The sequence below is a fragment of the Ruditapes philippinarum genome, unplaced genomic scaffold, assembly GCF_026571515.1.
Source record: "Ruditapes philippinarum isolate M1 unplaced genomic scaffold, ASM2657151v2 ctg7280_1_1_1_1, whole genome shotgun sequence".
Lineage (NCBI taxonomy): Eukaryota > Metazoa > Mollusca > Bivalvia > Venerida > Veneridae > Ruditapes > Ruditapes philippinarum.
In genome coordinates, this window is record NW_026866366.1 from 30,447 (window position 1) to 102,535 (window position 72,089).

Sequence of the window (72,089 nt, forward strand, 5' to 3'; positions counted from 1 at the left end):
GCCCTGTCCTATTTTTCTATGGGGTCCTCCTGGGCCCCTTGCCGCTGGCGCTTGTTGCTGGGTCGGTGAGGGCTGTGTTCATTGACTTTCCTTGTCGATATTGTTTATCATATTTTATTTTATGGTTAAAATTCAATGTTTAAAGTTAAGAATTATCAATTTTCATCTGTAAGTAATTACGATTTCTCTACCTTATATACAACATTGCCGCAAAATCTTATAAATGATAAATTAGTATCTTTAATTCAAAAAAACATTTGCAAGAGAACAGGTCACGTTTCTTGCTTACAATTCAAAGAAGGCTTTCTTTACCAATGTTATCATTAAACAATATACAATGTGGACATTTGACGAAATTTGTAAAGCACTTTCTTTTTTATTAGATAACATTTTTGTCAGGTTTGGTAATAAGTATTTTTCAAACAGGTAATAGGCATTCCAATGGGAACTAATTGTGCCCTCCCTGATAGCTGATTATTTTTCTTATTGCTATGAGAGGGATTTTATGTTAAGTCTTTCCGCCTACTTCGTATCAGGAAATTATAACATGCATTTAACAACACTTCCCGCTACCTAGATGATATTTTTAACATGAATAATCCTTATTTCGATCAATTGGTTTCTAAAATATATTCCCAGTGAACTTAAATGAAATAAACTCTTCAGACGTAATGACATCCTTTTAGATTTAAACATTTCTTTCATTAACAATACTATAGTAACTAAAATCTACGATAAGAGATGATTTTGATTTTACCATAATTGTTAGCTACCACACAGTTTAGATGGAGAGTACCCTCATGCTACATCATATGGGGTGTATATTTCTCAATTAGGGCGTGCAGTCGTGTTTATTACTAACAAACGTTTTAAACAAGATTATCGCTATCATAAATTGCGTAAATATTTTACTAAGTTTTACCATCGTAATTCAGACTAAGTTTTAAAATTTAATTGTTATTTAAAAACTCTTTTACGACGAGGTATTACCAAAATATGATAAACAAGGAAAGGCGGCGTCGTTCAATGAACGCAGACCCCAAACCTGAACTTCTATGGAATATAGAGTTTGATCATGGGTAATATAATTGTTCTACCCGTCTTCACTTCACCTAAAATTATCAAACGGTGGTATTAAGAGGTTATGCCCCAATTAATTTAAGGCATACCGCATGCTGGGTTCAAGCCCTGCTTTTTAGGACTCACCTGTCACAAAGGACAGAGGTGAGCTTTTTGTGATCGCTTTTCGTCGGCGCCGTCCGTCGTACCCGTAAACTTTACTTTCAATGACATCTCCTCATAAACCACTAAGCCAATTTCATCCAAACTTCACAGGAATGTTCCTGTGGTCGTCACCTTTAAAAATTGTTCAAAGAATTTGAATTCCATCAAAACTCTGGTTGGCCATGGCAAACCGAAAGAAAAAACTTAAATATCTTCTTTTTCAAAAAACCATAAGAGCTAGAGCTTAGATATTGGCATGAAACATTATCTAGTGAGTGTCTACCAAGTTTGTTCAAAATAAACAGCCCTGGGGTCAAAAATTGGCCCCGCCCGCGGGGTCCCATTGACTTTCCCTATATGCATATAGTAAAACTGTAAAAATTCTCTTTTAAAGAACCAAAGAGCTAGAGCTACAGATAATTGATCAATAAATATGTTTTAATTGGTGTCTACCAAGTTTGTTCAAATCAAAGCCCTGGGTCAAAATTGCCCGCCCCTGGGGGTCATTGATTTCCCCTATATGCAATATAGTAAAAACTAAAAAACCTCTTTTAAAAGAACTCAAGAGCTACGAGCTTAAGAATATTGGCATGAAACTCTTTAGTGAGTGCTAAACCAAGTTTTGTTTCAAATAAAAGCCCTTGGTCAAAATTGGGCCCCCGCCCCGGGTGTCATTATTTCCCTATATGCCATATAGTAAACCAACTAAAAAATCTTCTTTTACCCAAGAAACCCAAAGAGCTGAGCTAGCTATTTAGCATGAAAACATTTCTAATGGGTGCTACCTAAGTTATTCAAATAAAGCCGCGGTGAACAATGCCCCTGCCCCACTGAATTTTTCCCTATATGCATATAGTAAGAACTTAAAAATCTTCTTTTAAAGGACTCAAACAGCGTACAGCTTAGATATTTGGCATGAAACATCTTCAGTCGTGTTGTCCTACCAAGTTTGTTCAAATAAAAAGCCCTGGGGTGAAAATTGGCGCCCGCCCGGGGTCATTGATTGTCCCTATGTGCATATAGTAAAACGTGAAAATATCTTCTTTAAAGAACCCAAGAGAGCAGAGCTAGATATTACATGAAACATCTTCTAATGGGGGTCTACCAAGTTGTTCAAATAAAAAGCCCTGGGTGAAAATTGGCCGCGCCCCCGGGGGTCCATGATTTTCCCTATAGCATATTATGTAAAAACTTAGAAAAATCTTCTTTAAAGAACTCAAAGAGCTATGGCTAAGATATTCGAGCACAAACATGTTCTAATAGGTGTCTACCTAGTTTGTCAAATACAAGCCCAGGGTGAAAATTGGCCCCGCCCGGGGGTCCAATTGATTTTCTTTATATGTGTTTAGCAAAAACGTTAAAATCTTCTCTTTGAAAAAACCCAAATAGCTAGAGTGATATCTAACAGAAACACTTCTAGTAAGTGTCTACAACAGTTTGTTCAAATAAAAGCCCTGGGGTCAAAACTGGCCCGGCCGCCAGGGTGTCATTGTTTTACTATATGTGTATAGTAAACAACTAAAAAAATTCTTAAAAAGCCCAGATGAGCTAGACTTAACTGTTGCATGAAACATCTCTAGGGTGCGACCAAGTTTGTGCAAATAAAACCCTGGGTTAAATTGGCTCTGCAACGTGGGGAGTGGGGGTTGGGGGCCGATAAAGGGAGCGACCTCAGGGCCATCATGGCCCTCTTGTTTTAAAATCCTGTCTGATATGCAAGAAACAAACTTTATAATACTGCACGTTTGTAACGTCGCTTTTCATTGGATTATCATAATAGTTATATTATTAGTTTCGAGATTTTTGACAGGTTATATGGGCCTAGATCTATATAAACGGTTGTTTGTAAATATAACCCGAGCCGGACCGCTACGCTTTTTTCTTTTGATTACATCTGACGGACCAAGTGGGAGACTCTATGATAAATTAGATAAATACAGAATCCCTAAAGAAAGCCCAACACGGCAAAATTGAAAATGTTGCAGGCTCGGTTTGATTGAGCCTGTTCATGACGGTACTGGAAAGTGAAAGTTACCGTCCACGCCCCCTAGCACCGGCTTAAGCAGAATTCAACATTTAAACATGAAATAGTAAAATTTGAATTTAGAAACATCCGCAGATGTGTTCATACGGCGGTTAATACATGGACCTTCAATGTGACACAGTCCCGTGCCATTCCATGAAAAGCGCCGTAGGTCCCCAAGTAATAAAAAGCGTGTGCACTAAACGAGAAAACAATGGGCGGAACTAAATAAAATGGAATTTTGAAGAGCGGGATCAGAGGTTATGAAGCCTGCGTATCACAGCATAAGACGTCAAAAGACAAATTTAAAAAGCAGGCAACAATATCCTAAGGTTGATTCAACATTATTCAAGTAGGAAATTGGAACCACCCAACTAGAAAATGCCGAAAAATTGAAACTAAAAATACCACAAGCACAACAATAATGTCGTGCTGAACGATCTTTAAGGATCGAAAATATAACATCATTGATTAAATGTACGGGGAGACTTTGTACAGCCGCCACACGGCACAAATAACACAGATGTGATCATAAAATAGATAAATACAGAATCCCTAATGAGATAGAATAGATAAATACAGAATTGCGCTTTATATTTTTAGGAGAGCAGAGTAGGCAGTTGAAAACGTGCTATCATCTTAAAGTGGTCGTCGACCATTAATCGTTTTCAACACCGACATACAATCATCAAACTTGAGGTGTAGTTTTGATCTCCTTCCAACTTCCGATTCCTCTTATGTGACAAGTATTATACAATTAGACATTCTAATGCTTTTATCTAAGAAAGAAAGTCTCTTTAGTGCAAGTACATGTCCAAACGAGCTAGGGGGACGGTAACTTGCACTTTCCAGTACCGTCCATGAACAGGCTCAATCAAACCGAGCCTGCAACATTTTCAATTTTGCCGTGTTGGGCTTTCTTTAGTGATTCTGTATTTATCTATTTTAACATTTTTAATGTTTAACGGCAGCAAGTGTAACTTTGTGCTCTGCCTTGAGCCCTGTCCTGTTTTTGTTTTCCTAGCCACTGGCTCTTGTTACTGGGTCGGGTGGGGGTTGTGTTCATTGAACGCCGCTGTTGAGAATTGAGAACCTATTCATTATCCCTCATGTACAGACACAATCAAAACGAGTCTACAATTCTCTTATAATTTTGTTTTGATTAATGCTTCCGAGGGATCACTTTGTTCCAAGATTTTTTTCTTTGTTGATCTTGTTTATTATATTTTTGCTTCTTACCTTTTCAAGGTAAGATGTGTTCATACGACGGTTATCATGGAACCTTCAATGTGACACTTCGAGTAGACCCACGAGTAGCTTTATCACAACTTGAAAAGCTCTAAATCTTCATGTCTTTATGGTGATAGTGACGTCATGAAGATGAAAAATTGTCGTCAGCAATTTCTTTTAATATGGCGTCCTGTGAACGTTGCCGTACTGCCATGTGATCTTTTCTTGTTATTTCTATATAGCTTTCAGCTGCCGAAAGCCAGTACGGAGGTGCCCCCTCTCCACCTAGTGACATCCAAACAAAAGGTTTAACCACATCAACCGATGTGCAAATACAAATACAATGGAGATGAACAATTCTGCGAGTCGATCCATTATGGTAAGCTCTGACACGCTCCCCATAATGTTCGAATGCCATATGATGTTCCCCCCCCCGGTGGCGGGGGTTATGTTATAGAATAATTACTGATGCATCGCTCATAATCTAAGGGTGTGTCCAATATTCTCCAAAAAATCCATAATGCTGTCGGATGTTAAATAAGCTGGCAGTCAATGTAACCGAAAATACACTATTTGTCTAATGCGATATTTAATCTTTTTAGTCCCCTACCGGTTTACCGGAGGGGACTTTAGGTTTACCCTCTGTCCGTCCGTCCGTCCACAAAACTGGATCCCGCGATAACTTGAAATGTACTGAAAATATTTTTATGAAACTTGGTATATGGATAGATGGCAGTATTGAGATTATGCACGTCTTTTTCTTTTCTTCCTATGTTGAAAATTCTGGTTGCTATGGCAACAAATAGGCTGAAAATATGGCAAATTTTACACATAAACTGGATCCAGTGATAACGCAAAAAGTACTGGAAATATTTTTATGAAACTTGACATATAGGTAGATGGCAGTATGGAGATTATGCACGTCTTTTTCTTTTCTTACTACGTTGCAAATTCTGGTTGCTATGGCAACAAATAGGCTGAAAATAAGGCAAATTTTACTCTTTAACTGGATCCAGTGATAACTCAGAAAGTACTGGAAATATTTTTATGAAACTTGACATATGGGTAGATAGCAGTCTTGAGATTATGCATGTCTTATCTGTTCTTCCTATTTTGAAAAAATATCAGTTGCCTTGGCAAGAAATAGGCTTAAAACATGGCAAATATAACAATATTTGTGATTAGTCAAAAAGAGCTGAAAATTTTTATGAAATTGCATCTTTAATTCAAGGGTTATCTCCTCTTTAATAATTTTGCTTTTAAAATGTTATATTTTGGTAACAGGGATGTTTCAAATATTAACTTTAGAGTGTCCTACAGTCCGTCTGTCTGTCTGTTCATAAAAACTGTTTCCTGTGATCACTTTTAAAGAACTTTTCCAACAAATTTACTTAAAATAGAGAAAAATTGAAACATTAGTGAATGGCCAATGGGGTTCAGAATGTTGATGGGGTTCTAACCGGTAGGGGACTTATGGATTGCTTGCAATACTATGATAATTGCTTGTTATTATCGAGTTTTTGTTTGTTAGTTTGGATTTTACGGCACGTCAACACAAAAATGGCCATATCGTGCCGAATGCTATAATAGGCTTCCGAGGGATCACTTTGTTTCCAGAATTTTTTACAATATTATATAAAACTTTTTAATGATAATTAAAAAGAGCCAATTAGATCCTTGAATATAAGTTTATCTCTTTCAAATAATCGGTGATGTTTTTTGATGGAATTGTATTAAAGAGTTCTTTGAGTGAATTTAAAAAAATTGAGTATTCAATTTGTTCCCAGATTTTTCCAGCGTTCATTGAACGCCGCCTTTCCTTGTATATTTTACATTATAAAATCTATTACGGGCCTGTGAAAAATCATGACATTCAAGAAGAAAATGCTTGACAGTAAAATTTTCATTGCAAGCTACACAGAAAGGGGCATTGTCATTCGTGAGGAGATAAGAATGGGTAACTTTAGGGTGTCCAATTCGGCATCGAAGAAGAACTGTTTGATCATGGCTGTTTGACAAAGACAGAGATGGTGACACATCAAGAGATGGTTTATATCATGAAGTTATTAAAGACGGCATTGTCCAAATTTGCTTTCATTCAGATGAAATGAGTTTATTTATAGCCGTTCTAAAATCACAAGCAGGTAAACAATACGTCAGTTTTTTTGAAATTTAATGATTGTTTAGCTAAAGCATCTACTTTTTCATTTCCTCGTATACCTACATGACTTGGAATCCAATATAATTTAACAGATTTTATTTTAAGTATATCATGAAATCGTAAAAGAAGTTTCTTTATCACGATATTGTCAGATTTTTTATTTTTAATGGATATTAAAACAGAAATCGAGTCAGAAAATATCACAAATTTGTCATGGGCATGCTGTTCTATGTATGACAATGCTAAATCTATAGCTTTTTCTTCAGCAGTAAAAATTGATGCATTATCTGGTAACCTCATACTAGATGTAAAATTATTTCTATACACAGCCGCACCTACTTTGCAACATTTCTTTGAACCGTCCGTATAAATATGTATGAAATCTTCATGTTCTTTTAGTACATTAAAAGGTTTGCTCCCAACCTTCAACATCATCCGTCTCTTTCAGCACAAAAAGACCCACATCACGAGCGTCTTCCCCTTTTGCAAAGCCTTAGTAGAAGGAATGTCCAACATTATCATTAGATTGACCATGTCCTTTATTATTTAGTGATTAAACTGTCCATGCAGACTTTTGCCCTGTCCTGTTTTTGTTTGGGGCCCGCCTTGGCTCCTTGCCACTAGTTCTTGTTGCTGGGTCATATGGGGTTTACTTTTATTGAACGCCGCCTTTCCTTGTTGATCTTGTTTACCATATTTGATGTTTATCGAATCTCTAATTCAAACTTTCGACCATACCTATATTGCTTTGACCCCAGTATTGCTTTGTCTTATGTGTTGTTGCGCCGTAAAACTCGTAAATCTTTAGGGATTCTACATTTATCTATTTAACTGTGTAACGCCGTAAACCAGATCTTCATATTACTATCAACAACAATTCTATTCACACAAAAATCTATGATAAAAGAGATGACTTTGACTTTTGTATAGTTAATTATCCACATTTAGATGGAGACATACCCCATGCAACATCTTACGGGGTTTATGTTTCTCAGTTAATTAGATTCGCTAGAGCTTGTAGCAACGTAAAGGATTTCAACGAGCGGAATATTTTTATTACCAGCAAGCTTCTAAAACAGGGCTACCGCTATCATAAATTACGGAAATATTTTACTAAATTTTACAATCGTAACTTTGATTTAATTTCTAAATTCAATAGTGATTTAAAAACTCTTCTGCGACAAGGGATTAGCCAGCCTGGTTTTTATGGCGATGTGATTTACAAACTTCGTAAGATTTTGGGTCATGGTAATTTTTCTGCTGTTTTTACTAAAATCATTAAACGTTTTATTAAAAGATGTTATGACCCTATTATTTTAAGACATACTGCATGTTTAGTGTTCAACCCTTTTACAGTTGGACACTACGCTTTCCTCTTTTGATTGCATCTGACGGACCAAGTGGGAGACTCTATGATGGATAGTTCGTAAAGCCCTTTGGGACTGAATTGTCTTAATGTTCGTCTTCTGCCTTGCTTCGTCGGGCCCTTGTAGGTGATTTTCTTGTTGCTCTGTCTTCCTTTAGGACATTGAGTACTTTTGTTATGGTCATTGGGTTTACTTTTATATGTTTCTACATGATCATTTTAGTGTTTTACTTATTTAACCTTTTGTAACCATAACAACTGTTAGAATTTCACTTGGCGGGGATTCATTTTATTTGCACTGTCTCGTTTATAGGAACATGGTGGGGCTAAGAGCGAGGTTTGCCGGTTTAAACTCCCCAGCAGTCATTATTATGCTGCTGACCGTTCCAAGGCAGCGCCCCACTGTGTTCCTCAGATGTATGTCTATGTTTTTCATACTGTTTTGGTGACACTTTTGCTTGTGTCCCTTGTTGTTTTCTCGTCTACGGTAAGTATATTCCCCATTGCCTCTAGTTTTTATTTCTTTGATTAACCCCCTTCCCCTTTGTGGGCCTATTATTCTTTTCTTTGAATTCCTAATCAGTTACAAATTATTTATTTCACGGCGTCTCAACGCCTTGATATTGTGATGGGTAGTTTTCGGTAGCATGGGCAAAAGTCACGTGACAAAATGCCTTTCGATTTCTACAGCCGACATTTTATTGTTTTTACGCAATCATTGTACAGCCCATTTCTGTGAAAAGTTACATAGAAACAGTTTTTTTTTCAAAACCATATAGAATCTAAACAGTATTTGTATCAACACACGAAATATCAGCGTTTTATATTAACACATTTCCGGACATCCTTTCGACATGCTTGAGAATGGATTATGTATGGTGGCTGATTTACGCCATCCGTATATTTTCGCGTCTTCGCCTCAAAATGCGAATGCGAACACACGAAGGGACGACATATTTTGACTAATGTGTTCTCATGTCGGATCTATGTCTCTCTCAGAGTGAATCTTTTCACGTGTAAAATGTCCATGAACATTACATTCCTTAGTTTCTATATTTGCAATTAAGAACTTAAATTATCTTTTTTTTTAAATAATTTCATTTTTCTTGCGCAATTCTCTAAAATGAGACTTGGTTTTTCTATACGCGTTTCACAATAAACATTCACCATACCAGGTTGTAAAATAACTTAATTTGGTCCTTAACCCTTTCCCCCATGAGCATATTGTGAAAAATGGCCGTTTTCACTGAAAAGCCTCCTGTTACAAGTTCAAACTGCTATGAAACTATGAAAAATGCTTCAATACTAATCAAACTTGGCACAAATGTTGACTGGACCATTGCCTTTGCAACGACATGCTCAGTCTTAAATTTCCCGTTACCATGGCAACGAGGGGACATCTCAAAATTGCCAAAAATCACTATTTTGCCTCGTTTTTTTCCATCAAAATTTATTTCAAAGTGCTGCAACTTCTCAAGGGATTGAGATAGAGTTAAAGGCTTTTCAGCATTGGTTACACGTTACCTTATGATCGACCTGGGGTCATTTTTAGCCTCTCACAAGCCCAAAATTTTCTTGGCGATGAGAGGGGCTCCGCGTTGTTTCGCGTATATATGAGGTTAAAGGTTAAATCAGTTTTTACCACAACATCAAACTTTATTCAGAATTCATGTCTCGTTATTCACCGTAGGGAACGTGTTACAGTATCGCGTTTTTCGGTTACAGTATAGAATTTTCAAGATGGAGGATTATTTATGAGAAGAGAGGTAGGTGATTTTTATTCGGGTCCATACTACTAGTAGTTTAGTTTCTAAAAGTTGCTTTTGTGCTTTGCTTGTAAGGAACAGAATCCGGTATCTAGTCATATATTTCTTCAGACCCTAAACCGCAGATTTATCTCTATATTGTCTCAGAAATGTGCAGATTTGACAGTTTAAAATTTTGAATCGAGAGACCAACGCATTTTTCTCCCATTCCGACATTATTTAAGCATGCCTGGATAAAGTAAATCTACAAAACGTTAGTCCTTTGGGTTAAGAAACGTTTATACAAGTAAATGACCAGTTGAACCTATTTTTCCTGTTGGTAAAATGCGTTTGAAAAAATAAACAATGTTACAGTATAGAGCGAGGTTAATTAATTTTGAAGGGTTACAGCATAAACCTAGCGACTTTGATCCAATTTTGTTACAGTTTATACCCAGATTTCAGTTACAGTTTAGATACTTGCCAAATTTCAAACAAAGTTCGTGTATCCATTATTGTTATGAAATAACTCACACCTTTCTATTTAATACATTCTTGAAATGTTGTATTACTTTTTTTCTTCAGCAGAAAAGTTATAGTTTGCTATTTTTCTTACTTTAAGTTTCAGATTGAGACTTTTTGCAGAATAAGTAATGTCCTAAGTAAGGACTGTTTTCACGACAACAACAGTAACTTTTATCGAATTGTATTGAGAGAAGAAACATTATTGCTTGATTTCGTTACACATTATAATAATGCCTATTAGTAATAAAATAGAGAAAAAAGAATCCTTAACAAAAGTCCAACATGGAAAACCTTAAAATGTTGCAGGCTCAGTTTGATTAAACCTGTTCATGGACGATAATGGTACACTGCTACCGTACACGCCTCCTAGCACCGGCTACAGAAGAATTCACATTAAACATGAACTGGTACACTTTAGATTTTTTAACATCTGTGGATGTGTTCATATGGCGGTTATCATGGAACCTTCAATGTGACATATTATTGCCATTCTATGAAAAGCGGCATATTACCCACAGGTTAAAATTTGCGGGTGCCCTAAACGAGAATACAATAAGTGAAACTAAATAAAATGAAATTTTGAGAGGGGATCGGTGGTTATGAAGCCTTCATACCATAGATAAGCTGTCAAAAGACACAATTAACAAGCAGGCAATACCCTAAGAATGATAACACAGTATTTAAGTGAGCAATACTGCAATCTTAAATTTTATTTTAAATACCATAATGCATCTTGTAAGTATTTTAAAGGGTTTGTTACTTTTGGCTCTCTTGGATTTTAAGTTTCTTTCAACGACACTGAGGTCATGTGAAAACATTCCTGCTTTAGTGTAAAGAAAGACCCCAGATTCCCTTTGTGAAACATTTCAAACACGAGCGGGCACCGGACTAGAACCACCGACCTTCCGTAAATTAGCTTGTCAGATTCCCCACATACAAGAATCCAAAGTCATGATTGGATTTCAACTACAGCAGTAAATGAAAGATGATTTGAAGTCGACGGCCTAGCTTATCCCGACTCTGCGACTATACTATTATGTACGTCCATCAGGCTCACTAGAGAAAATAGTGTAATTGTCTGACCTTAATTTATACTCTATAACTTTCAATATTATTTTCTTTTTCAGAAACATGAAAACTGCTATACAGGATGTCTGAAATAAAAAAACGACTTTTAATTTAATTATGACAAAATAATCGTAACTTGAACAAAGAAGCATGATTTTATTTGAATGCTTTTGGTTCGAGATGAAAAGGGTCTTTAAACCTTGCCTTTTTTCAAAATCTATGTTTTGGGTTTTCGTATCCCCGATTGCAACCGAAACCATTTGGACAACTTAATTGGTAGAAAAGCATGTACATTTCATCACATTTAGTCATGTAGTTACTAAGCGGATGAGATTGCACACACATGTGTAAGACAGACGGACGAATAGCCATCGGGCCAATAAGCTCACAGAGATTTAAAAGTCTATGTAACATTCATACATTTTACCTAGTATAAATAGAAAATATCGAAGTCTAAACTGTAACCGAAATCTGGGTATAAACTGTAACAAAATCGGATCAAAGTCGCTAGGTCTATGCTGTAACCCTGCATAAATCACCTCGCTCTATACTGTAACATTGTTTATTTTTTTAAAACGCATTTAACGAACAGGAAAATAGGTTCAACTGGTCATTTACTTTTATAAACGTTTCCTAACATAAAGGAGTAACGTTTTGCAGATTTACTTTTTCTAGGCATGCATACATAATGTCGAAATTGGAGAAAAATGCGTTGGTCTCTCGATTCAAATTTTCAAACTGTCAAATCTGCATATTTATGAGACAATATAGCGATTAATCTGCGGTGCAGAGTCTGAAGAAATATATGACTAGATACCGGATTCTGTTCCTTACAAGCAAAGCACAAAAACATCTTTTAGAAACTAAACTACTTGTAGTATGGACCTGAATAAAAAACACCTACCTCTCTTCTCATAGATAATCCTCCATCTTGAAAATTCTATACTGTAACCGGAAAACGCGATACTGTAACACGTTCCCTACGGTGTTATTGTGAGCAAAATTCTGAGTTTCCTTTAGATATGAGCAAGAAAATGTTTTATTAACCCCCGCCGAAAAGACGGTGGGGGATATAGAATTAGTCTCCATCCGTCCTTCTGCCCGCCCCTCTACATTTTTGTCCGGAGCATATCTCAAAAAGTATCAGTTTGAAACTTCATAGGTGGAGGTATAAACTTGAAACTTCATTGGTGGATAAATCATATTTAGGAAAAGTGCAGTGCACAAGAATGATAACTCTACGCTGCATATTTTTTTCATTATTGCCCTTTGTTATTCTTCAAACTCAACTTTTGTCCACAGCATAACTCGAAAAGCCTTTGAAATATCAACATGAAACTTCATAGGTGGATAGATCTCTCTCAGGAGGTGTGCAATGTGATAACTCTACCATTCCTAAATTTTGAGTTATTGCTTTGTTAATTTTCATGCTTAATTTTTCACCTGAGTGGAGCATTAATTAACTAAAAAAAACTTTAAGATGTCAATGTAATCTTCATAGGTACATAGATCTTTTTGAGGATGAATGTTGTGCGAAAGAATGATAACTCTACCCTTTATAATTTTTGAGTTATTGTCATTTGTTATTTTCATACTTTTTGTGCGGAGAATATCTAAAAAAGTGTTAGAGGTAACAACTTGAAACTTCATAGGTGGATAGCTCTTTTTGATGAGAAGTGCAGCACACTAGAATGATAACTAACCGTGCATTATTTTTCAGTTATTGCCCTTTGTTATTTTTCATACTTAATTTTGTCCAGCGTGTAACTACAAAAGCCTTTGAGATATGTACATGAACCTTCAAAGGTGGATAGATCTCACTCAGGAGGTATGCAGTGCAAAGGAGTGATAACTCTACCCTTCATAATTTTTAGTTATTGCCCTTTGTTATTTTTCATACTAATTTTTTCACCTGAGTGGAGCATATCTTTGAAAAAGCCGGTGCTAGGGGGCGTGGACGGTAACTTGCACTTTCCAGTACCGTCCATGAACAGGCTCAATCAAACCGAGCCTGCAACATTTTCAATTTTGTTGTGTTGGACTTTCTTTAGGGATTCTGTTTTTCTCTATTTTATTGTCACATCCGTGTTATTTGTGCCGTGTGGCGGCTGTAAAAAGTCTCCCCGTACATTTAATCAATGATGTTATATTTTCGATCCTTGAAGATCGTTCAGCACGACATTATTGTTGTGTATGCATGTTATGTGGTACTTTTAATTTCTTCTTTTCGGCCATTTTCAACTTGGGTGGTTCCAGTATTCCTACTTGAATACTGTATAATCACCCTTAGGATAGGTTGCCTGCTTTTTTAAATTTGTCTTTTGACGTCCTATCTGTGATATGCAGGCTTCATAACCTCAGATCCCCTCTCTAAATTCCATTTTATTTAGTTCCGCCCATTGTTTTCTCGTTTAGGGCAAAAACATTCTTTTACTTGGGGACCATACGCCGCTTTTCATGGAATGGCACTCCTGTGTCACATTGAAGGTTCCATGATAACCGCCGTATGAACACATCTGCGGATGTTTCTAAATTCAAATTTTTACCATTTTCGTGTTAAATGTTGAATTCTGCTTAAGCCGGTGCTAGGGGGCGTGGACGGTAACTTGCACTTTCCAGTACCGTCCATGAACAGGCTCAATCAAACCGAGCCTGCAACATTTTCAATTTTGTTGTGTTGGACTTTCTTTAGGGATTCTGTTTTTCTCTATTTTGAAATGTCAACATGAAACTTCATACGTGGATAGATCTTTTTGAGGAGGAATGTTGTGCGAAAGAATGATAACTCTATCCTTTATAATGTTTGAGTTATTGCCATTTGTTATTTTTCAAACTTTTTGTCCGGAGCTTATCTAAAAAAAAAAGTGTTAGAGGTAACATCTTGAAACTTCATAGGTGGATAGATCTTATTGGGGAGCATTGCAGCACACTAGAATGATAACCTACCGTCCATTGTTTTTTCAGTTATTGCACTTTGTTATTTTTCATACTTTATTTTTGTCAAGGGTATAACTACAAAAGCATTTGAGATATCAACATGAAACTTCATAGGTGGATAGATCTTACTCAGGAGGTATGCAGTGCAAAAGAGTGATAACTCCACCCTTCATAATTTTTGAGTTATTGCCCTTTGTTATTTTCCATACTATCTTTTTCACCTGAGTGGAGCATATCTCTGAAAGTCTTTGAAATGTCAACATGAAACTTTATACGTGGGTAGATCTTATTGGGGAGGAATGGGTTGCGCAAGAATGATACCCTTTATATTTTGTTAGTTATTGCCATTTGTTATTTTTCATACTTTTTGTCCGGAGCTTATCTCAAAAAGGTGTTAGAGGTATCAACTTGAAACTTATTAGGTGGATAGATCTCATTGAGGAGGAGTGCAGCACACAAGACATTTAACCTACCGTGCATTATTTTTCAGTTATTGCCCTTTGTTATTTTTCATACTTAATTTTGTCCAGAGCATAACTACAAAAGCCTTTGAGATATCAACATGAACCTTCATAGGTGGATAAATCTCACTCAAGAGGTATGCAGTGCACAAGAATGATAATTATTCTGCTCTACTACATAAACATGGCTTTTGTAACAAGTAACATTATGATATTTTAAAACCTTCTGAACAAGTTAACATGTCAATTCAACACAATGCTATTTGGAGATACCTTATCAATATATTTAACTGTTTTTTGTTGTTGTTTTTTTTTTGTGTGGGGGGTTGGGTTTTTTTTTTTCGCCGTGACAATCATATTGCTGCATTTCCCAGCAATTTTTTACTTGTCATTTATACCCCGGTCACATATTCACGGAATACGCCCACGGAAGAGCCACGGATTAATTCCGGCATCGTCCGTAGCTACCCGTACTGGTCAGTAGCTCTCCGTATTGTAACCGTAATCAATCGTAGTAGTCCTTGTATATCCGTAGCGATCCTTGACAATTTTTGAACATGCACAAAAATTTGCTACGGAAAAATCAACAGTAGCGTATCCCTACTAGTCCGTATTAATCCGCACTGGTCCGTACGAAAACCGTACTAAACCGTACTAGTCCGTACTGATTCGTAGTCCACCAACTTGTCAAGGATTTCCACGGTTTTGTACGGAGAACTACGTATTTGTACGGTTACCCTACGTATAAGCTACGGTTTTAATACGGATTAATACGGCATTTTCACGGAAAGCCACGATCGTAATACGTTGTACTACGGAGAGGCAAGAATTAGCACGGTCTTATACGGTTTATTGCGTTGCAACACGAAACGGTACGGAATGGTACGGTCCACCACTGTTTAGTACGGATGAATTAAGTATCATGTACTTTTTCAAGGGTATATGGTGGCATATTTCTGCCATCAGATAACCTGATAACTAACTAGTTAATTAAGAGGTTAACTAGTTACGTAACTAGTTAACCTGAAAACTAACTAGTTAATTAAGAGGTTAACTAGTTACGTAACTAGTTAACCTGATATCTAACTAGTTAATGAAGATGTTTACTAGATACGTAACTAGTTAACATGATAAATAACTAGTTAATTAAGAGATTAACTAGTTACGTAACTAGTTAACCTGATAATTAACTAGTTAATTAAGAGGTTAACTAGTTACGTAACTAGTTAACCTGATAAATAACTAGTTAATTAAGAGATTAACTAGTTACGTAACTAGTTAACCTGATAACTAACTAGTTAATTAAGAGGTTAACTAGTTACGTAACTAGTTAACCTCTTAATTAACTAGTTAGTTATATGGTTATCTGGTGGCAGAAATATGCCACCATAAGGGTATAAATACTACCCTCTTGTTAAAAACAGACATATTTGCGGAAACATTTAATAAATGATAATTGCCATTTACTGGCTGCAACTTTATATTGAAATGGCTCAGAATGCGGAGGCAGTGGTCGAGCTGCTTGATGACATACATAGAAGTAAATTTATATTAATATCGTACTACAATTCATAAGTAATAGAATTACATTAATGTTACATATTTTACAAACATTGGATCGTGAAATTGGAGTAAATATGTACATAAAACGAAGTGTCTCATAAGCCTCGGAGGCTGGCCCTTGAGTGATAATAAGATTAATTAACAAGCTTTTTACATATTTTTAAAACATAAACATCACGATAATTAATGTAATTGTAAGATGAACAGCAAATCTTAAAATTAAAAGAGAAGCAGTATTGATCAACATTTTTCATTAATGATTACTAGTCCATATCTAATCAGGTAAGAGAAGACAGACGAGATGGTGGACTAGAGATGGGCTTTTACGAAGACCGCTTCAAGTTTAGTATGAGGCTCTCATGCAACTTGTTGAGGATCCAGCGTCCTTCAAGAAATTCACTTTAATCGGACCTGATGTGTCTCAGGGGTCGGACGCGATTAGGCCGAGTCCTCTCCGCCAAAATCATTGAACTCTGCATGTTCTTTTCTTTCGAGGCATTTTAAAAATGAGCAAGCAAGAGGTTGTGGACGGATGTATTAGGTCCGTATAGATCCGTGGCAATTCGTTCTTCTCCGTATCAATACGTTCTTCTCCGTATCAGACCGTACTTATTCGTACTAACCCGTGCTTATACCGTAGCAGACCGTAGTGTATCCGTAGTGCGTCCGTCCTGATTCGTGTCGCTCCGTATCAAACCGTGTCGGTCCGTAACAATCCGTGTCTCTCCGGGGGCTTTTGGTGGTAAATCCGTCAGACTCCGTACTCATACCGTTGTGTGTCCGTACTGGAACCGTAGCGGACTACGAAATTTCACATTTCCGTAGTAATCCGTGAACGATTAGACCGTAGCTCTTCCGTGGCATTATCCGTGAATATGTGACCGGGGCATTAATGATAAACCTGTCCGTGCTCTGTCCTGTTTTTGTTTGGGGTCCGCCTGGGCTCCTTGCCTTTGGTTCTTGTTGCCGGGTCATATGGGGGTTGCGTTCATTGAACGCCGCCTTTCCTTGTTGATCTTGTTTATCATATTCTCTTTCTTAAACTTTGGTAATCAAGGAAAGGTGGTATTTAGGGGGCGTGGGCGGTAGCTTGCACTTTCAAGTACCGTCCATGAACAGGCTCAGTCAAACCGAGCCTGCAACATTTTCAATTTTGTCGTGTTTGGCTTTCTTTAGGGATTCTGTATTTATCTATTTTATTCACTGAATGTACCTGTCACAAATATCAGCGGTAAGGGCCTAACGCAGAGCACGAACATAATCAATAGGAAATAATAGTAACCGACAAGGAAATATAATAAAATTGATTGATTTGAAGACTCACAAAGCATAAGGCACTTAAACTTGATCATACTGCTAAGCAGTTAGTCAATTTATAATATTGCATTAAGGTGTAACTGAAGCCTGAGATTTGCACTAAAAGATGTGAGTAAAAAGGAAGCAATTGTGCGTTCGCGTCAATATATACAGGGATATAAATATGTTTGGTTTAACGGCCAACGAACACATTGGGTCAAATGGCGAAAATACGAATCCCTAAAGAAAGTCCGAAACAGAAAAAATGAAAATATGCACGCTCTGATTTAGCCTATTCATGGACGGCACTGTATAGTGCGAACTACCGTCCATCCCTCTTTGCGCGGCTAAAGCAACATTCAACATGTAAATAGCATAATAATATAACAACATAGTTGAAGATGTGAAAATCGAAGTCTATTATGAATGAGAGTACGAAAGGAAAATACATAAGGATCATTACTTATCCGCGGAGACACTAAAATAGATAAATACAGAATCCCTAAAGAAAGCCCAACACGGCAAAATTGAAAATGTTGCAGGCTCGGGTTGATTGAGCCTGTTCATGGACGGTACTGGAAAGTGCAAGTTACCGTCCACGCCCCCAGCACCGGCTTAAGCAGAATTCAACATTTAAACATGAAATGGTAAAATTTAGAATTTAGAAACATCCGCAGATGTGTTCACCGTCACCTGACCCACCATGCACAGCGTGCTCAACACAGACTCATCGATCTTCAAAATTCTAGAAACAAAGTGATCCCTCGGAAGCATTAATCAGAACAAAATAACATAAGAATTGCAGACTCGGTTTGATTGGGTCTGTACATGAGGGATAATGAATAAGTGCAACATCCCTCACGCCCCCTAGCACCGGCTTGAGCGGTACTCAATTCTCAACACTTTATAGTGTTGGCATCAATGATCCCGAAGGACCAGAAAATATAACAACACTGAAGTGAAGTACGGGGCAACTTTTTATGGATCCTCCGAGTCAAGGTCAAGCACGGAGTATAGAATGGTTATCTTAATACTAGGAGGGGCATAAGTCGGTCTTCGCGTCTTTAAAGGAGGAAAGTGTTTCCTGAAAGAGTCAGATACCTTGTTGTCTTGTCTCTTCTTTGTCCCGCTGCTAGTATCGGCGAATTCCATCTCATCGTTGTCATCATAATCACCATCATCGTCATCATCAACATCCTCACACTCATCATGCTCTTCATTCATTTCCAGCTCATTCCTCACGTGTTGTCGATTCTTTTCCTGTCACAAAGCTGAAAACATTTGAGTAAAATAGTAACAATCAAATGAAAAAACTTTTATGTATAATAACGACGAGAGGCCATCAGATCCTGGATATTTTGTATAGTCCATTTTTTTTTAAAGTATTTAAAATTTCAGAATTTCCTATAGGTTTGCTAAGTACAGAGTTATCTATAGTTCTGACTTGTGAATCATACCGCCGTATGAACACATCTGCGGATGTTTCTATATTCAAAATTTTACTATTTCATGTTTAAATAGATAAATACAGAATCCCTAAAGAAAGCCCAACACGGCAAAATTGAAAATGTTGCAGGCTCGGTTTGATTGAGCCTGTTCATGGACGGTACTGGAAAGTGCAAGTTACCGTCCACGCCCCCTAGCACCGGCTTAAGCAGAATTCAACATTTAACATGAACTGGTAAAATTTAGAATTTTGAAACATCCGCAGATGTGTTCATATGGCGGTTATCATGGAACCTTCAATGTGACACGGTAGTGCCATTCCATGAAAAGCGGCATATGGTCCCCAAGTAAAAAAATGCGTGTGCCCTAAACGAGAAAACAATGGGCGGAACTAAATAAAATGGAATTTTGAAAGGGGATCTGAGGTTATGAAGCCTGCGTATCACAGATAAGACGTCAAAAGACAAATTTAAAAAGCAGGCAACATATCCTAAGGGTGATTCAACATTATTCAAGTAGGAATATTGGAACCACCCAACTAGAAAGTGCCAAAAAGTTGAAACTAAAAATACCACAAGCACAACAATAATGTCGTGCTGAACGATCTTCAAGGATCGAAAATATAACATCATTATGTTGAATTCTGCTTAAGCCGGTGCTAGGGGGCGTGGACGGTAACTTGCACTTTTCATTACCGTCCATGAACAGGCTCAATCAAACCGAGCCTGCAACATTTTCAATTTTGCCGTGTTGGGCTTTCTTTAGGGATTCTGTATTTATCTATTTTGTGGCAAATTGTTTAAAAAAATTGGAGGATAATTTAGAATTAACTGGTTCTTCAGTGTATAAATTCTTTGTAAAAATTCTTAAAACTTTCTAAAATATCTAATGATGAACTTTTAATTTCGTCATTATCATTAATTTCATTAATCGTTTTGTCAGAACCTTTTAAATGTTCAAAATTACAAAATTATTTAGATGGATTTTCATTGCTATCAATTAACTGTGTTTTACTTCTAATAATTTGACCTTTTGAATATCTATTTTCTAAAAGTTTAAGTTTAGATAAAATCTCTTCTTTTCCGTGTAAATCAGTTGTGTTTTGATATTGAGATCTAAGTTTATTTATTTCTGAAAATGTTTCTTTATCTTTACTTTTACTATAATCTATACAAAAATCTTTAATTAATAATTTCATTTTATCCCACCACTCTAAAGTATAACATTCAGTTCTTGAAATAATTTGCCAATAAAATTCGAAATTCTATATAAAAGTTTCATCATCTAAAATACTGTTATTTAATTTCCAATATGATTTGCCAAAAGTTATTGTTTCATTTTAAGTTTAAGTAATACACAATCATGATCAGAAAAATAACAAGGTAAAATGTCACACGTTAATATTAAGTCTTTTAAATTACGGGGTATATAAATTCGATCTGGTCTAAAACCTATTAGATTATTTTTATTGTTGTAACACCAAGTGACTGATCTCTTTTTAGGATTAATAAAACGAAAATAATCTATAAGTTTGAATTTACTAGTGATTTGAGAAAATAATTTAGAACCAGAAGTGCCACGTTCAAGATTAACATTTGCATCGAAAACAAAATTATAATCCTCTTAAAGCAATAAGTTGTAAGAAGTGACAAAATTTGGAAAAATAAAATAGTTTCGAAAAATTCATTACGTTCTGTATCTAAAACAGGTGCATAAATATTACAAATACGAAATTTATTATCATTTAGTTGGCAGTCAGCATGGATAAATCTGTCGTCAAAATCTGCTTGATAACTATAAAGTTTCATATCGGCATTCATAAAAATAATAGCAACACCACATCTGTTGCTTTTGAACAAAACTCCATAGAATTTTATTCTCTAAGTTTAACTTTTTTCGATAGATTTGGATAAATTAAAATTATCAACATGAGTTTCTTGTAAACAAAGGACATCTATATTACTTTAAGAAAGAAACATTTTAAGATTATTTACTTTATCATTGGAACGTAATCCATTTATGTTCAAGGTGTATAAATTTAAGTCAGTCATTGTGACCCGCCCAGCACACCGTGCCCAACAACGGACTCGTCGATCACCAAAGGTGTATCCTCTGAGTCCAGGTCAAGCACAGTGAAACGATTGGTCTGCTTGATACCAAGGCCTAAGCCGGTCTTCGGGTTTTCAACGGAGGAAAATGTTTCCTAAAGGAATCTGTTACCTCCTGATCTTGGCTTCTCTTTGTCCCTCTGCTTTTGTCAACTGATTCATCCATCTCATCGTCATCATCATCATCACCGTCATCATCACCATCATCGTTCTTGTCATCCATAATTTCTTGATCTTTCTTCTTTTTAGCTTCTTCTTCGTGTTTTTTCTATCTTCTTCTATAATCTGTAACTCTACCTCCGCTTTTATTTTCTGTTCCTTCTAATTCGAATCTGAAAAACTCTTCTGAATCCTATAGTAATTATCTGATAAAACCTTAGGTGTGTTAGAGCAGTTGGACCTGTAGTGGCCAATTTGCATACATTTGAGGCAATTTACTCCTTTCGATGTCGGACACCTCCATTTTGACTAGACGTACCCCTGACTTGAAAGTCCCAGATCCAACCTTCATCTCGTCATATTCAACAGCTAAGACTTTCCCGAAAGGTCGGAAAATAGCCTCAACTGTTGAATTGGGAGTAAAAACGGGTAGCCAGTGTACACGTATATTAATTACTTGTGAATTTCCCTTCAGCAACAAAATGTGTTTCTGTTAAACCATTAGAAGTTAATCTGTATTAATTCCATTAAGGAAAGGAGAGTTAAACACGACACTCGCCTCCTTATCACCTTGGCCACGAGAAAACAGCTCTACAGCATTTGGCGGGATCCCTAAAATGTGCAGGCACACCACCGCATCATTCATAGTCGCGCTTCCATACGCCGAGGCATTTTGAAGTTTGAGAGTACGCTTTAAAACATCGTGGTCAAAAACACCAGTTATCAAAGCAGGGCAGTCAACTATGATGTCCATCTTCAAAGTATGTTTACTGCAAAAGTAACAGATACTACGGTAGCTTCTGTACCAGGTAAGTATGCCTCAACTCCGAAAATGAAACATTTTATTTCACTTAATTACAACAGTCTCCCGGTTAGCAGTTCAGATGTACTCCGCCCTTGTGTGCAATTCTCACAACACGAGCTAAACGCCCAACATCAGTAAAAAGAATCGCCAGTCATAGGCTGTATGTATTCTTAAAACTAATATATGACCGCTACAATAACGGTAATCTCCCGCTCCTTTTAAACTGAATTCCGAATTCGAGCTACCATCCGACGTACGGAAAACATAATCAGTACATTCAAATCGCCTTTTCTTACCTTATTTCGTAATGTCAGTCAGGCTGCACTTATAGTGGAAGCGGCGATGTGACCACCATAGAGCTGATGCTACTGATGTTACGTCTTTTACGTCATTTCCTGTACACGTTGACGTTATTATATAATATGGCTTGTGCCTGCATCATAACCCGTGCCTCGTTCCGTCCACTTCGTGCCTAGAAATAGTCAAAGTTTCGCAACATTACATAGCTTGTTCCGTTTCTATACTAGCTGGAAAAAATGTTTACTCAATAATTTTTACTTAACTAAAATACAACAAAAAATAACAAATACACACACTACCCCGCCCGTATTATCTCTGTCCGCGAATATTTCTTGTTTTCTTCTATTTTTTCGGGCATTTATCGCTCACATACAGTAATATGACAGATAGAAAATCATAAAACTTCATCCAACACGGGGAAAAAATGAAAAAGAAGAAAAAAATTCAAAAGTCTACTGCACCCAATATTCCCAGGCGGTCACCCATCCAAGTACTAACCGGGCTCGACGTTGCTCATCTTCGGTGATCGGACGAGAATCGGTGTTTTCAACGCGATATGGCCGTAGACATTAGAAAGTAATTATTTACAGCTTATATACGAGAATTTCGCTGATACTATGATGCACTTCCGGTTTTCCGTTTAAAATATTTAAAAATCGGACACATTCAAATATTTATACAGTACTATCCTCTATGCTCATATATGGAACTATCCCTTATTTTTGTAGAATTATTTCCCGGCCAAGACAAAATTCGCATTTACATATATACGGTGCATACTTTTCTCACCATGCATTAGTAATTACCAAGATATTCCACATAAATGTACACCCGTACACACGAGCAATAGACCAACTCACATACGATTCCTTGACAACGGTCGAATAATCACTGTTACGGTGTGCCAGTGCAGTACAGATAGCATTAAATTAAATTGTGTTTGAGAATTTTCTTTCTTTCTTTTTAAAGGCACAGTTTGCCTCCAAAGATCAATAGAATCTACTTTTTTCATTCAATACTTTAAAAACTGTAACGAGATACCAAACATGAGAAGATGTTGAGAAATAAAATCGCTGAGCCTTTAATTCCGCGAGCTTGATTTGATGTTTCAATTAGACAGGGGTTAGCGCGAACGCAGACCCCCACACAAATAAATTGCGTACCCGAGTTACCCACATTAGGGGTAATCGAAGGCTTCAACCCAACCGAAGTGCAATGGAAGGGTCTCTTCCTGGACGCACTTTTTTCTTTTTCATAAATTTATTCAGTATATTTACAAGTAAAAATCCTACTGTATAGCAGTAGGACCCGGTTTTAAAAGAAAACTTAACAAATAATTATACACATATATATGAATTTTAACAACAAACATCAATTAACAACACACGTCATACCGGGCATGATTGTTATCCACAATGCCACGCAATGCGTGCCATTTTAGTGACCAAACATGAACGGAATACCTTAACAAAATATATACATTAAAACACCTATCACTAAAACACGTATCACTCCCATGCATGCCTGATGTTCACAATCATTAGCTACGCGAATTCTTGCGAACAAAACAAACATGCATGAGAGATCTCAAAATAAACATGAATAAGAAATGATGGCAATGGGTATGTTATTTTATATAGTCCAATATCACTTTTATTACTGTATTATGTATATTTTATTTGACAATTATCACAATATAAAATATTCAAAATTAATAAATAAGACGTGTGTATTTTTATGCCACCGCAGCATCTGCGATGCGGTGGCATATAGCGATTCACCTGTGTGTGTGTGTGTGTGTGTGTGTGTGTGTGTGTGTGTGTTTGTTTGTTTGTTTGTTTGTGTGTGTGTGTGTGTTATATAGATTATATAGTGAACTTAAAAAATCTTCTTGTGAAAAACCACTAGTCCAATTTCAACCAAACTTGGCAGGATTGATCCTTGGGTAAAGGGCTTCCAAAGTTGTTCAAAGAATTCAATTCCATGCAGAAATCTGGTTGCCATGGCAACCAAAAGGAATTATAAGAATAAATTTAAAAAATCTTCTTGTAAAGACCCAAAAGGCCTAGAGCTTAGATATTTTGCATAAGGCATTGTCTGGTAGACCTCTACCAATATTGTTCAAATTATAGCCCTGGGGTCAAAATCGGCCCCGCCCCGGGGGTCATTGATTTTCACTATATGTACATATAGTAAAAATTTAAAATACCTTCTTGTAAAAGACCCAAAGGCCTAGAGCTAAGATATTTTGCATAAGGCATTGTCTGATAGACCTCTACCCAGATTGTTCAATTATAGCCCTGGGGTCAAAATCGGCCCGGCCCCGGGGTCATTGATTTTCCTCATATTTACATAGTAAAAACTTGTAGTAAAAATTAAAAAAAAAATTTCTTCTAGCAATTGACAAACGCTAGAGGTTAGATACTTTGCATGAAACATTGTGAAGTGAACCTCTAGCAAGAATGTTCAAATAATAGCCCTGGGGTCAAAATTCCCCCGCCCGGGGTCATTGATTTTCAATATATACATATAGTAAAAAATAAAAAAAATCTTATTGTCTGAAGGAAGAAGGCTTAGAGCTTTAATATTTGTTAAATGATATCATCTATAGGTACTCTACCAAAGTTGTTCAAATTTTGCCTCTAGTGTCAAAAATAAAAGTGAACTTTGATATCAGCTGACCTAGATTTTGACAAAGTGTATTACATGTTGTCCTTTGATGCAGTCATGAAATTTTAGGCTGTGTGAAATATGACCTTCACCACCAAATTCACTAGACTCGAGTGCATTGATATATTCCTACTCTGATCTTTTGTTGAGTTAACAATAGATTTAACCACTAATCTGATAATAAGAATTAGATATGCATTATGACAATCTTCAATTGTATAGAAACAAAAAAATCTGTTCCTACACTACTATTTAGTGTTGTATTATTGCGGTGGCATAGCATTTTTCTCAAATGCAATCTTGTTATGAATAGAAATAAGAGAAACCGGGTTTACAATGTGTGTTAGTAGTATTTATGTAAGATAAAGTTTTGGATATTATACATTCTGTATTTAATATATTATGAGATAAATTTGGATCACGTTTTGTTTAATGTGAAGAAAAATAAATTTTGGTACAGTAGAAGATAAAAAGGTGAGAAAAAAAATAGAAATTCTTCACAAAGCAAAGAACGGAAGGCAAGAACCCCCAGATCGAGCAACCCCAATATTCCGGGTGGGTAAAGTCCACAATCTCGGGGTGGCGCGAAATGGGCCCTACGCCACCAATAGGTGTGAGACTCAGACGGGCCTCGGCGAATGACACCCCAAGCCGACTGTCTCGAAGCCTGAGAAAAACAGCCGACTTGAGGAATCACCGCCGAACCCCGTCCGACAAAAACGTGATATATGTAAAAAATGAAATCACTATAAAATTTTGAATATTAAAATAACTTTATCTTGAAAAAGGCAAGGTTAGGGGGAAAAAAATATGCTCCCAAACCCGCATGAATGAAACACACATACCTGTTTGTTTGTTTCATTTTACGCCTTTTCCCCAACAGTATTTCAGTCATATAGGCGGGTAGTTACCTAACCATCGTTCCTGGAGAGTAACACCAGTACTAGACTACTTTTCTCCGCGCTAAACTACCAAAGCATCTCCCGGGGATCGAACCCACGCCAGAGAGGTAACTGGATGAGAAGTCATCGACTCTAACCCCTCGACACATACCTGAAAATATACAAAGAAAAATACTTTAAATGAAACATGTATATATAATAATGAAGGAAATGATTGATATGAGGTAATGGTCCCAAACTGGGTAATATATACAATGAAAGTGAGTGATATGAGAATGATAATATATTGAAAATAAATGAATGAAATAATGATCCCTAGACTGGGTTACATATTATAATGATTTATGAAATAAACTATAAATGTTTTTATACGAAACAGGTATGTGCTATGATGAGAAGTTATATTTAAAAATAAAAGTAATAATACAAGACGAAAATGGAATGTTTTGGGAAAACCGTATGAGACAGACCAAGCAAAAGTGTGCAAACTGGGCCGATTTGTCCCACACAGCTCCCCACAAACAAAATAAAAGAAAATACTTTATGTAAATATAATATACAGACATATACATAGTTCCCACCCCTTTCCAGGATGACACCACCATCTCGGAGGAGTAAATAACACCAAAGAGACAAACTGTCCTCATCCTGAAAAGAAAAGAAAACAACAACAGCAGACCGAGTATACCCGAAAAATATACGAAATTAGAACTTTAATGAACTTGGAGATTGATGAGAAAAATATGTAAACTGCATAAGACAGACTGACTTTAGCATGCAAGCTGGGCCAATCTATCTTATACAATTCAACAGAAAAAGATTCCATTTATCATACCTTGAGATTTAATTTTTAATATAGAAATCAATGAAAGACATAACATTGAAAGAAGATCATTACTATTTAAGGTTACGAATCCATGTTGGGCCCAAACATTTAAAAATTTAAGTGAATTTAAATGTTTATAATCTAAATATATTCTGTTTCTTAAATAAATGAAAAATTGTTCTAAAAGTGATCTTATCGAAATTTTCTTATTATGATGTTTAGCATTGAAACGTCTAGACAAAATTAAATACCTAGACAATGATAAAAAAAATAAACATGTATATTTTATGTCATTACTAACTTTTGGTAAATCGAAAAACCTAAAAAAAAATTCACTGAACACTTCTTATCACTTATGATATGTAATAAAAATATAATTATACTATTAAAGGGCTTATAATAAGAACATTCAATAAATAAATAAGAGACAATTTCAATATCGTTGCAAAAATAACATGATTTTTTCTTAGAAATTCGTTTACAATATACAAAATAATCAACATATACGACATCGTGTACTAATCTATAACATATATTCTTATGGATCGGATCAATTGCACTTGAAAAAATATTTGTGGAAATAAATTAACACACTTAACTTTATAATCTGTGTCTAATAAGTAAATATAATAAATCTTTGAAGGTGAACCAACAAATTTGTAATCTGGTATTTTATCAATTAGAACTTTAAAGGCTGAAAGACATTGTTTATAAAAAGGTGGAATAAATTACAGAGTTACTGTCAGGGGAAAAAAAACTGTGTAGGGAAGAGCCAAAGGTCAAGGTTAGCGTATATTTCAGTAAAAATACGAAAATTCAATATGTATTCAAGTAAAACGGCAGTTATTATTGTACCTATATATTTAAGCAGTCGATATTGGAAAAACAAGATAAAAGATTTATCGGATAGATAAACACGAAAACTGTGAAGAGACTTTGTATTGTCCAACAACATTGACTTGGCACTCTTGCATTTGACCCCATAGTCGGTAAATTCCGTAAACGTTATTATCTACTTGTAAATCGATATGAATGTATATAACCAGTTGTAAAATGGTCTAAATTATAAATCCCTCTTAGCACAGTACAGTCGTTAAGGGCTTCACATCAAAAATATTGACGTACACTCGTAGGTTCGAATCCTGGTTCAGCTACTTTTATATTTTTTTCTTTTCTTATTCTAAAATTGCCATTTCTCTCTTAACTCGTGCAAAACGTTGGATTTTTTCTGTGTTCTATCTGTGTAGTGTAGTATATTTAAGTTGTATTATTATGTTCTTTTTATTAATTAAAGATAATGTAATGAAATAAAAAATAAAATTGTATAAAAAATACTACTTAAACAATATCTTAAAAACCAGATATAGTAAAACTATTTCAAATTAATTCTTGCAAGTAAATCTCAAAATAAAATTTTAAAAAATGCATGTCCTCATAACGTGGTGTTGGTAAGGTATCGAACCAGGGAACTTCGGATCAGTAGTCAGGCATCTATACCAATACACCACAACTCATTGACTTGTGAAGTTAACAAAATATCGATATATTTGTTAGATACCACTGTTTATCACCTGACCTTTACGGAAATTATTGAAGTGCCAGGTCAATATTGTTGGACAATATAAAGTTTATCGAGTTTTGCATGACTGAACATACGACAAGAATAATGGCATGAAAACAATTTTGTTAAAATAACAATTAGACGGATAATTAGATGTATTGTACTTAAATAAGAAAACAGCATTATGAGCAGAAAAATAATAGGTAATCCTCGTCGTCGAACACCGAGAAAGGGTTAGAAACCGAAATGCCGGGGGAGTCTTGGACGGTCTCCTGGCCTTTAGTGGGGGAAAGTTTTTATGGAAAGAATCCTGAAACTCACCATCAGTGGAGTCTTCTTTTCTTCCCTCTTATGTCCGACTGTTGTTGTTGTTGTTGTTCGTCATTCGTGTCATTCATCACATCAACATCATTCATCTCATCATCTGTTCCATCATCATTCCCCGTCTCATTTTCTTTCTCGCCCTCCGTCTTGTCTTCATTACTTTGATATTTTTCAGGCTCCTCTTGGTCATTACTCGTTTCAACAGGGAGATCCGTCGGCCTGTTTCTAAAAATGCTAAGACACATTTTTTTTTATATGACCAATCTTTTGACATAAGAGGCATAAAGATGGCCTGTCGCCACCTGTTATAAGGCAAGCATTGCCACAGTCAAATTCTACTAAATGAGAGAAATCCCGACGATGAATTTCAGTAACTTCAGCAGTTACAGTGAATATCCCGTTTTTGATCTTCTCATTATTCTGGCCATAATGGCTAAAATCATGTTTAACTTCGAGTATGTGCCCGTAATCTTCAAAATAGATTTAACACTGTCTAGTGACAATTAAGCAGGTAGCAAGTGTACCCTGTAATGAACTAATTGTTTATTCAGAGCAACAATATTTCAGGTTTTGTTTCCAACAACGTAAGAAGAAGAGCTTCTTACCTTCTCAACGTCATCCTTATTTGACAAAATGAGTAGAACGCCATCTCTGTTATCCTTCCCTTTCTGCAGGGCGGTAACTCTAGAAGGGGGGATTTCCAATTTCGCCAAGAGGTTACATACGTCGGCAATTGAAGTAAACCCGGAACTGTACACTTTAATCGCATTCTCTATGTCTGTAGGATTGAAGAAATCTGTCTTCAATGACGGCTTCTTGACAATAACTGGCATTCTGAAAATATATACTGATCAAAACGATTAGTACACGAAATACAAATTACCTATCACGGTAGCCTCTGTACCAGGTAAGTATGCCTCAACTCCGACAATGAAACATTTTATTTCACTTAATTACAGCAGTCTCCCGGTTAGCAGTTCAGATGTACTCCGCCGCTGTGTGCAATTCTCACAACACGAGCCAAACGCCCAACATCAGTAAAAAGAATCGCCAGTCATAGGCATTACGTATTCTTAAAATTAATATATGACCGCTACAATAACGGTCATCTCCCGCTCCTTTTTTAACTGAATTCCGAATTCGAGCTACCATCCGATGTTTTCCGTACGTTGAACCGACATTTTATTAGCTTCTTGTGATTTAAATCGCCTTTTCTTACCTTATTTCGTAATGTCAGTCAGGCTGCACTTATAGTGGAAGCGGCGACGTGACCCCCATGGAGCTTATGCTACTGACGTTACGTCGTTTACGTCATTTCCTGTACACGTTGACGTTATTATATAATAAGGCTTGTGCCAGCATCATATCCCGTGCCTCGTTCCGTCCACTTCGTGCCTAGAAATAGTCAAAGTTTCGCAACATTACATAGCTTGTTCCGGTTGTATACTAGCTGGGAAAAAATGTTTCCTCAATAATTTTTACTTAACTAAAATACAACAAAAAATAACAAATACACACACTACCCCGCCTGTATTATCTCTGTCCGCGAATATTTCTTGTTTTCTTCTATTTTTTCGGGCATTTATCGCTCACATACAATAATATGACAGATAGAAAATCATAAAACTTCATCTAACACGGGGAAAAAAATTGAAAAAAGAAGAAAAAAATTCAAAAGTCTACTGCACCCGGTATTCCCAGGCGGTCACCCATCCAAGTACTAACCGGGCTCGACGTTGCTTAACTTCGGTGATCGGACGAGAACCGGTGTTTTCAACGTGATATGGCCGTAGACATTAGAAAGTAATTCTTTACAGCTTAAAAGTACGAGAATTTCGCTGGTACTATCATGTACTTCCGGTTTTCCTTTTAAAATATTTAAAATAGATAAATACAGAATCCCTAAAGAAAGCCCAACACGGCAAAATTGAAAATGTTGCAGGCTCGGTTTGATTGAGCCTGTTCATGGACGGTGCTGGAAAGTGCAAGTTACCGTCCACGCCCCCTAGCACCGGCTTAAGCAGAATTCAACATTTAAACGTGAAATAGTAAAATTTTGAATTTAGAAACATCCGCAGATGTGTTCATACGGCGGTTATCATGGAACCTTCAATGTGACACTTCCGTGCCATTCCATGAAAAGCGGCGTATGGTCCCCAAGTAATAAAAAGCGTGTGCCCTAAACGAGAAAACAATGGGCGGAACTAAATAAAATGGAATTTTGATAGGGGATCAGAGGTTATGAAGCCTGCGTATCACAGATAAGACGTCAAAAGACAAATTTAAAAATCAGGCAACATATCCTTAGGGTGATTCAACATTATTCAAGTAGGAATATTGGAACCACCCAACTAGAAAATGCCGAAAAGTTGAAACTTAAAATACCACAAGCACAACAATAATGTCGTGCTGAACGATCTTCAAGGATCGAAAATATAACATCATTGATTAAATGTACGGGGAGACTTTTTACAGCCGCCACACGGCACAAATAACACGGATGTGATCATAAAATAGATAAATACAGAATCCCTAAAGAAAGCCCAACACGGCAAAATTGCACGGCAAAAAAGTCGGACTCATTCCCTCCCCTTTCCAGGATGACACCACCATCTCGAAGGAGTAAATAAAACCAAAGAGACAAACTGCCATCATCCTGAAAAGAGAAGAATACAAAAACAGCAGACAGAGTATACACGAAAAAATATACGAAATGAGATCCATAATGAACTTGGAAAATTTTCAATTTTGCCGTGTTAGGAAGTAGTATATGGGTCACTTGAACGTCAAGACTGCACACGTGCGGCAGCAAGACTGTACACGTGCGGCGGCCATCTTGTTTACCCATATATAGTAATATATTTGCATACAATGCGAATATTGGTACATGTACGGCGGTTATTTTATTGACTTATTTTCCAATCTTTCTCAAATCGCAAACAAATGACTCCAAAATGTACAACCAATTAAAGCGCATACAGAAATTGACCAATTAGGAGAGACCTTGTTGTATATAAGACAGTGAGACACTAGCTCTGATAATTAGAGTTTTGATACTCGACCAATAAACATGACTAGCTTCAGATGCAAGTTCAGTATCGGTAATCAGAGATATGTTCAAGTTAATGAATGGAAAGGCGAGCTTAGAGTCGATATTAGAGAATGGCGGGATGACAAACCCACGAAAAAGGGCATTAGCTTAACATTAATGCGATGGAAAAACTTGGTAGATCAGTTACAATATGCGGACCAGGCTTTACAAAACAAGTTAAGCTACTGGAGTCACGTTGGAGGAAATGTTTACTGTAATATCACCGACAACAGCGTATGTGTAGACATTAGACAGTACTGGAAGCCAGAACAGGAATTAGTACCAACTAAAAAGGGTATATGTTTAAGACCGAAAGAGTATTCCTGTTTAAAGGAACTGGTTCCACAGATAGGAAAAGTGTTACCTGAACTGGATGCAGTGGTGCCCTGCTATCTACAAAGTGATCACATGAACCAGATTGGAGCTCTACAATGCCCGGAGTGCAACCCCAATGATTGTGATAAAATCGCCTGACTATAAATAGCAATGACAAAAGGTCTATAAATAGATCAATAACCTTATTCTAAAAATAACATCCAATTAGAAATCAAATTGTGTGTATATAAATGAATACCCCAAGAAGCTTTGACATAAACAAGATGAACGGTACTGACTGCACACCCCTCAACAAAAATATGGAATATTATGATAACAGACTGAAGACGTTTGAAACCTATCCGAAACAACTGTTACCAGATAAATACCAGCTGGCAAGTGCGGGGCTGTTTTACAGTGGGAAGTCGGACGTGTGTGAATGTTTTAGATGTCACGTGAAATTGAGTGCTTGGGAAAGGTCGGACTGTGCAATGAGAGAACATTATAAGTGGTCTCCAAACTGCGAATATATAAGAATAGTTGGCGCTCCTCAACAAAAACCGACCCCAATAGGCGGATTTGGCGCGTTTGTATCAACAACTAGGCCAACACCTTGCGGCTTTGGAGGATTCAGTTCAACTACAACTGGAGCAAATTTGTTTGTCAATAATAAGGCTATCACGACCCATCAAACACATTGAATATGTTAACACTTGTCTGTATGGTTTGGATATGGCTGAGATACTATCAATTTAGACGAGAATATCGCGAAGCCGTAGAACATTTACTTGACATTTTAGAACGTTATATAGAAGAAACCAGAACACATACTTTGTACTCGACTGTATTGTAATATGTTTTGGATAAATTTGTAATAATTTTGTAAGAATGTGTATTTGTATTTGTTGATAATAAACATGTCTAACTGGAAACAATATTTGTCTTCTTTGTATTTTGACACATCCAATCCAGCGAGTTATTCAGGTGTAGAAAAATTGTACCAATATATCAAGTCTGAGGGAAAATTTAAAATTGGGAGGCATAAAATCCGAAAATGGCTTCAAAGTCAGCAGGCTTATTCCCTGACTAGAGGAGCCAGAAGGAAGTTTCCTCGATCACGCGTCGTTGTAGAAGGAATAGACAGCCAGTGGGATATGGACTTGATGGATATGGTTGACTTAGCCAAACATAATGACGGTTATAAATACGTTTTAGTGGCAATAGATATTTTCTCTCGCTTTGGCTATTGTGAGCCTATCAAAACCAAGAAAGGGGGCGATGTTGTTAATGCATTAGAGCGAATTTTAACCGGTCCTAGAAAACCAAATACGGTGAGAACAGACAAAGGTATGGAGTTTAGAAGTAAACAGGTCAATAAATATCTTCAACACATGGACATTCATCATTTTTACGCATTAAATACGGAGACAAAAGCTAATTTTGCGGAGATATGTATTAAGACGCTAAAGCATAAACTGTTTAGGTATATGATAAAAAACAGAACCCAACGTTACGTTGACGTGCTCAGGAATATTGTACTTTCATATAACTCAACTATACATAGAAGTCTCGGTGATAAACCGATAAACATTACTAAAGAGTCAGAAGGAGAAAGCAGACTTCAACAGTATTTACTTAGGACCAAAGGCAGGCAAACCAAACACAAGATCAAACACTACAGGTTTAAAGTAGGTCAGACAGTACGAGTATCGCACGTGAAAAGCGTGTTTGACAGAGAGTACTCTCAGAAGTGGACTGGCGAAATATTCAAAATTCAAAGCCGTTTCAAACGAGACAATGTATGCGTATATACCTTAAATGACTGGGCCAATGAAGAAAAAATTGATGGCACGTTTTACGAACAAGAATTGCAGGCAGTTAGTGTGGACGAAAATACAGAATACCACGTTGAAAAAATATTAAAGAAAAGGACGCGAAACAAACGAAAGGAAGTACTAGTACGTTGGTTGCATTGGCCTAAGAAATTTGACAGCTGGATCCAAGAAAAGGACCTGTTACAATACTCTTAAGTCACGTGATTATTATTGTATATAAAACAGATATACCCCCCAGAGAAATTGTCATTAATGATATTGAGATTCGAAACTTCACATCATGATAATAACCAACGTCGTGTGCAGCGCTAACTTGAGCTGTTTCATTGACTTGAGGTATTTATGCTATCGTATAGCAAACGCTCGCTATGATCCAAAAACATTTCCCGGATTGATTTGGCAACACGAAACCATTGGCGGAAATTGCTTAGTTTTCTCCAATGGTGTAATTAATTGCAACGGAAAGGCACCCAGTATTACAGAGGGACGTCAGAGACTACGTCAATATGCAAGACGTATACAGCGTCTCGGTTTCACAGTACGGCTGAAGGAGGTCAAATTGATAACAATATCCGCTAGTCACACCTTAAGTGACGCGTTAGATCTACAGTTGTTGGCCAAAGAAAGACAGGTCGTGTACGAACCCGAATTGTTTCCCTCCCTAAATTTTAAAAGAGAAGGAGTCCATTTTTGTTGTTTTTACAGCGGCAAAGTGGTAATAACTGGTGTTAAAAACCTGTCACAAATAGATGGCGTAGTTTACCCTGTACTCATTGAACTGGAACTTTACACACGTAAGAAAGAGTGAGCGCTAAGAGAAATCAACCATGAACCAGTCTCAAGTGTACCGTAAACTCAACTTTCTTCTCCAATTAAAAGATGCCACTGTATCTGCCAGAAAAAATATGATCACTAATATGACAGGGGGTCAAGTAAAGGCTATAGCGCAAGTGGCCAAAAGATTGGTGAATGGAACAATTAATCCCCCGAGAAGAGATGTTCATTTACTTGAAAGAAGACGAAATTTGCTACGATCCCTAGCTTCTGAAAATGTGTCACTGACTAGAAAGAAATCGTTGTTATTACGTTGTTACTCGTTCGTATTCGTATTGTTAAGACCGTCCTATCTTGTTGACACTATTATGGACGAAATACGAACAACTGAAAAAGCGTAAGAAGACAGTGCTAATATGTATTTGTGAAAGTAAAAAAAAAAAAAACAAAAAAAACATGTCAGAGTTTTACCTTTATCTTAGTAGTAAAGATTCTCAGGATATACGTAAGAACAATAACCCCGCAGACTTTTGTATTCAGTTCCCCAAATCGTACACCTTTGATGGACATTGGATTTGCGCTTTGACAGAAATTACTTTGACCTGTGACTTTACGCCTAAAAGTAAAAGACTGTATTTATGCTGCAACCTGATACAACAAACTTACGTAAGAAACACGCAAGTACCCGTACTTAGAAATATTGAAGTCGGTTCGAAATACAAGAAACTTCAATTTGTAGAATATAGCCACCCAGTATACGTACCAGTGACTGTGAATCATTTCAACTTTTTACATTTATATTTGAGAGACGAAGATTTAAACTCAGTTGAGTTCAATTCTAACGATCTTCATTGTGTATTACATTTCAAAAAAAGATGGGCTCCATAGAAGTTTACGATCACAAACAACAAAAATGGGTACCCTATGTACCCGACCCTGAAAAATGGTATCAACATTTCAAGGACTTGTAGGACGGGTACGTTAAAGCCGATCATAAAGGCCGTTACATTGTAGGTAGCGGAAATCAGCTTAGAAAAATGGCCGAAATGCAACAGTCACCTTCAGTAAAACTGGTTTCCCCCGTAGCACAAGCGATAGAAATAGCCAAGTCAGAGGTCAATCGTAAGAAGGTTGAAGAGGGCGAAAAGCGTAAGAAGGGGCCCCAAAAACGTAAGAAGGCATTGTTATCCGCCAACAAACCATCTAAACGACAGAGACTAAATCCAGAATTTCAATTTTAAACATGGAAGATTTTCATCAGGAAGAGCTGTCTTTGTTCGTTACACCCCCTGCAGACACGTCATTACAATCGAGAGAATGGATTACATACCGTCCAGTAAATCAAGTGACAAATGCATCCGCTCTCGAATTTAATATACCCGGTCATACATCGGCGTACTTGGATCTAAAAAGAAGCGTGCTCAACCTAAAGCTGCAAATTGTCAAAGGCGATGGAAGTGCAGTAGACCCTGACGAAGTAGTTGGTCCAATCAATTTACCATTGCACACCGTTTTTAGTCAGGTTGATGTGTCTCTCCAACAAACGCCTTTGTCGCATACCGGAATTAATTATCCCTACAAAGCGTACATTGACACGATATTACAGTCCAACGAAAATATGCAAATTAACCTACTTACCAGTCAACTCTTTTATAAAGATACCGGAGACGTTGGTACCATTGATGGTAAAACGGGAAGTAATGGTGGACTATTTTTCAGATACACACTGACTAAAGGTAGCAAAATTGTAGAAATGGAAGGACCATTACACATTGATTTGTTTCAACAGTCGAAGCTACTCATTAACGGAGTCTCTGTAGGTATAAAACTCCATCCTACCAGAGACTCATTTAGACTAATAACAGACACCGTCAATCCCGAATATCGAGTTAAAATAGTTGACGCTTATTTTAAACTATGTATTCAACGGCTAGCTAGTAGCGTACTTATAGCGCAAGAAACACTTATTCAAGACACACCAGCCGTATACCGTTACTTACGCACAGAGATCAAAACGACAGCCATTGCTTCAGGTCAATTTAGTTACAGCGCGGACGATATCTTTCAAGGATTAGTGCCCAGTAAACTAATTGTAGGTTTAGTCCCGAGTGCCGCGTTTAATGGTGATTACGGGCAGAACTCATTCAACTTTAAACATTACAACTGCAGCTTCGTAGGACTCTATGTGGATGGACAGTCTTTACCTAGCCAACCGATGCAACCTAATTATACGATCAGTATGTTGAGTGTTACAGAACATTAGCTCTCTACAGAAGCGATTTGAACATTTCAAAACAAGATTATAAGAAAGGGTACTGCTTATATGCCCTAGATATTGACCCCTACTATTCATTTAACACGAAAAGGAAGGGTCATTGTCGGCTAGAACTCAAGTTTGCAGAGGCTTTACCTGAGAGTGTCACACTGATTATGTATGCCACCTTCCCAGAAGTACTCAATATTGACAAAGCAAGGGCCGTCTACGTGAAATGAATAATTTAGAACTGGAACGTTTACTCGAAGGATACCCGGTCCAGGTGTGCGCTGCTAATCAAATCCGTAAACAAAAAGGAAAATTCGTTATCGCCAATACAGACACGAGTGATGGACCAGGGAAACATTGGGTTACCTTTTATTTTCCGAAACAAGGACCGTACGAGTTTTTTGATTCTCTCGGAAAAAAACCAAACGACTACAATGTGGGCTTTGAAACCGTATTAACGAACAAGTTTTGGATGGTGTGTGATCCTATTCAGGACACTAAATCAGATACCTGCGGACTGTATTGTGTATATTATATCATAACTAAATGTACAGGAAGGACTATAAAAGACATTGTCAAACCTTTTAATGTGTATAATAGACAATGGAATGATATATATGTTAAAAATGTTGTAAATAAACACAAACTCTGAAATTTTATTTTTTTTGTATTCATTTATTTTGTATATAGCAATAAAAATATATGAAAAAGAACATCGTTTTTGTTTTAAAATGATATCCAGTCTATTTTATTCGTTTGAGATTTTCCCGCCTTTTTAGTTGATTTCTTCCGTTCTCCCGGGGGTGGCAATGACACTTTGGTAGGCCCATCTTCCGTTACTTTTTCGAACTCTTTGGTTTTCGGTTGCATCATGCGTTGATATTTTTCGTATGGTACCAAAATAAACTTTTCCATTATGCCAATACCGGTTCCAAATACGCGAAAGTAATTTTCACCAGGGTGTAGATCACTCGAGGCTTATGTTGAATGGCTTCCCTTTTTTGTTTAAAACCGATTGATCTGTTTCCAAGTAGATGAATAATGCGTCTTTGACGTTTAAGTTGAGCTTTCTCCGAAGGTGTAAGGCGTATTTTAAAGCGCAGAATATTATAGGCAATTTGAGAAAGAGCTTTCAACTGCTGTTTAGTAATTGTACTTAACAATGCCTTTCTTTGCGCGGTTGTAGTACTTTTAATGAGATGTAAAAAATGACGTTGCTGTTGGATGAGTTCAACCATGGTTACTCTTACAAGTTTTACACTGCTTCTTACGTCAGTTTATAAACTAGGGGTTCCTCGCCGGGAAAAATATGCGTTCTTAGACGGTATTTATCTTCAGCATGTGGACTCATGTCTACCAAAAAATAACCGTGTTTTGTACTTAAGGCGTCTTCATAGGCTTTTACAAATCCTTTCGTTTTACCGGGGTAGAGCTGACGTCCCAATATTCCCACCTGAGAAACATTTCTTAAATTTTTCATCAGTACCATATACCACGTATTTAGGGCAATTGTTCTTGCATGTTTACCTCCTGGATACAAGTTTTGCGTGATAAGTATGACAGACACTTTCTTGTGGTGGCAGCCTTGTGTAAAAAGTAGCTCCATATCTTTGTTTTTCATCACTTCGTGCATAAGATCATCGATAATAATCACTTTATGTCTTTTGTCTTTGGTAAAGTCATCTATTTCTTCCGCTGAAGGCAGTCCTTGTTTACTGTAGAAATTTGGAATGCACCGTTCCATTTCATCAAATAAATCCTGATAAATACCATAACAATATAAGATGTGTGATGGCGGATCTTTAGAATACATATCTCTAACATTTTGCAAAAACTTGTACACCCATTGCGTTTTCCCGCTTCCTGTTTGTCCACTTATACACATACTGGAGCATGGTTCGAAAGGTAAAGATGACTTCATTATTATTTCTTTAGCTTAGGGCTAGGTAATGCGTATCCTATGCAACTGCTCAGTAAACTTATCCAAAGTTCTGACGAACCGTTTTGAAGGGATAAATTTATAATTGAGACGATAATTATAATGTAGACAATGATCATTTGGCAAAAGTAAACAATTTCAGCCTTTGGTACTCGTTGTCCTAATAAATGCCATTTTTCAGCGTTAGAGTCTATTTCTTCATTCGCTTTTGAAAATTGAATAAAGGCGTCCCTTTCGGGTACTTCGGAGTTGTCTTCGTTCATATTCTTACGATATATAGAATGAAATAAGCATGACTGTATATTCTTACATACTTTTATTCAATAATTTATATACATTTTTTTTAATGTGATAAAAAAACAAAAACAAAAACAAAACAGACACATACGTGACACATATTAAAAAAAAAGTAGTTACACTTTTTGAAACAGTAATGACACACAGCAGTGACACTTTTTAAATTAGCAGTGACACTTTTTGACACAGCAGTAACACTTTTTGAATTAGCAGTGACACTTTTTGACACAGCAGTAACACTTTTTGAATTAGCAGTGACACTTTTTGACACAGCAGTGACACTTTTTAAAACATACCCTATGGAAAAATACATGTAAACGGGCAAAAAACGAAAAATGCGTAACACTTTTTGAATCAGCAGTGACACTTTTTGAAATATACGTAACACTTTTTTAATCAGTAGTGACAAAAATTGAAATAACAATTACACTTTAATAACGCGTGCGACAAAAAACGAAACAATAAAAAAACAAATATTTACAATAAAAATAATTTCTTCTAATATCCATAAGGTACTGTATCATAATTGTCCAGTTTTCTACGCTTGGTATACACCATTTGATAACTTTTCTTTTCTTCCCTATTGTACAATTTTCTTTTTCTTTTATCTCTACAAATTTTACTTGGGTTTGTTATTACGATATTTGAATTTTTTTGTGGTTCTGTTACTATATCTTTCACACTTTCAAAATTGATAAGTTGACTGTTTGAATAATTTAATGTGAAACCCCTAACTTTACAAGTTTCGTTGTTTTTGTTGGTTCTATAGGCATAATTTTTAGGACCTCCAGACACAAATTCTACAATGTGCTCCCCTCCACTTAGCTCATCCGTAAGTTCACCCAAGTAATCTCCTAATGGTGGATCGTACTGTCCGGGTCGACTCACATAAATGACGCTGTCCGTATCGTAATACAGCACTCGTTTATCGAGCTTTTCGAGCACACTGTAGAGTTTAAGTCTTGCCCAGCATGTTGTAAACGTAGCTAAGTAAATGTTCGTTTTATTATCTTCGGGTTGACAGTCTTGTTTATATTGCCATTCTATTTGTATCATATCATTGGTAAGTATGTGAAAATTTAGAGGTTCTTTTGTTGGATCGGCAAACAACTGAAAGAAAAGGTTGGCCTGTACTTCGTGAAAGAACTCTGTCTGGCGCATATTTAGTCTCTGACCAAACTTGCCCCAAAAACTGTTGAGGCATAATTTAGCCAGAGCTCTCAAACCCGGGTTCTTCGAGATGTTTGCCCGACACAATAAAACTCCCTCTTTTTGTAAGTACTGAGACACGTAATCTGTCCTATCTTGTTCATTATTTATCCAGTCAGGAAAGCCGCTAGCTTCTTGTTTGAATTTTAAAAATGTGTTTATGTAATTGGCAAACAGTCCCCCTGATCCCGTTTTTGGGTCATATTGCGTCGATTTTTCCCAGTGGTATACTTCGTATATCTTTTTAATTTGATAACCTAATTTAATGGCTTTTTGAATCTCGGGACTACACCACGTACCAGTCAACTCTCTTTCTTGTTCTGAACATGCGCATGCGTGCGGATTTTCAGTATCGGCACAGGTTCTACATAGCGGAAATTTTAACTTATTATTTGACTTATATGGTAACACGGGATGGTATAATCCCCTAGGTGGTAATATTTTAACCTTAGCTATACCGAAATAATCCTTCATGTCTTTAAAATCTTTGGTTATGACGGTTGGATGTCCTTCGGGATACTGACAATACTTATTCACCCACGGATACAAGCTCGTGAAATCCACGTACCTGATTTGTTCCCGTTCTTTCGTTTTGTAATAGAGTTGACTGGCATTGGTGCGACCCCCGAAAAAACTTTCCCTCGGGTCTAACCTATCAATTAGATCTAAACTTTCGACAAATTGTTTCAGTTCAGGATTTTGACTTTTTTGTTTTTTGAATTCGTGTTCCCAAATGCAAACGTATTTCATACCTAGCTGTTCGATGTAAGCTTTCTTTTTCATCGTTAACGCGTACAGTTCATTGAACGATTGTTTGGTAAGTGGATGGCGCGTTTCTTCTCGGTTATCTGGGAAACAGACTAAACAGCCATGAAACACACATCCGTTAAACTCATATGCAGTGTTTGTTTCCTCGCAGTAACCGTCTAATTTGTAACGTGTTCCGGGTAGGGATTTTTCTCCCTTATTTAAAGCGTGTTGTATTTTGACGTTTTTTGTACACGCCATATATTCTAACCATTGTATGGACGCTTCACTATATTGATCATTATAACCAGTCGGAGGAATTTTCGCTATTGGTGTCCTTACAAACTCTGTCTCGCTGACTTTCACACCCGTGAGTTTGGTTTGTAGAATCCATTCGTTTCCGCGCAATACATAAAGCTTTCCGTCTATTAATTTTGAAGGTATCCAATTATCATTACCTTCAAATTTAACTTTCCATTCTTCTTCTAAAAATTTAGTTCTAAAAACATTCATACAGACTGAAGCTATTGTCACGGAATCGAATGGATCCACGGCCCCCACCCACTTTTGTTCTTTCTTTCCTTTTTCATTTACCACCTCTATTCTTTCACCCGTAGCGCTCATTAACAACTCTCTAAATTTCAAACACGCTTGTCTTAAAATTTGTACGTCACTCCTACAATAATCTAACATTTCTTTTCTAAAATCGAACACGTCGTCTTTTCTCTCATTCAACCACACTAGCAATTCGGCTCTCTCTTTCTCACTCATAAAATTATGACCATATTTCTGAGCATCTGGGTACGGGCCTACATAAGTTTGATTATCGCTAGTGTTAAAGTAATGGGGAAACCAACCTTTCTTTAATTGAGTCAATCCAAAAGCTTTAGGGAGGGCTGATAATTTCATAGGTAAAAAGTTGAGACTGTCAATCACTTTGATATGTAAATCTGACTCTATTGCCATATACATAATTTTGGAGCCACTGTAAATCATCTTGTCTGGTCTTAAGGATTGGTCTATTAAATACTCTAAAAGAAAATAGCCGTCGTAACCTTTCATATTATGAGCAAACACTTTGAAATATTCGTGCTGAGGGGAAAACACCCATTCACCAAATTTTTCGGCGGTATTGTCCCCTTCGAACGTGACTTCTCTGAATCCACATTTCCCAGGACACGGTCCAGGGTCTTCATTGTCGTGTAAATCAGAGTTGTCACATTCGTCGCACCGTGTACCGCATTTTTTACATAAAGATTCGGGGGTCAAGGGTTCATCGATACATTTTGGACACACAGTATGTGCTACTACAAAATTGGGACGATGAGTGGCTTTACCGCACCAAGATGATTTACAGTGTTGACATTTAGAGCAAGAGTTACATAACTCTTGTGATTGACAGTCTTTACAATTGCTTTGTCTATTTGGTACGTATCCATTTTCACACTCTAACAATTCGTCTTGGCAACATTCAAAATAAAAAAAAATGAATTTAGAATTATAATGTTCCTTGGCTGGTGTTGCTCTTAAATAACATAAATGTCCTTCCATTACATATTGTTCGCATGACGTACATAGGTATTCTCCGCACTGATGATCTTCTTTTTTCCTTCTATCGGTTCTTAATACTTTATAACAGGTAGGGCATTTCCAATATTTTTGACACTGTGATAGTCCGCTAGGTTTTCCTTTACATTTTCCTTTTTTATATACTGGTACCGTTTTATGTTGTTTCAAACATTTGTCTGATCTGCAGATCATGTTACAGTTTGGGCACTTGACTGTTATGTCTGTTTCGGGGCAATTATCCGTTTTACACACGATACAGGAGGTTTCACACTGATGATTTTCTCTGTTGTTGTAGTGTTTGAGACATTGGTCGCAGAAATATATTGCGCTAAAAAACCAGTAATATTGGTAATGGCGTGAAAGTGGTCGTCGTCCACGAGGTACAGGTAAATACATGGACGTTTGTCTTTACTAGGGCTGGTAATAAACTTGTTACCTAGTCTGGCGCTAACGACCATTACGCGCACTCCCAACACTTTATCAAACGCCTCCACATCATCTAAACTGGCGGGACGATCTAAAGGTACTCCGGCTAGTTGATTAATGGCTACCGCCAACTGTTTTTGTTCATCTCTCTTTTTATTCACTAAATGTTTATAATAACTCTCTGGCACTTGCTGATGTTCTAGTATAAGCTGTAAATTGGACTTCTTTTGACGGTTTTTAGCAATTTCTTTCCATTCTTCTAACGAACATCTATTTAATTTCGCCCAACTAACACCAATTGCTCTAGCCATGCACAGTTGGTCATTATTTTCAATGGTCACTATAGACGTTTTTAATTTTAATGAATTGTTTTTTCCTTTTAATTTGGTGATTCTTCGCCTTGCTCCTCCTTTTGGTAATTCGACAGTGCCTATAGAGATATAAAAACTATCATCGATGGATAAGTTTTGGTTGCTGTTGAGTACTTTTTCAATGATTTCCATGATTTTATTGGCGTTCAACTGGTCCAAGGGCTGAAGGGGGACTATAATGGGGTCGTGTAATCCTTGATGATGAATGACAACACGGCCAAGATCGTTCCCCGCCAAATTGTCACGGGGTTCTTCCAACACGTCTTCAAACATTTGGTGAAGACCTCGCCTTACATCCTGTAGCCGGAGGCCATAATGCTGCTCATCCACTTTCACTCGAAATGTCCGATCCACTGCTGCTTTTGTTGCGTATGTCCTTTCTGATTTTTTCCTTATCGTATACTTAAGCTCTCTCGGGTTGTCAGGTCTATAAGACGGTCCCGGTTGAGGATCATCCCCACCCCCTTCTTGTATTATTGGGGACTGGGGGCTCCACTCCCCATCTTCCACACAGGCAGTTGCCATATTATCCATTTCTTCATCAAATAATAAGGCGTTTGCTGCACCTTCAATCTCCTCTTGCTCTCTTACATTCTCCCGCTCCATATTTAAATTTTCCGTGTCTTCTTGGATCTGTAATGTACCGTCTAAACTTTCAAGTATACTTTCCAGTTCTTCATTCACAAAGTTATCTCCATATTGCGGGTTCCTTAACTGAAATAGTCGAAACCGCACCCCGGGGGAATCTTGTATCCCCCACGTTGCCGCAAAATTCATCAGCTGACTTTCATCAGTAAAAGTATTTATCAAAGTCTCAAATACGGCTTCAAAGGTGTTTTCCATGTTTCTTGTTAGAATTCTAAAATAAAAATGAGCTAAGTAACTCGTTCGCTCTTATTTTTATTTCTATGTCATTAATGACCTTCAATACCTTGCGAAAATATAAGTACAAAATAGCGCGAAAGATCTTACGAACTAAAATATCTAAGAAATATTTGCTTTCAAGTAGGTATAACAAATAAAATAGTAGCGCAAGAAATCTTACCGTTACTCTATTCTTTCATAAATTAGTGGTCTCTTGTTACCATACTGTCACCGTAAGTTGTGCTACGTGGTCTTGATAAATAGGGCTTTTATAGGAAGATGTAGTCTAAAAATAACGCTTACTAATAAGTTTAATGAGTTTAATATCGATTACTGTCTTTGTAAAATGACATTTAGTATCGTTTAAAAATAGGTCACACTACATCGGAACGAGTTTAATATCATTTAAGATGACATTTTTATTGGATAAAAATAGCGCTTACTATGAAAAAGGGTTTAATATCGATTACTGTCTTTGTATAATGACATTTAGTATCGTTTAGAAATAGGTCACACTACATTGGGACAAGTTTATTACATTTTAAGATGACATTTAATGGCAGTTTTAATATGTTTACATATGGCGAATTGAATTTTTATGACAGTAGCGGTACTATGTTCAATGTCCTTTGTGAAGTTTCGAAAAATAGACGCAAAAAAGTATTTTTTTTTTATTTTATTATATCTTTACAAACAATCAGTTCGTTTATACAATGTTTATTTATTATACATTAAGTTTAAACATATTTATTTCCCAAATATTTACATAATATACATAATACAATACAAACAAATTAAAAAATATATAATATATTCAAAGAAAAGGATAAAAACAAAAATATTAACGAAGTAAACGTTATACAGTAAAAACTCTAAAAACCGGACCCTGTCCGGTCTTGACCAAAAGTCCGGTTTTCAAAGGATTCCGGTTTTCAGAGGGTCCGGTTTTCAGAGTTTTTACTGTATTTATAAGTAAGTTCTTGTTCAGTACGTTTATCATTAAAAATTTGTAGGTAAAATTGATACGGCCTAATACAAAAACTTAAACGAACTGTCAATTAAATAATTTTAAATCAAAAATCATTACCTGTAAACAAATGTTATAGCACGAATAGTTTTGTCTATATTTAAAACATGGTAACGCACACCCGGCACATAATAGTAATATATGTAATTATTGTTTTATTTTTAATATTCTGTAATTTTTGTGATCATCCCTCGTCCACTACAAATAACATTATTTTCAAGACTATTTCCTTGTGTAAATTTGACAGGCGACAGTCTAAAGTAGCACATTAAAAAGGTAAAATCATTGTGCTCTTTTATGTTTGTTAAAGGTCTAACATATAAAATTTAAATTTAACATATGCATTTTTTTTTATAGCGTCAAGCGCAAAAAAGTGTTGTTTTTTTTTATAGAAAAGTCATCACACAGTCATTTTGTCACGGCTGCTATTTGTAAAGAATTTAAATTGTTTTTGTTCAAAAAATGTATGTCTTGTTGGTGTAAAAAAATAGTCAAAAGAGCAGCAAAAGTTGAATAAAAGGTCAAATCATGGTCCCTTTCTGAGGGGCCTAATAACATATGCGTAAATTCGTGTAAAAGAACTAAAATAAATTGTTCTATACATACACATTTTTTATAGTTTACGTTAATTTGTACTGTTTTGGTGTGACGATTAAACTGTGTGAGACCGATCCAGCTTGAATCAACATCAACTAAAGCTATAAACAAAGTTTTAAATTCCGTGGATCTTTGATCAAAAATTACGTTAATTATATGCCAGACCTTTAACAAACATAAAAGAGCACAATGAGCAGTAAAAGATTTTGGTTCAAAATTGGTTTCATCAACATATGAGTAATTTATTTTGTATTGTTTCGAAGGATTTTTTAATTGCATTTTTTTTAATCTTTTTGCTATAGACAAAAGTCTATTATTTGGTAGTTTAACATACACTTTTAAATTTGCGATAAGAAATTGTCCCTGTCCAGTCGACATGAGAAAAAAAAACATTAAATATGAATCTAAAAAACACGATCCTTTCGTTAGATGTATAATATATGGGATCTGGTACATGGTCACCAACTGAAAAAATAAAAATACAAACCTTTATCAAAACGTGGTAAATTATAAATGCAATAATTTAGCAAATTTAAAAAAAAAAAACTATTATAAAATAAATACTTCAATATCTAAAAATATAATTTAAATATATCAAACAAATGCCCTTTAAAATATTACCTGTTTTGTAATTGGTGCATTTATTTGTAAATAGCCGCTTCTGTTATTTTCATGACTCGTATCAACAGTTTCGTCATTCGTTAGATCAATTACCTAAAAAAACAAAACGTTAAAACATAAAAAGTAAATAATCAGTTATTCGTGTTCTTGCATTAATGTAGTAAAAACGGAATCAAATAAATCGTTAGGCTTACTTCGTTTAGAGCCTCATTTTTTCTTCTCTCTTCTTCCGCTTTTCTGGAACAGTTAAGCCATTTTCCTGAAATATTGATATAAATAATAATAATAAAATACAGGAAATTGTTTATTTTCTTAATTCACACTTTTTAAAATCAATATGATTAAAATAATAAAGTAACTTACCCGAGTAAGACATTTTTTTAACAAACTTGTATATTCCTTGTATTTATGTAGTTTGTGTGCTTTTCTGTCGAACCTTTTATATAGTATTTTTAATTTGAGGCTTACATCATGTTAACATCATTTAAATCTTTAGTTATAGACATAAAATATTCATATTTAATTTTAATGTACATTTAAAATACGGCTTACAACAGCAAATAATAGTTGTACAGCCTATGGGTATATAAAATGGGTCATTTATTAAGGATTTATTACTTTTAGTATTGTTTAAAAAGGCTAACATGGTGCAAACATCATTTAAATGTTCAGCCTTAAGGTGTAAAATATTCATATTTGATTTTAATGTACTTGTTACACGGTACAGCCTACGGGTATATAAAATGTGTCATTTATTAATTAAAGCTGATTTCAACTGAGTTGTTTATGAATTAGCTCCGATACATATTTTTGAATTCAATATTACTTGGAATATGAATATAGAGATTGGCCAAATACCGACTTTAATAAAAGATTAAATTTGTATATTAAAACTAAAACCTCCAAATGACTGTTGCGTTTGTGGGCTTATTCCGTTATACGTAAATGACGGTCATTTGCGTAAAACCGGGTAAAAGTATATTTCATGTCACATATACCATATAAATAATTTATCTAGGACCTGTGCATCGATGGGATATTAAAACATAACTCAATAAAATAACCGCCGCACATGTACCAATATTCGCATTATATGCAAATATATTACTATGTATGGATAAACAAGATGGCCGCCGCACGTGTACAGTCTTGCTGCCGCACGTGTGCAGTCTTGACGTTCAAGTGACCCATATACTACTTTAGGAAACAAAATTAAATAGTGTTCAGGAATAATATCTGCCGTAATATAATAAATAAATTTTTAAAAGGCTAAAGAATTTAGAATTGTACTTTTACCTTTAAACGAAAAACAATTTGATGATACAAGATTTTATACCATGCCAAATTTTATCTGAATCTATATTATACACAAAAAATACCCGAATAATTTACAATTTTGAACCCAAGATATGCCAAAAGGATGATCAGACCTATTTTTTCATTTACCTAAATATAAACCATTTGATTTCCTATAATTAATTTTTGACCCTGAAACTTGCTGAAATAAATTAACTTCGTGAAAAAAGTCTTTTATTGACAAATTATCTGTAAGTATAGTTGTATTATCGTCTGCATATAATGAAATCTTGACCTCGAACTTACCACCTGGAACTATTATACCTTTTATTTTTGGGTTATCTTGAACTTTTTAAGCAAATGGTTCTAAACTTAAAACATATAAAAGAGTAGAAAGAGTACAACCTTGACGAACAGAACGTGAAAGAGAGAAAGGATCTGATATATGGTGATTGATGATTACACTAGACTGAATATCTTTATATAAAACTTTAATCCAATTAATGAAATTAATGTTAAACCCAAAAGAATGTAAAGAATTAAATAAATATTCCCACGAAACCCTATCGAAAGCTGTTTCCTGATCCAAATTAATAAAACACGCTTTTAAGTTTTTTTTTTTGTTCGACAGAATCAAAAATATTTCTAAGTAAATGTATATTATCGAAAATAGATCTATCTTTTATAGAACAGGTCTGAGATATACCTATAATATTTGGTAAGACATTAGATAACCTATTCGTTAATATTTTAGATAAAACTTTACGGTGAATATTTAAGAGGGATATAGGACGATAATTATTCATTAATTTTGAATTATTTTTATCTTTACAAATCAACGTAATAATTATAAGACAACTTTTGGGAAGCAGACATTTCACCTGATTCATAACAAATTTGAAAAACTTTTAATAAAACATCGCCAAATAAATGGAAAAAAAACCTAATGTAAAATAAAAAAGAAAGACTGTCACTACCAGGAGATTTTGTATAATCCATTTGTTTAAGGGAATTTAAAATTTTAGATTTATTTATTGGACTACTAAGGAATGAATTATCAGATGAACTGACTTGTGGTAAATTATTAAAAAAAAATGTGAGGAAAGGTCTGAATTAACAGGTTCTTCTGTATATAAATTTTTATAAAAATTGCGAAAACTGTCTAAGTCTAAAATATCTAATGATGAACTTTTAATTTCGTCATTATCATTTATTTCGAAAATTGTTTTATCAGAACCTTTTTAATGTTCGAAATTACAAAATTATTTAGATGGATTTTCATTGCTATCAATTAACTGTGTTTTACTTCTAATAATTTGACCTTTTGAATATCTATTTTCTAACAGTTTAAAATTTGGATAAAATCACTTCTTTTTGAATAAATCAGTTGTGTTTTGATATTGAGATCTTAGTTTATTTATTTCTGAAAATGTTTCTTTATTTTTACTTTTACTATACCCTATACAAAAATCTTTATTTATAATTTCATTTTTACCACCTCGCTAAAGTATATGATTCAGTTCTTGAACTAATTTGCCAATTCAATATAAAAGCTTCATAATCTAAAATACTGGTTTTTAATTTCCAATATTATTTTTTTTCCAAAAGGTATAGTTTTATTTAATTTAAGTTTAAGAAATACAAAATCATGATCAGAAAAAGTACAAGGTAAAATATCACAATTTAAAATTGAATCTTTAAAATGACGAGGTATATAAATCCGATCTAGTCTACAATCTATTAAATTTTGTTTATTGTTATTACACCACTTGACTTATCAGGTTGAACTGTTCATTCAAGATTACTCAAAATTGGAAATTGTGTTTTGAAAAATCGTCGTTTGAGTGCTCAAGAAGCAGCTTTTAGAATTTCAAAGTTAAAATTAATTCAGAAATCAAGACATATTATATTAATAAACTGTAAACTTTCTTCTAAACGCATAAAAATTCTTAAGCCTTTAAGTGAACGGTCGGTTTTACCTTACAATAGCACTGACATTTGCCACACAAATATTAATGATTACTATTATGACAGACTACTTCATATGCAAACATGTCATTATACAATTTTGCATCTTCTTTTGTTATGTGTTCTGGAAATTCTGTCAGCCAAAAAGGATTACAAACGTTTAAATTGATTCATTCTGATAAATGGATTCGGCAAAAGAAAAGAACAAATGTTATAAAAACACCATATGGTCAGGTAAACAGTTATGATTATTATTTCTCACTCTTGATGTTGTTGCTTCCACATAAGCAAGAACAACAACTTCTTCATCCTTTAACAAATCCTAGAGAAGCTCTGTCGGAAAAGGAACATTTGCTTGACAAGTCATATGATGCTTAAAAATCGCCGGATTAATTGTACATTCAAATTGAGCTGCTTGTTGCACTGTATCGAGTTGGATTACTTGATGATTAGATATTGCTGATAACGTTTTCATTTATATTTCATCAATTAAGCGAGAATCAGAATGATTCATATACTCTGAAAATACCATATTCTTAGCACTTTTGAACATCAATAACAGCAGCATATACATCATGTAAACACAAATGCTGTGAATATAAATGAAAATAGAAAGTGAAGATATGTCTAATTCCCCATTCCGTGCAAAGCCTGCAGAATTGGTGTAGGCTATCCCAGAAATGCATAGTTTAGAATCCACAATAATTGATGAATTTCAGGCGACATGTATTTGACTATGTGGAAACACATTATTAAAACCGTCTATAGAGAAAGATTGCATCTGTTTATAAAAGGTGGTGCAGGAGTTGGTTAATCATTCCTTTTATCGGTTTTAGCAGATTATTTTAGTTTAACAACACCAATTCAATATGGTTACAAAGTCATTATTTACGGAAGTTACAGTTTGAACAGTTGAACATGTTCTAAACTCTCAATCAAAAAACAGATATTGTCTGTCGTGTAATACAGGTATTTTTTTATAACTTGTACATTCTATTTATTCTCTATTTATAATTCGGCATATTTGAATATCAAGTTTTTAACTTAACTTCAGTGTGCAAATAACAATTTTCCATTTCAAAATGAATAAATGCAAGATGTTACAATTCAAATTACATTTTCAATTCATAATTTATTCACATCTTTATGTTCTGTTCACATTTATCAAATTTTTCACATATTTTATATACTTTGGTGACTTTTTATTGTTACAGTCCTCACCTATGAAATCAAGAACAAGTTCTCACACAGGGATACCTTTAAAGCTAAAACATCTAATGATTAAAGACCACAGCGGCACTGCAAAATAGCTTTATGGGAAAAAGCAGCTGAACAAGACTATGAAGAAAACATAATTGTTAAAATTAAATATGTTAAGGGAACAACTTTCAACAAGCTGCCATTAATAGGAACTACAAGTAAATCTACAGTAGAGGTAAATAGTTATTTTTTAAACAACATATTAGCAAATAGCAAAACATATACATGCAAAGACATTAGATATTGTACTTCTTTGTATGACAGAAGCTAAATTTTGCTAAAAATAAATAAATATATACATATAAAGCACTCCTTGATTCCCAATAAGCGATTTTTATAGCAATTTTTACCAAAAAACGAGACACTAAGGACCCTTCCCCATTTACTGGGAAACGCCAATCATCAGTTTTGTTGTTTGAAAGAAAAAAATGTACACACAACTCCTAAAAATCGTCTGATGCAATTTCACTTAAATTTTTCAATTTTTCATTTAGCATTTTTCATTTTGATATTTTATCTTGCTAATCATGGCATGGCCTTTTAATGATTTTTATATTGAAAATTTGTGTAAATTACTCATGAACTGCTAATGAAATTTGAGTAAATCTTCAGATTGATTGGTACTCAAGTACTTGCTGATATGAAATGAATTTACCTGTTCAATGACTTTTTGCTGAGTGATAGCCCTTTAATATAAAAACGACAACAAAAAACTTTTGATAATTAATGATTTTGTGCCATTTATTACACAGTAGCTGCAACATGCTATAAATTATCGACAATATATAAAGAACAAAGATGAGATTTCAATTAGTTATCATCAAACATTAATCGCTTTTATTTTATTCACACATTAGAGCTTTTTATTTAAATTAAGCACTATGTATATTTCATTGTGCTGTGTTCTACTATACTGCTAATTTTACAATGTTTTTAATTCTATTTCAGTTTTCTTCCAGACGATTCAGAAATTTTTTATAGCAAGCGCGTACTACTAACTGATGCAAAACTTTACAGAAACTATTAGATTCTCAGCCATAACTGAAAGGCTTGGACAACATTTACATCTATAATGTTTGCATCAACAAGTAATGTAACAACAAACAACTCACTTATAACACTTGCACGACATGTGGCCAGGTTAGCCACAACAAGTTCCACATACTTGCGTGCAAATTTGACCGTATCTGATAACAACAATAACTTGGCAAACACTCTCAATATTCTTTCCGGAGTACTGCACTCTGTGTGCATACATGAATAAACAGTAAGAACTTTCACAGGAACTTGTCACATGCAAATCTGTCAGCTTTGTTAAGAAAAACAAATAAGTTACACGTTACGCCAAGCCACAATGGGAAACATCATCATCAAAAGAGAAACAGATGACTAGAAGTAGTTGTGACTATGGGATTTATATTGTTTTCAACAAAATACATTTTTAGGGCAACTTAATTTAAGTAAAAAATCTATTGCTAAAGTCATGTTGTCATTTACCTATTTTTTGTTGTATTCAAAATCGTTGAAAAAGGACCATTATTTACACCATTTTTACATTATTTAATTAACACCATCACACACCAATGACGACCTAAGAAGTCAGATAATTTAATTTTTGCTTACTTGTTTTGTTTTTTTTTTCTTTTTCATTTACAAATATTTGTTTACTTGGACAAGACACAACATTATAAAACCAACATTTTTAAATTATAATCCTGATTTGACCTTGAACCTTTAATAGACATTAAACATCAAATCATTAAAATTTAATTTGTAAAAACTTTACTTTTTAGGTTTTGGTTAATTCTTGTGCTACAAAAATTGGCCATAATGTTTTTGTAAAGTATAACCTGATTATCAATTGGATTTAAGTCCAATTTAACTTTAAATTATAATTTGATTCCACACATTATTTTTTAGCAGTATTTTTACTGCAATATCTTTCTTCAGTGTGTTTTGCCCTTGTCAATAAGTAGAAGTCAAGCGCGGTCCCCTGCCTAGCAGTGGCTCTTATTAGTTCTAGTCACTTAAGATATATCATAGTATTGCGAAAACACCATTTGTCCCTAGTAACTATGGATTTAAATGCTTAACAAACACCCACTTGTTTTTGTTCAAGTGACTTGTAAGATACATAGTGTTAAATAAAAAAAAGACATTTGTTATTTCAGTGACTTTGTAGGTTTATGGTGTTTAAGATTTGATGGGAAAAAACACTTGTTCAACTTCAAGTGACTTGTAATTTCATAATGTTGATAAAATAAGACTTGTTTTTGTTTTAGTGACAATAGTGTTAATAAAAAGCTACTTGTTTCTTATGGAAACAAACACACACTTCTTGTAATTGTTTTAGTGAGCATTAGGTTATTAGTGTGAAAATGAAAATAGCAACTTTTTTTTGTTTTAGTTAATAGAGTGAAAAAGCAAAAAGCTACTTGTTTTATTGTTGTATGTGTGTTTTTTTAAAAACACTACTTGTGTCTGTTTCAATATAAGTTTGTAGATACACTATGCTTCAGCATTGAATGAAAAAAAATTAATCACAGAAATTTTTTTAATCTATGACATTCTCACTGAATGTGTCTAATTTGAATAAAAAATTGAATCAAAATTGTAGGGGAAGCTGGGTTCTCTATTACAGGTCACTTACAGTTTGTTCTTTTGTTATAACCAGTTATTTATTTATAAATATATTCATATTGTGACAACCTATAGTGTTTAGTATTTTAAACTTAACATATCTACTTAATGAGAAGTGGAAACATTTTTATTTTTTATTTACCAAAACTACGTAGCTGTAAACAATATTTTCTATTTTCAAAATTTGAGCAAAGTATATCTTTATAGTGTTTGAGGAAACATTACTTGTTTTTTTGTTTCATTATAAGCTTTATAGTATTGAAGAACACTAATAAATTATTGTTTTTGTCTTTATTATTAGTATTTATAGAATGAAGAACACTAATTGTATTTGTCTTATTATTAGTTTAAATAGTATTCAAGAACACTATTTGCTTTGTTTTATCATTAGTTTATAGTCTTTTGAGGAAAATACTACTTGTTTGTGTTTTCAACTCACCTATCACAAAGTGACATGGGGAGCTTTTGTGATCACTTTTTGTCTATTATCTGTAAACTTTTACTTTAAACCACATCTCCTCATAAACCACTGAGCCATTTTATCCAAACTTCACAGAAATGTTCCTTTCCTTGTTTGTTTGTTTGTTTGGATTTTTACGGCACGTCAACACATAACTGGCCCATATCGTGCCTAATGCTATAATAGGCTTAAAATGTTATGTAAAACTTTGTAACTGACAATAGAAAATGAGCAAATTAGATCCTAGAATACAAGTTTATCTCTTTCAAATAATCAATTATGTTTATTGATGGAATTGAATTAAAAGAGTTCTTTAAGTGAATTTACAGAATAAAATCTATTACGGGGCGTGTGAAAAATCATGACATTCAAGAAGAAAATGTCTTGACAGTAAAATTTTCATTACAACCTACACAGAAAGGGGCATTGTCATTTGTGAGGAGATAAGAGTGGGTAATTTTTTAGTGTGTCCAATTCGGGCATTGAAGAAGAACTGTTTGATCAGGGAGGTTTGACAGAGATAGAGATGGTGACACATCAAGAGATGGGTTTATATCGTGAAGTTAATTAAAAACAGCATTGTCCCAATTTGCTTTCCATTCAGATGCTACGAGTTTATTTATAGCCGGTCTAAAATCACAAGCAGGTACAATTAGTCATTTTTTTTGAAAATTTAATGATTGTTTAGCTAAAGCATCTACTTTTTCATTTCCTCGTATACCTACATGACATTGGGATCCAATATAATTTAACATATTTTCTTTTTAGTATATCATGAAAATCGTTAAAAGAGAGTTTCTTTACCAAGATATTGTCAGATTTTTTATTTTTAATGGATATTAAACAGAAAAGCGAGTCCGAAAATATCACAAATATATCGTTAGGTTATGCTGTGCTATGTATAACAATGCTAAATCGATAGCTTTTTCTTCAGCAGTAAAAAATGATGCATTATCTGGTAACCTCATAGTAGATGTAAAATTATTTTCAAACACAGCCGAACCTACTTTGCAACCTTCTTTTGAACCGTCCGTATAAATATGTATAAAACCTTCATGTTCTTCCTTAACTGCTAGAAACTTCTCTTTGAAATATTCAGGTGAATTTGATGACTTTTTTATATTTGAAAGATTAACATTTATTTTCGGGGAATTATAAGTCCAAGGTGGAACATCCTCATCGCCATTTTGAAGGATACTGTCTGGGTTAATTTTTAGTTTATCTAAATCATCTTTTAAACGAAGGCCTAATGGTTTAATGTCCTTTGATTTGTTAACAAATTTTTCAGTATAACTTGGTTTGAAAATAATATTTTCAGCTGGATTTTTGCTATTAGATGAAATTCTAGTTGCATATTGAAGTGATAGCTTTTTTTGACGAAGATGAAGCGATGGTTCCCCAGCTTCCGCATATAGACTTTCTACAGATGAGGTGCAAAATGCACCTAAAGCTAACCGTAAACCCTGGTGATGTATGGTATCTAGCATTTGAAGATATGATTTTCTTGCAGACCAATATACAAAAGAACCATAAGACTTCAGTATAATTTTAGTAATGTGGAACGTTATTTGATCCCCAATTTGTACTTGAATAAAACCTTTTTGTAAATTTAAAGCTTTCAGGCATTTTAGTTTGTTCAAATGTTTAATATTTGGCTATAAAGAAGTTTGTTGTCAATTATTTCCTAAAATGTTAGCTTCATCAACAACTTGGAATTTTAGAACCAGATATGTGAAATTCAAGGGAGTCATTATGGTGTTTCCCGCAGTCGAAGTCTAAATAAAATGGAACACATTGAGTTTTTTGGACTTGAAAGATTTAACGCATTTTTCCATTGCCTCACCACACACTATATTTCTGATTTTATTTATAGTTTTGTTGAAAGTTGCCTTTCAATTGTCTCATATTCTTTTCGAAATATCGATAGGAGGATAAGAAAATCATCTACATACTTGAGAACACTCTATAGCCCGTAGTGTAAGAGGCGCTAAAGCAATATATGTTTATTTTAAGGTGCCAAATTAAGTGTAACAGAAAGTAAAAATGCTTTCTTGAGGAATTCCTGTGGTTCTTTCAGTTGGTGATCCTCAGAAAAAGTTGAACATTAGTCTTACTTTAAAAGTGGCTTCATCGTTTAAAAAATCCCAGAATGAAAAGAGGAAGTCTGCCTTAAGTCTAGGGCATCCATTAGATCTTTTAAGGATATCCATATATTTTAAGTAGTATCGTAAAGCCTTCTCAAGATCAAAAGAAAATTTAATACCAGGTGTTGTTTTATAATGTGTCAAAGGACTTCTTCTATTATTAAAACAGACTTTCAAAGTCGTCAAGATGATCGTTAAATTTGTAATCTATGCCTGTTTACTGAGAAAACCTGAAATTCTGAATAAAATTAGATAATCTTATACAATCTCCATTTTTCTATGATATTACCCAAAACTAATACCCGATCTATTTTATCATATATCTCCCTCGATGTTTTGCACAGCAGGCAACTTGTTTAGTACCATGTAGAAAATTGTGCTATGCGAACCTATACTTTGTAGGTGTTCAGTCTTGAATTTATATTTTCCATCAGTATATAGGGATGAGGTAATAACCCAACACAACGCATTAAGGTTCCAAGTGAATTAGGAATAATTCCACCAATAAACACCTTCCCTTTATAATAATGCCAAAATTTATAAAAAAAAATCAGGAAATTTTGTTAAATTAATTGATAAGCACCAGGCAACGCTCTAAGTTTAGATTGGGGTGGTAAATGTTTACTAGTAAACACTAAGGTAGTGATACTTTAATCGTCCGGAGCCTTGACGCATAGCTATGTCTTTTGCAGTTTTTAATAATTGAATTTAGAATCATAAAGTCCATACCTATATCTAAGACCAAACCAGAAGGATTAATAATGTCTTCATCATATTTCTTGAAGAGAAGTAAAAATTAATTATTAAGATCTATTAATATCTAAATGGGAGCTTATAAGCATATTTGTGTTGTTTTGAAATTCATTTGAATAATGAATTCTTGAAAGAGGAGAGTCCTTTTTACAAATGTCTCTTAGCCAAAAGTTTCTTTTCTGCACAATTAGGTCTGCCGTTCTATTGTTCTATTGGTGACATACACATTTACGCCTATTGAAATAACAGCTCTGTAGCACCCCATCTAAGTTTTTCAAGAAGTGATTAACCACCATTTGACGTCTTCTTTGATAATACTATAGCTTTATCGGCAGAGTAACGCAGTAAACGTCTAATAGCCAAATCCATACCTGTCCCGAAAAATCTTAACAAAACGCATCAAAATCTCTAACTTCAGTACCTCCAATGTCTGCATCCCCCAGAAACTCGTTTCTTAAATCCAAATGTAATTTAATTTGAATAGTACCGATCTAAGGTATACCGCCTCCAACTCTATTGTAACCCAGCAAAATTTACAAATGTAAAAAATATAAGAGGAACATGACAAATAAGAATTGGACGAATACAGTAAAAATAATGATCAAATAATGAAATTACATGTAATTCACGGGAAACAATAAAAATAGGACAACCGAAAACACAGTTACAAGAAAGCTGCAAATTGTCTCTTTATTTATTTCTTATAGAAGAAAACATCTTCCATTCATCGTTAAAATTCACATCATTCTTCCGAGTGTTCGTGGAGATAGATTAATTCATATTAATTAAAGAAAAAAATGAATGGCATGTCATGTTTACAGGAATTAGATAATTTAACCACCAATTACTTTCAAGTACTGTCAGTCAAGTACTGTCAGTCAAGTACAATCATATGTCATTCTACTCTATATGAATCAGCTAGTAAGCTTCAAATATTTCAAACATTTTGATTTTGAACAATGAGTTCTATACAACTTCAACAAATTCAATTCAATATCTTTTTGGTATTAACATATGCAATGTTCATCCCCAATACACAGCTGCACGGCGGGTAGAATACTTAATTGAGAAAAGTATGTTGTTACAATGTAAAAAATATATAATTATAATAAAAATGTATATGTATATAATAATTTGGAGAAATACCCACCAACATTATTCTTGTATGATTCATTTCGACTACTTCTAAATATCATGACGATATAAGAAGTAAGAAACAACGCGTAACAATATATGAAATAACTTAAAGAAATACCAGAAAAATAAAATAAGGTCATATGTTGATGCGTAGTATGAATTTTCAGTGTATTTTAGCAAGAAGTAAAGAGATAAAAAAAACTTGGTTATTTCTTATATAAACTGCTTATGGTCATAATTTTAGAATAATTTTTAAATAACCAAGAAATAAGAATGAGTGATCGGAGTTCTTTGGGATTTTTTCTATCAACCATTACATACCAGTTTGGTAGGCTGTCAAGCACGGTAGTTACTGGAAAACCGTAAATGATTCACCAATGGTTATGTTTATATTAAACAATCCTTAATTGATATACTAGTACCTCTTGAAGCACTAGACAAATCTTAAAAGCGTAAATATGTCATTAAAGCAAGTGTTTTAATCTCTAATGTTTTGTATACTACGATTATATCATACCAGTCACGTATGTTTTTTTTTCTTTCTTTCGTTTTGTTATGTTTTTTCCTCAAAGAATGTAGATGTCGGATACAATGACTTATAGCTTATCAAACCCACAGTAAAGGTCCTGTTTTCAGCAAAAGGTAGATGGTGATATCCACGCTTACCGGGTTTCTAGCATTCTTGTACATTTATTTCCCAGATTATAGCATAAAATCGGCTATTTTTCCCTCTTTTGCCCATGTTATAACGGGACCAAAACCATGTGTTAACATAGTCACGCGCTGAATATGAGAAAATGTTGTTTTATTGATGTTTATATTGATAACTGCTCTTTATATTTCTTTGAGAGAATAATGTTTAGTGCCTGATTTTTTCATAAACTTGTGTGCTTGAAAGAAAAACAATTCTGATGCCACTGATCTTTTTCTACCGTCAATCTGAAACCATTCTAGGAATTTCTGAGGGTAATGTTTTGTCTTGGTTATAGTCATTTAATGTTTTTTCTTTAGTTAATAAATCTCTAATGTTAAGCTTTATAAATCAATTTAATTCAAAATTTCGTTCGGTTCCGAGCATTTACAAGTATCTCCAAAGTTGTTGGTCCCGGAAAAATAAAACGCATACGTAAAACATGTATACTTGGATTAATACCGTCCAAGCGTATGTGTGTTGTGAGCTGGTGCAGGAGCAGAACGCCCTGAGACAGTTTGCCCTTTCTTTTACGCGCGATTTCTTGACGCAGACGTCTTAATTCGTCTGCATAGTACGAACCGTTTATGGTACGACATTGCTCAAGTTAGTCAATCAAGATTATCCCCTGACTATCCAAAAAAATGGAGCAATCATCTTCCCTGCTGATGGCACCTTCTTGAATTTCTTCGGCTGGGGTGAGACAGGGTGCTTCCACTGCATGTTCCGTTTTTTTTATTCTGGATCAAAGAAATGGACCCATGTTTCATCCTGAGTTACGATCCGGTAGATTCAATCAGGTTAATCCTCGTAGCAAGACAAGATATCTTGAAATGTCAAGCCTTGTCCGTTGCTGGTCGTCAGTCAACTGTCTGGGGACTATCTAGCGGAAACCTTTGACATGCCATAGACATCGGTCAGAATTGCCTGAACTGAACCAAAGCTTATACCCACTTCCCAAGCAATGCTTCGCAGGTCTCGCCTTCTGTCGCACATAACCAGATCGTGCACAGTTTCGGCAGTTTCATCGTTGGTGGCCTCTTTTGGCCGTCCAGGCCGCTCATCATCTCCAATGCCCTCCGTACCCCTCTTAAATTCAGGAGCCCATTTTTTCACAGTGCTATAGGAAGGGGACACCTTCCCAAGTGTACCCCTGAAGTCTTCATGGATTTCCTTGGGGGACATCCCGGTACTTAATGACGGCTCTGATTTCAACTTTCTCCATTTGGTCTAAATGACACACCCCTCTACTTATCAGTGTGTTTTATGTTACTTAATCTGTGTAAAACCGCGTGTAACTCGGTCAGTAATCTTCAATAAGATATCGGTATCAACGTATCGTGTGTAAATGTCAGTGTAGTTGCTTAGAAGTTTATCGAGCCGAGAACGTTTGTATCATACCTCGTAAAAGTACAAATCTGTCCAGTCGAGAATTATTTTGGGGGGTTGCAAAAGCCTTGGACAATATCATGCTTTGATGAATTTATTGAACACATAATTGTATTGTATATGATGTACAGTTAACTTGGCATTCAACTGGCAAAACGTGACTATTTAATTTCTTCATTTGCGAGCAATTTTATGCTAATTGCGTTTAGATATCATTTAGTAGTGATTTATGCTCCGTCTTTTGAGTTGACTATTAAGGGCATGAAAAACTATATCAAAATTTCATGATTCGAATTGTTTTTGAATATAAACATTCAATATGTGCATTGCATTACATATAATATCATGTGCATGTAATTTTATGTGGAAAAAACACAATATCTGACCTACGCAAGAAAACAATAAAAAAGAAAACAACAAGACGACACATACCAAAATAATATATTGTTAGAAAGAAAATTAAATTGTTTAAATAGCTTTGCAATATTTATATTTCGGCTGAAAAATTATATACATGTTTAACTACACAACTTTATATTGTTATAGTAAAAATCACTTACTGGCTCTTGCTTAATAGTTGACTCATTCTCACCTAAACTTACTATAAAAAGGGAAGATTAAAGTATAATCTGAGGTCAAATATAAATGTAGATTTTATGATTTTATGATAAAATTATAAAATTCCATATTTCCTGTTTGACATAGTAAAGATTAAAATATTAGAAAGAAATGTTTTGAAATTCATCGCCTTCGCAGAATCTCCCCTCTCGAGAATTTTTACTAAACAAAATAACAACTGAAGCATCTTTGATACAGAACGATGTCGACCTCAATGTCAATACGTCTCTATTTGTAACATTCTTGGTATTTTCGTGTCACGTAACATCTTCTTCATGACATAATCGCTGATTTTCTTGATCATATAAGAATAAGGAAATATGCTCGTATGGCCAGATAAGATAAGCTTTCAATCAAAAGTGTGATAAGTATGAAAATCCTCATGCATTCTTTCTTTTTTCAGTCTATAAGCTTTTTACAAATGTGCAAAACTGTATAACTGTCATTTTGTTTCTTTTATGGGCATAATTGTGTTTATTTAGACTAACAGGATAAACAAGAAGCTCTCTTTCTGAATCATCTCCCTATTCTTACGTCATTTCTGTCCTTTTATAGAAAAATCTTATTTATCCTTATATCCAGTGTCTACTCAGAACACATGCTACATATAATTCTTGACATTTCTGTTGGCTACTTAAAAAAATGACCCTATTTATTCTGATTAAATATAATCACTTTATTTACGTGTCACGTATAATTTATCAAAGTCACAATCAATAACAACGTCTGTATTCTCATCGTCTAAAAATAGACTTTTAACATTTATTCAGTTTGTTTTGGTTTGATTCGTACAACATGAAAATCAAGATCAAGGTCAATAGATCGATTTACTATGAGCCTGACCTTGGTCTCAGTGCCTGATGTCTACAGACAAGTGTCTGGTGAAATAAAACAACAAATCAGGAGCTAGAAAAAACATGTTTTATATAAACAAGACAAATTTAAAACATTTTTATCAAATATTGCACTATTTATTGTCTCGGCAAATAAAACATAAAATATTTTAGATTGTGATTACTAATAAAAACAATAAAATTATTGAAGAAATGAATGATAAAATTAAAACGAAGTGGCAAAATTATATGAAGTATAAGAATTATCGACATGATAAAATATAAACAGAACAGCATTATCAATAAGAAAATAAAACAATTAGACCCTATTCATATAATAATGCCATTTATGTTTAGAATAACAATGATAATAATTCAATGCATGATCTATTGATGATGTGATAACATTAATAATTGACACACACTATACATTAATTTAATTTATGAAATAACACTTGTACCGCTTAATTGGAACAGTTATAATGAATATATACTACACAAGTGTTGAAAAGTATCAACAATGATATGCCATTCATAAAATGTTTTTCTAATACTGGGGCGGTTTGTGAAAAAAAACCTGGTTGTTTTCTAGACAACACGCTTTCCTAAGCAAGTACATCGCTTATTCCAAGGTAACCGAAGACACTGTCCCCCGTACAGTCCCTTACATAGACTTATTTCATATTTATATGGTCCTACACTTCTCATTATGACGTCATCGCACGTGCCCGTTCTTGCATTTTCCCGACAAGCATTAAACTGGCGAGCACTTGTGTCGGTAACAAGCGACAGCAGCAACATTGCTGACACAGTTATGAATTTCATCCAACCAAGAAGATCCATTTCTACAGTTTCAAATGAATGACTGTTAAATATTTCTTTTTTTTTCTTCTTCTTCCCTGTCTGTTTAGAATCCTGAAGTAAAAATAGTGTTGATACGATCAGATAAAAACAGAGATTTACCTAAAATTTATTCATAAACCGTTAATTTAACCTGCCAGGACCGAAAGGATTAGCCCTTGCTAACAGTATAGAGCAAGGTAAGACTTCAGGGATCTATACTTTGGTAGCACAATTCTCTTATTGTATTTTGATTTTAAATTTCCTTTAAATGGACTGATCCAGATTGAAAACAGGCCAGATCCATTCCACAAGTTCAGCAATTTAAGGATTAAATATATCGATGAATTACTAACTAGACATCACTTGATTGGCAGTATCAACGCCATTTATACATAATTCGTGATATTCATGGGTAAAACCTTGTTTTTGTTCGATCTACCCTTAGACCAAAGAGAGCATTGCATTTACTTTCAGTAATATAAAGTTATGATGTTTTGGTAGTAAAGGAGAAAAGGCACTCAAGGAAGGTAACAATAGGACCTCATTATATTTTTGAATAATCATTTTCTAGAAAATATTCTGAACATGTGAGCAAAAATAAGGGAGAATTATTATCCGGAATTGGAAATATCAAATTTTATAATTTTATAAATATATACTTTTATTTTTTACCCTATTTTAATTCATTTCACACAAAAATGTATATACAAAGCTACAAATATCTGATAACTAAATATTGTCAATAAAATTAAAAGGAAAATCATAATATGACCAGACAAAAAAGGACAAAAGGTACAAACAATGAGATAAAAACGTTTGCCCCCGGTAGAACTTGAAGTCACGTCCCCTGAAAACATTATTCAATGACTGAAATCAGAAACGTTTCAGAAACAAGCTTCTGCCACCTATCAATTTGTTCAGTTGAAAATAACTGACTGGTACATATTTCGTTCAACCAGTTAAATACATTTTATTCAAAATAAATCAAAATATTACCTTATGATATTGTTGTTGCGTTTTTGTTGTTGTTGTTGTTGTTGTTGTTGTTTTTCAATGTGTCTCGCTGGAGAGCGTTTGAGCTTTGTGTTGAACTGTTGTAGCCTGCGTATTTATAGGTTGATGTTGGGGATTTCTTATCGAAATTTAGTAGAATTTTGATCATTCGGGAAATAAATTTGTAAATAAGTTTTCAGCTAATTATAGCGGGAAGTATGAGTAAATTTCCTTCTTTCTACGTAAATATATTAAATGTGGGTTTCTGTTAAATAAAGTTTAAATTCTGCGTGTAAATTAACTTTCTTAAACTAATTTGATAATAAGGTGCTTTAAATAATCATATAAACATTGATTTTTTCGACAATGGTTATAAGAAAACGTAGATCTCTCCGTGCCAAATTGACAGATAAGTAAGACTTTTTATGATAAGTAGCCGGCGGATAGGCCACTGTTTAACATGGTGTTGCTTTATGTATGGAATTAGCTATTTTCCTTGCACTTGAACTTTGTTCAATAACAACTTAGTTGTCAGAGAGCACACACATACATACACATTTTGTGACATTTAAACTGTTATTAAATACGTAAATGTTAAATTTTATGTTTAATAAAATACTAATATGACATTTCTGTTTGCTACCTTTGTCTAGAACTTGTAACATCAAATAATTTAAAATTACAAATTATGATACTTTCTACATAAAGTCAAAAGATAGTGTCTGGAATTTCTGACAAATGTGATAATAATTATTATGCTTATTCTGCTTTTGCCATACACTAAATAATGCCAACTGAAAACACAATTACAAGAAAACAGCATCGTTTCATTATCCATTTGATCTAGAAAAAAATACGTTATCCAACAATGCATCTTGATATAAACGCCCTTTTTCCGAAAATTCGTTTAACTAATCCATATACAAACTAATCAATAATCTGGAAACAAAGTGATGCCTCGGAGCATTAACCACAACAAAATTGCATGAAAATTGCAGACTCAAGAATAAAAATGCAACATCCTGAGGCCCCCTAACACCGGCTTAAGCTGTACTCAATTCTCAACACCTAATAGTGCTGGCATCAATGATCCCGAAGGACCCATTAAACCCATAAAGCAAATTCAGAAAGGGTTCAACAAAGCCAACAAATTAATAAACATATTGCTATTTGTTTTGACTCTATTTTTGAATATTGATGATTTTAGACTGATAATAACTTTTGAAGATTTCAACTATCTTGAACAGTGAATCGTGTCTTCTCAGAGTGTGAATTTCAGTCTTTTTTATAAAAAAATATAATTTAAGAAAATAGAAGAAGTGTGGAGGTGTAAATCTCAATTAATTTTTTAAGCAATAACCTAGAATGAGGTGTCAGAGTTCTGCGCGTTTTTTGTTTGTGTTTTTGCTATAAACAATGTGAAAACAGTAGGGTAGGATAACATTACAAGTACAATGAGTAGTAACTGGAAAACACCATAATTATTTATCAATGATTCTGTTTATACTTAACAACCATTATAGTTGATATACCTCTTAAAACACTTGAACATCTAAGAAGCGTCAAGATGTCATTTAATTGTTTCGGTATCTATTGCGATGTAGACCACCATCAAACCAAATATGTGTGTAATTATTTTTTCATAGAATGTCGATATTAATTTTCTATTTAATGTATCAATCAATTGAAACCCCTTCAAAAAAGGGATAATCGGGGTCAATGACTTATCAACCTTTTTCTAGATTAATAATAGCAGTCAAAACCTGTTTTCTGGTAAAATCCCCGATTGAGGCGCACATTTCCTCCGAGTTTCTAGCATTCCTGCATATTAATTTCCCAGATTAACGCCAACGCTCAATTACTTTATACTGTGGCTGTATGACGATTAAACAGTTATTTGGCAAAATAATTGCAGAAACGCGCAATAATGTTCTTAGAAATGCCTGACCTATGTAATGAATGGAACTATTAAGTTTTATTTTTTAGAATCGATTAGCAACTATTTAGCACATTAATTGTTTTCTAAGTTTTTTTGTTATTTTCTGGTGCCGTATGAATAAAATATGTCATGACTCTAATTTTAATAAATGCTATCATCCGATTGCAAATTTATTTCAGAATTTCATTATTGTTGTTGTTTTTGTTGTGGTTATCTTTGTTGTTTGAAGAAGACTTCCAAAAGTAATTAAATGTACATGTCTAGTTGTTTAAAATAGTGCGTTCCTATTGGAATTGAGTAGTTTGTGCACAAAGATAATGTTTCCGAATGTTAATTTTTTTTATATTTTTTTTATATAATTTGAAAAAGCTGTATGAAATTGACCGACTTACTTTGTATTCAAGTTGTGCAATAATCAGTCAATTAATTTTACTTTTAATTGTATTTTTTTTCTTGTAATTTCATCTTCAACACAGGTATGGAATTATATGAATTAAATGTCAATTGATAATTATGTTTGGTTTAGAACAATAAGAATGCATAGAAATGCATTGACAGGTTTAGTAAAGGTAGTCAGTTTCGAAAACAGTATTTCAATTAATAGTGGTTATGCGAATAAAATTGGATATAAAGTGTGACAAAACAGATAATAAAATATGTGCAATGAAATGCTTCATTTAAAGATGTTACCTACAGAAATAATGCATATCTTTGTCTAATTCTACCTGTCTATCATTATATTTGTTAACTTAAATTAAATTATTAATTTTAATATGCATTTATCAGAAGTAAAATACTTATTAGTGATATCAATTATTTTTAGAACAAAAATATGTATTAAACCACAATGTAAATATCTACACGTGGTCTTAATTCATGTAGCCAATAAATCCAAATCTCAATGAAATTTTGGGATTATAACTTGCCTGTTGATATTACTTCAAACTGGCTTTGTTTGATTTCTTATACCAAAGACTTATCTGTTGATGCGATGTAGCAACTTTACTTTCAATTTGCTGAAAGTTGCTGGAGTTTTATCTCACTTAAATAGTTTATGATAAAGTGAAACGCTATTAATAATTTCAAATACCAAATTATTTATAAAATATCTATTTGAACGAGCTCTTGATGAGATTCCATAGGTCATATCTCATGTCATTAAATCTTAAACGTTCATTTTCTATAAGAAATATACTTTACTTTTCAGAGACGTTCAAGTAGGCTAGAACCAGAATTTGGTCACGATACCGACACGTACGAGAAGATTTGAGTAAGAGATTTACACGAACGCGCAGTGACGAACGCTATAGACGCTTTACAAGAACGCTGGAGAATGATCATGTTTATGTATAATGATTGTGTCGATCTCAACAAGCAAAGAGCAGAATTAAATTTAAAAAACTTAGCAAAAAACGACAGTTTGAACTGAAAATGATTGTATTTACACTTATTTCAGTATGTTTATTCATCTCTGGTCTTTATCTGTATAATAAGGTGGCTTTTTACGGGTGAGATAACAACCCAGTTGTCCTGTCAACGTTCATGTTATATGCAAATTGTGAATTATTAGAAAAACTAACGATTGAGATGTTGTTGCATTAGAATTTAGGTGTCAAGTTTATTTAACTCATCAAAGAATTTCAACATCCTTAAATTCCTTCTTACTTGTTTCCACGAACGACGTGAAAACTAGGCATTTCTAAACAACATTATACTTAGACTTAAATATGTGTGCATATTTATTTGAAATTTTTTCCCTTGTCTATGATTTCATGTATAATGATACACTTGGCATTTTTTACCTTTAGCGTACAGAGAAGACATCCATTTTGATCATCCTTATAATCAAAAGTTTCATTTTATAGCCTTCGTAGACAAAATCAGTTTTGTTTCATTGCTTATGTTTTTCATGAAATGTGACAAGTTAAAATGATGTATCGAATGTTAAGTGCAAAACGGTTGTAACACATTTATTTATGTCTTCATGAGTTACATTCATGACATAATTATTTTTATTTTCAATGTTTAACTTAATGTGTATTCAATTTAGTTTATACATAATGTATTTGAGCACAACAAAGAAGAAAACTATAAGCTTATTGAAACACTCGAATCCGGTCCTTGAAGCAATGAATGTTAAACGTCCAGATGAGCCAAAATATTTCAAGAAAATTAAACTTGTGAATGATGTCTTAACATTTTAAGAAAGTAAAACGATTTAAAATGCAAGTAATAATGACATGTTACGTGTGATTAATGACTGATTTGCAGTATACATCACTATATTTCGTTGTAAGGGCTATAGGATATAGGACTATTTTGCATATTTTGACTCTTTTTTTTTGTAATAATGCGATTGTAAGAGTTGGTTTAAACAATATTTATTTTCCAAATAGATTTACACACATGTTATACAATTTTACACAATCTAGTAATAACAAATAGAAATATAATTAAAACAATCATTGTGTTAGTATAGCATACAGAATAGAGGATAAAGCTTTGTAGCTTATACTAAGCCTCGCTTCTGTCTGTCGTAAGAATCTGCACTGACGATGTTACTTCATTTGAAACATTTTTGAACCGGAACAAAATAAATAAACGAAAGGGTAGACCTGGTTTTAAATAAAGAGAAAAACAGATAAAACAGACAAAAAAAATCAAAAAGAAAAATGTTTTGATTTTTAAAACATTTTAAGTTTAGTAATTATCAAAGAGAGAAAATAAAGGTAAGGAAAGTCCATGAAGTAAAGTTAGGAGGGGAAGAAAGATTTGAGATGTGTGGGTCTTTTTCAGGGACGAAGCGATAGTGGGTTTTAATTAGCGCTTAAATCTTTGTGTATGTGTTATAAAGCCTTGCATAGTTTCGTTTTTGTCCGAGTCAAGAGATTCATTTCCAAACAGGAGAATAGTTTTCAGTGATTGGTGTGATATTGCTGAGGTTGTTTAACATGGTTGTTCTTTTGATTAGTATAAATTGGACATGCAAGAAGAAAGTGTTTTGTGTTTCAATTTCTCCACAAGTGCACAATGGGCTTTCAATGATATTTTTAGAAAAAATGTTCTTTTGCTGCATTCGTAATCTTAGCATGTTGGTAGACACTTCTCTGCTTCCAGTATAATAGTAAGATGAAACAACTTTTTTTTATGATTTAAAGCATGTTGAAAAGTGATAAAGTGGATTGAGTTTCGGACGTCGGGTGCTAAATTTATTCCAAGGCGTTAATAGTTGATGGAAGGAAAGAATTGGAAAATAGCTGAGACTACAGTGGACGTTTCTGATATCTTTTCAGAATTGCGAACCCATAAGGAGTTTACCACTCAGCAAACCAACTGATGTTGGAACAAGATTTCTGAGAATATGGAGGAACGAGAGAGTTTACCATTTTATAGAAAAGAATTGAGTTTGTGCTTAGTCCTCCTGGTTTGGAGTGGTTCTAATGCAGTTTCTTGATATAGTTTAGAAAGAGAAACAAGTTGAGTAGCACCGGAAATGATTCGCAGCGGCTTCTAATTGGATTCGTTCAATGTCTTTTTGTTCGCCTTTTGTAAAATGTTGTCCCATACAGTGTCAGCATATTCAAGGATTGGACGTATAAAGGAAATATATATTATTTCGATAGATTTTCTGTCAGGGTAAAATTTGAAAGTTCTAAGAATATTTATACGCTGCCACGCTTTGTTTTTTGATTGTCTTGAATGTGGTGGTTGACAGGAGCCATTTTTCTGAAAAAGTTAAACCTTAAGTGTTTGTGAATATGAACGTTTGATACAATTGTATTATTGAAAATAACAGGTGGATGAACTGCTTTATGTTTGTTTTTCGTGTGATTTATAAGGTACTCAGTTTTGGAGGATTGAAGGAAAACAAGCCATTGATGTGCCCAGGGCATTTGATGTTTTTGAAGATCAATGTTTGAGTTGTTCAGCAGCAGTTAACTGGATTTTCGACAATGATATACAAAGTTGTAATCGTCAGCAAAAAGACGTATGGGTAATGAGATACTGGTTACAATGTCATTGATGTCACTAGAAACAAAAGCGGTCCAAGAATGGAACCTTGAGAACACCAGCTGAGATGGTTACAGTTATCAGAGGAAGAACCAGAGACAACAACAAAACTGTTTTCTTGTCTGAAAGTATAACTTTTCAAACCACGTAAGGATTTGACCGGGAAATACCACTTTGATGTAATTTAAAGAGAAGACCACGGTGCCACACCCTGTCAAAGGCTTTTGATATGTCACAGAAAACAGCCCTGACTTTCTTTCCCATCATCTAGGGCTTGACAGAAGGAATGATAAATGGAAGTTTAGTTGATTGACAGTAGAGTCGTTAGGCATGAAACCAGATTGCAAGGTAGTGAAAAAGTGATGTTCATGATAAAAAGTTGAAGATGTGTTTGTGTAGGATACGCTCAAGAACTTTATTGAGGGCGCTAAGTAAAGAGATCGGTCTGTAATTACTAATATCTTGTGGGTCATTTTTCTTATGGATAGCACAGATTGAGCAATCTTCCACTCTGTGGGAACTCTCCCTGACTGTATTGAATAGTTGAAAAGATTACACAGAGGAGTTGATAGTTCGACAGATAGTTGTTTCAAAACAAAGTTGTTGATTTTGTCTGGACCTGTGGCTTTGCCGGCTTTCAGAAGTAGAAGTGCATCAGTTACTTCGGTCGGAGTTATTGTTAGAAAATGTAGTTTCGGAGCTACTGGGTTAACACAAGTGTTGGTAGTTGGTTGTTTGGCTTCATTTAGTTGAGTTTGCGCTTGGAAGAAATGATTTAGTGCGTTCGCCTTATCAGTGTTTGTTTTCAAATATTTGATCATTATGTTTTTAGTGCTGGAATTTCTTTGGATGTTTTGTTTGGTTTTATGAATTGTTTTGATTACTGTCCAAAAGTTTGAGGTGGAGATGTCTGGGTTTTTAATTGTTTGTGCTAATTTGTTAAAATGTGTCTTCTTTGCATTGCGCACAAGAGTTTATGGTTTTGTTGCGAGATTGTTTATATGCGGTCCAGTGTTCTTGTAAGTTTGTTTCGTTTAGCTTTATCGTATGCTTGTTTTCTGTGTCTTATTGCTTTACGAATGTCATTTGTGTATCCAAGCTGGTTGCGATGTTCTAATAGTGACTGATTTAGAGGGAATACATGATTTCACAGAGAGTATGAAGGTGCATTTGAAAGTTTGTATGTAAATATTCAATGTTCTGATTAAGCAAGTACGGATGGGGGCTGCGTTCATTTGAATGCCTCTTTCCCTTGTCGGGTCTTTGTTTATTTTCATATTCCCGTTTTTAGTCCAAAACTTTTTTTTACGGGGAAAAGTTGAAAATCACCGGGCGCATAGTTCATATCTTTGCGTCTGGGAAGGTATCTGGATTGTCCTTTTTCATATCGAAGGCAGGCAATAGACTGGACAGTGTAAGCGAAATATTCTGGATCAAGAAAAGGGCTCACCTACTCCACTAACAGACACAAAGATCACTTGACGAAACAAGGGAAAAAAACAATTGAGAGATTTAGAATGCTCTGGAGGAAGTGTGTAGGCCTCACAAAATGACTTGGGTAAGGCCCAAATTTAAATTTTTGAAAAATTCTTTCTATTTTTTTCTTTGTCTAAAAATTTTCAATAGTCCAGGTTAAATCGCCTGTGATATTATGTTTTTATTTCCAGAAAATTCCAAAAAAACCCGGGCTTATAGATTCATTTAATTTTTTATAAAACAGATGCATGAGAATTTGGGGAAAGGGGGATTAAAAAAACGCCAAAAAGGGAAAGGGGTTTTTTTTATTTGACTTTCTACCCAAACACACTCAATACCAAAAGGGCTTCCCAAAGGGCCCTTCAAAGAGAAGGTAAGGGAAATTTTTTTTACTTTTTAAAACCAATATTTTCCCCCATGTCTATCCCAAATACGGCCTTTTTTGAAAGGGTGGGTAAATTTTAAAAAAAAGAAATTTCATTTTTTTAGATTTAGACTGGTCGAGCCAAAGTTTTTGTAAAAACCCAAAGGGTGTCAAAAAGGGGTTTAAATTCAGTATTAAAATAAAAGTCAGTCTTATTTTGATATGCTCTGAATATTGTAGTGGACCACTGTAAGATGTGATATGAATGCGTTTTGAGTGTTTGTTATATCGGGGGTGTTAGGTATATCTGCAGGACCTGGATTTTTTGTGAACGTCACCTGCCATTACTAAGAGCATAGCTAACCAAACGATAAGATTCAAAAACAAGATAGCAATTTACAGCCAGAAGAACGTAATTGATATGGACCAATTAAAACCCACTCTCACTCGATAGGTAGGAAAGGTCAATATTCAATTATGTGATGTCAGGGTTGAATGTATGTTCGAGTGAGAAAGCTTCGACCTGAAAAAGACCCAAGAAATATGACAAGAGAAAGACTTTGCCATTGACAGAATAGAGAAAAGAGTTATAGAGAAGAGTAACTAAAAAGGTTTGGATTTTTAATTTA

The 72,089-nt window shown here is 34.6% G+C and overlaps 3 protein-coding genes, 2 non-coding genes and 1 pseudogene across 6 annotated transcripts; 1 reads left to right on the forward strand and 5 right to left on the reverse strand.

The window, feature by feature from the left end:
* Positions 1 to 22,866: 22,866 nt before the first annotated feature.
* LOC132732294 (5S ribosomal RNA) lies at positions 22,867 to 22,985 on the reverse strand (annotated as a pseudogene).
* A 549-nt stretch (positions 22,986 to 23,534) lies between these two features.
* On the reverse strand, positions 23,535 to 23,700 carry LOC132732295 (U1 spliceosomal RNA). Its single transcript, XR_009626010.1, has one exon. It is a non-coding gene; the product is annotated as a U1 spliceosomal RNA (small nuclear RNA).
* A 6,676-nt stretch (positions 23,701 to 30,376) lies between these two features.
* On the reverse strand, positions 30,377 to 30,495 carry LOC132732293 (5S ribosomal RNA). Its single transcript, XR_009626009.1, has one exon. It is a non-coding gene; the product is annotated as a 5S ribosomal RNA (ribosomal RNA).
* A 5,463-nt stretch (positions 30,496 to 35,958) lies between these two features.
* On the forward strand, positions 35,959 to 36,978 carry LOC132732285 (uncharacterized protein F54H12.2-like). The gene has a single exon (XM_060718678.1). It carries the CDS (start codon positions 35,959 to 35,961, stop codon positions 36,976 to 36,978), a length of 1,020 nt encoding a protein of 339 aa, XP_060574661.1.
* A 1,267-nt stretch (positions 36,979 to 38,245) lies between these two features.
* On the reverse strand, positions 38,246 to 42,931 carry LOC132732286 (uncharacterized). The gene is made up of 2 exons (XM_060718679.1): positions 39,950 to 42,931; positions 38,246 to 38,737 (listed from the first exon to the last, which is right to left on the reverse strand). Exons 1-2 carry the CDS (start codon positions 42,929 to 42,931, stop codon positions 38,246 to 38,248), a joined length of 3,474 nt encoding a protein of 1,157 aa, XP_060574662.1.
* LOC132732290 (uncharacterized) lies at positions 42,919 to 47,738 on the reverse strand. Of its 2 annotated transcripts, XM_060718683.1 has the most exons (4): positions 47,009 to 47,738; positions 46,840 to 46,904; positions 46,646 to 46,738; positions 42,919 to 46,489 (listed from the first exon to the last, which is right to left on the reverse strand). In XM_060718683.1, exon 4 carries the CDS (start codon positions 44,377 to 44,379, stop codon positions 42,955 to 42,957), a length of 1,425 nt encoding a protein of 474 aa, XP_060574666.1. In that variant the 5' UTR covers positions 44,380 to 46,489; positions 46,646 to 46,738; positions 46,840 to 46,904; positions 47,009 to 47,738; the 3' UTR covers positions 42,919 to 42,954. The 2 variants fall into 2 exon arrangements, with proteins under 2 accessions (XP_060574666.1, XP_060574665.1); XM_060718682.1 differs by having other exon boundaries at positions 46,840 to 47,738.
* Between the last annotated feature and the right edge of the window lie 24,351 nt (positions 47,739 to 72,089).

Excerpts from the sequence above, each read along its gene's own strand:
- LOC132732285 (XM_060718678.1), top strand. The coding sequence starts at position 35,959 with ATGGAAGATTTTCATCAGGAAGAGCTGTCTTTGTTCGTTACACCCCCT.
- LOC132732286 (XM_060718679.1), bottom strand. The coding sequence starts at position 42,931 with ATGATCTGCAGATCAGACAAATGTTTGAAACAACATAAAACGGTACCA. Across the intron at positions 38,738-39,949 it reads AAAACAACGAAACTTGTAAA|GATTTATTTGATGAAATGGA; the intron begins GTTAGGGGTTTC and ends GGTATTTATCAG.
- LOC132732290 (XM_060718683.1), bottom strand. The coding sequence starts at position 44,379 with ATGGAAAACACCTTTGAAGCCGTATTTGAGACTTTGATAAATACTTTT.